Source organism: the organism of the source record quoted next, unplaced genomic scaffold (assembly GCF_019419815.1).
Source record: "Pyrus x bretschneideri cultivar Hongxiangsu unplaced genomic scaffold, Pyrus_bretschneideri_v1 Contig42, whole genome shotgun sequence".
NCBI classification, from domain to species: Eukaryota; Viridiplantae; Streptophyta; class Magnoliopsida; order Rosales; family Rosaceae; genus Pyrus; species Pyrus x bretschneideri.
Window position 1 is genome coordinate 812,634 of NW_025999746.1, and position 72,089 is coordinate 884,722.

A 72,089-nucleotide genomic window follows, 5' to 3' on the forward strand; every position below is an offset into this window, starting at 1 on the left:
CCGAAGCCTACCATCTTCTAAGTTTTCTGATTCTAGACCGAATCCAAAGAATCAACAAACCAATAAAGATAAGGGATGCAATTTTGGACCATTGAATGAAATCCAACGAAACGGGTTACGGACCACTCAACAGAACCAAACAAAATACGATTTCAAACCACTCAACGGAACCAGGGAAGTATGAAGGATTCCGGACCACTTAACGGTATCCAAACATGATACAATTTCAAACCACTCAATGGAATCGCAGAGTAGGAGGGATTCTAGACGCTTAATGGATTCCAGACAAAGACAGATGGATGGATTCTGGACCACTCAATGAATCTATATGGAGCAGGGAATCATAACACTCAATGGTATGCTAGCGGAACCAGTTCCGGATCACTCAACGGAACCCTAGTAGAACCTAATTTCGGGCCACTCAATGGAACTGAGCAGAATCCAAGGAACATAATTTATAACGGCTTAACGAAACGAGACATGAATCAAGTTCAATGTAACAACTCCCCAGGACAATGGGTTAACGATTCTCTACTAGCCCTCACGTTTCTCAAATATTTCAAATATGCATTTCAAATCACATTTCAAGTACGTATCAAATCATGTTTCATAAAGTAGATCGATGGCATTTAAAAGCAACAATTTAAATAAAATACATTTATAAAACCATGTCATGTTCACTAAGGATACTAACATGTGGATTTTCAAGATAATAACCGTTGCCACATATATTTTAGTCACTCACCTAGAGTCCATGTTACGACTCCCTAGCACAAAGATCGATGTGTCATCGTACGATTGTTGCCTAGAACAAATCATAAGTCCCATTTAGGTTGTACACGTCCTCTAGGACATTCTACAAGGATTCAAGACACGTTAACCAAAAGTCAACTCTCTATCAACCGTTAACGGTAAGGTCTACAACCCTCAATCTGAAAGATCCACAATTCGGATTTTCGATCTAGAACTTTCTAAGGGTCTCATTATGCTGCCAAAACAACAAATCAAAATTTCAAGACGATTCAACGATCAGATCTCCACCAATCGTAATTTTAAGTGGTGGCCAACAATGGAACTACGTTAAAATAATGGAATTTCGTTAAACGGTTGCCAAAAACGGATTTAGAGCATCAAAATTAGCCTAGGATAACATTTTAGGCTTTTGGTCCTAGGCTGCCACCATACGTGCCCATATGTGCAGGTTGGGATTTGGTGGGAATATTTTGTCCACAGACAAAATTTCCATTAAAAGTAATGAAATATTATGGAATATACCTTAATGACTTTAGGAAATATTCCAGAGGTTAACGGAATATTCCCTTTTCTTCTCCTCAGTTTAGTTATTGACGGCACTGCCTACCGCCGTGAATCTTGCCCATTATGCAGAAACTCGGGGTTTTATTCTTGGTAATTTTCAAATCATCATAGATTTCTTGGTTCTTAACCAAATTCGATCCGCATACCAAATGAAGCTAGAGAAAAGCAAAACATGATTTTACATGTTTGAAGTCCAAAAGATAATTGGAAGTGGTCTGAAATTGACGGGAAGCTCTTAGTTAGTTTTGAAGCTCTGGAACCTCAATTTCTCTTCATTTTTTCATGAAACAAAATCCATGATTGACACGATCACTATAATGTTGTTTGTTTGTCAAATTTCACTGGGAAAACAGACTGGTGATGGTGGTGTTTTCTTGGCAAAGTGGAGAGGCCAAAGAGAGAGAGAAGGCTCCAGAAAGGTGGGGAAGGACCCTACGTGGCACACAAACCAATATCTGAAATAAAACCACGTGTCTAAATAATGGCAAATTACAAAATGCCCTCTAAGTTCCAAGCTTCGAAAAATCTTCGTTCTAACTTCAAATTCTATTTCACTTGCGTCCATGCATTTGTATTGACACATACTATCCAAATATACTAATAAGTATGAAAAAAACATGAAAGGAATCAAATATGTCCACATAAAACTTCGCATAATTCAACAGGGGCATTATCGTTCTTTTACTTATTGAAAAATTTCTACCCCGTAAATATAAACGTGTCATAACTACATTCAAAATCCCACAAATTATTAACTTTAAACAAATTCAAATAATATTATTACAATATAATAATTACTTTAAAATCAATAATAGAGTAATATTGTCCTCACATAGTTCTAGCAAAAAAATAAAGTACCTACGTAATTATTTATATTTTAACTATTGATATATTTAAAACATAAAATAGCATGGGTACATTCACAAAAAATAATGGTACAAACTAAATTAAATAATATGGGTACATAGTAAAGTTTAAGGACTTGTTTGGATGTGCATTCAAAATGACTGAAAGCGCTTTTAGAGAAAATATTTTTTTTGTTCCAAAATCACTTAAAGTGCTTTCTGTAAGAAGCACCAGTTATGTGCTTCTTCTAGGAAGCACTTTAAGTGCGTTTCCAAAATTTACTAGTATTTTTATTAAGAATTGGTTTCAAAAACATTTTCACCACAAACGCTTTCATTCATTTTAAAAGCACATTCAAACAAACTCTAAAATTATGAGTGCAAAATAAAACTAAAAAGAATATTGGTACAAATTAAAAATAAAAATATTTTAAATTACTAAAAAGATATATTTGGAAAAGATTAATATGTTCCACATTTTCAAAATTGACATATATATGTTGACATGTAAATCATTTATATTCAATAAGAACACAGACAAAAGTCAAAGAACCTGGATCAAAAATGAAAAACAAATAAGGGATGTGAACTTAATTTATCCTTTCCAAAATAATTGTTTAGATTGTTGGAAAAGTGTCCGGTCACCAGAATATTAATTGGCCCATCGTCAGAAAGTTTGCCAAAAACTCACTGGAAAAGTTGGTAGGGTTGAGTGGCAAAGATGTGATTATATTGAAATATACTAGTAAGAGGTTTAGGTTTGATTCTCGCTAAAGGCGAATTTGAACCACATTATATGACTAGCCTAGTGTGAGGCTTAACCCATTTTCCCACTCTCTTAGGGTAGATAATATCGATTGTTAAAAATAAAAATAAAAAGCTTATTATTTTACCTCCAAAGAACATCCATGAAGAAAGTTAGTCAAATTCGAAATCGCTTAGTTTTCTAACAATTATCTAATAAATAAAATGAACCATGTTCTTTAGTTAACATACTATAATTATTATCGCTTTTTTATTTTGTTGATTTTGTAAAGAGTTGATCCTTAAATAGGGACTAAAAAAATGAATGTATCCAATCATCAGATAACCTTATAGAATCTTATAAAGTAATGAAAATAAAGAATGAAGATGTTGTTACTTAGTACAATGATTTAATATTATTTATCTTCACTAATACATAAAAGATCTTAAATTTAAGTTTCATGAATAATAAATTTGATACCAATTTAGTATGACAAATTTATCATGTGCTTTGCTCATTCATCAACCCTTCGATAAAAAAGAATCTAAAGGCGAGAGTAGGTAGCATTTCTATGCTAGTATCTCAAGTTTGTTTTACGTACTGATATTTAAGGAAGGGAATTCTCGCTCATTTTCATTCTCTTTTTAATTACGATTAAATCACGTTAATATTTTATGCTTATTTATTTTTATAAAAATAATAAAACAAAAAGTAACGTATGAGAAGAGAAGGGAAATAGATGTGAATAAAAGGGTAAATAATCCTCCTCCTATTTTAAGCATACAAAATTGTTCAATCTGGATCACATAAAATTGTTTAAAACTGATCAGGTAGATTCTAGCGGAGAGGGATTGTCAACCCTCCTCTTCTCATCCCTTTTCATCCCTCCTCTCACACATTGGTTTTTGTCTTATTATCTTTATAACAGAATCAATATAAGATGTTAACGTGACTTAACTGTGATCGTTCAAATAGGAATGTATAGAAGGATAAAGTGATTTGAAGGGTAAAGAATCCTCATCTGAGTCTAGTACACAGGTAGGAACCAGTGATGGTTACTATAATTCATTGCCGGTGAAAAGACAAGCGAAAGATGTACTGGACAGTACTGGACTTTTTTGTGGTAACAACTAGTCTAGTTTAAAGATTCTGTATAATCATCTAATTTAAAGGTAACAAAGAAAAATGGATTTCAATCCCAACCGAAGCTGTAAACTTTTTTCCCTGTCCACCCCCTTCAAGTTTGTCATTACAGGAAAGGCAAGCATGCAATTTTTTACGTCTAGCTTGATGTAATTTGATTTAATTTGTGTTTGGAGTCAGTTTGATTCGTGGAGTATATGCATATAAGTTAGTTTGATTTAGGTAAGAGTTGTGCTAAAAAGATTACTAAGGCTAGTTTGAGATTGTTGTGTTAAGAACAAAAAACTATATTTGTTGTGCTTTAAAAATAATCAGTTGTAAAATAAAAGCAATTGAACGTTTGATTAACTTTATTCTTAAAGTAATATCCTTTAAGAATATCAGTTGTAACATAAAGCAGTTGATTATTTAATAAACTGTATTTTTAAAAATGACATGAGTATGACAAATAGTGTAAAAATAATTGATAACCGTTAATGTAAAAGTGTTCTAATTGTGTATTGTGGTGCTCTTGTTTTCATTTTCTCTAAATTGTAATCTTATCAAAGACTTGTGTGTGTGAAAAACTCAAATTAAAGTACAATTGTTTGTTATACATGGGAGGTCGTAAATGGTTGAAGAATCGTCTGAGCGATTGTTATCGTTTATACATTGTCTATGAAATCAACTTGCGTCAACAATTTACAACCACACACAATAATTTTGCTTCTTTTTTTTAGAACTATAATTTTGCTTCTTAGAAACTCCTATTAATATATTCTTATTGATTACTTAGCTATAAGCCTACACACTACACTAATGCTCTTAATAGACATGGAAATTTTTTTTTTTTAAAAAAAAAAAAGATACATAAATAATTTTCACACACATTTTTAGCTTTTAACATAGCTTTTTTATTTATAATTATTAAATTAAATAAAATCAAACAAAATTAATAATCATAATTAATCAAAAGTGGGTAAAAAGTAAAAAAAAAAAAAATATGAAAATCACTTCCTATAAGATTTTCAAGGCTAAATTTTTATTTTTAGTTTAAAGAAAAGGCTTAAAATTATGAGAGTTTTAACTACACATTTTCGATACTATTTATTTTTAACCAAAAATCATATTTTTCGTTTTTTTTCTAATGCTATTTATTAAACATTTGTTTATTTTTTTTCATTAAAATTAATTATTTTTTTAGATTTTTCGTTAATTTTCTTTAAAATTGTCAGGAAGAGGGTAGGGGACCACCAATGAGCCAAGGGGAATATGATGGGAACGTGGAAATAAAAAATAAAAAAATTTGTCATCAGATCAGATTCATCAGATTCTGAGTCACTTGCTGAAATCGGTGTCTTATCAACCCAAAAAGGCTGCCCTACGGAATGAGAAACGGTATCCCTTCTCTCCTTTCTCTTCACCAGTTCTCACCAACATTTCATTTTCATCTGTCCAATCACTACTTTCTCTGTTTACTCCCCCCTCGTCTCCTCAGTCCATCCATCTTTCTCTTCTATCTATCTAATCCCTTTAGTGCATCAATTGCATGCACCTACTGTATATATTTTTTTTCTCAATACCATTATTCAATTCTATTGTGCACCGTATATGACATGCACCAAGTAATGCAGAATAATAAAAACAAATAAACTAAAGAATCAAACATCCAAAATTTCATTGGATACCATACTCCGGTACATAATAATAAAAACAAAAACCTTCATCATCACAAAGATAGATTTAAAACTTTGCATGACAGGTAATAAGCAAAAGAAACAGAAACAAACAGCTGAGGAGGCATGGACCAAACCATTTGTCCATAACCATAGTTTCTAAATATATAAAAAAAAGTTAACAATAATATCAGCATGAAATGAAATGATCGATATGAAATGCCGCTCTTTCCACTGCTGAGTGCTGAACATCTCTGTTGCACTCTCTATCTTTCTTCCAACCCATACCTCTCTCATTATTAAGCGTATCTTGCATTATTATTTGAAATATTAAAAAACTAACCATAAATGTTTGGCAAGGCAAGTAATCGTATTAGTTTTTTTTTTAGAAACCACAAAATCTTGTTGGTTTTTTCATGCTCTACTTTTGATTTCCTTGTTGGTTTGAGCCTGATCATTCTTTCCCACTCAACAAGTTTCATTTTTTGTTGTTTTTAGATATTGTGTTAAGGTTGAGTTTCTTGTCTCTCTAACTTATTGTACTTTTATTTTTTATTTTATTGATATATTCACAACACGTACATAAAATAGATATAGCGGAGATGATAATACTTAATTGGATGTGTGGGTATACGACAAAAGATAAGATTAGGAATAAGGATATATGAGGTAAAGTAGGAGTAGCCAAAATTGAATGAATGATAATAAATGGTGTGCTTTTATACAAGTAGATTTGATAATTTCTTACACGACCCATTAATACAACACAAAAATGACAAGAAAATAACGAATTTCGGATTCTCACGATAACTAATCAGGTCATTATTGAATAACTCGTCAAGAACCCGTTATTAATGGGTTCTTTACGAGTTTACACGCAAGTAACCTATTTCGATCCTTTAAGAAAAAATTTATTTTGATGATTTTAAAGTTAAACTAGTTAAAAAAATACAATAGCCATAGTCTTTTTCTTTTTGGTCAACACAGCCATAGTGTATGTATTGTACTTTTGATATGTATTAATATTGTATTATTATTCTCTACAAGTTAAAAAAAATTATGTTTTATTTATTTATTTATTTATTTTTATTATGAGAGTTTCTTATTATCACTACTGGGATAAATTTTACTTTACTTGTTGTCCAATGAAATGGTATACTAAGTATAGGCAAAATGATAGACTTTCAATTTTAGAGTCAACAACCTAACAAAAGTTTTTACTCTGTCTCATACAATCATGCTCATAAATGTTTTATCCTCTTAAAAGTGAGATTAAAACATTCTAAAACACATTAAAAATTACAAATATTAAAGTAATTTAAAAATACCAAACACATTAAAAATTATAATAATTAATTTACAAATACAAAAAATATTAAAAGAATATGCAAACGCTCGTGATCGCATCCCTATGCTTTGAGAATTGGGACATTGTCGTTTGAATTTTTAAAACCCTACAAACCCTTGTGAATAGTACTTTTAGGGGAGCTCAAAATTAATAAATAAACAATAATTAATGTACAAATGTGAAAGAATATATAAACTTTCACGATCGCATCCTCAATATATAGACGATGGTTACATCGTTATTTAGATTTTTAAAACCCTCCAAACCCTCATAAATAGTGTTTTTTATTTTAGTGAAAAATTAATAAATTCATAATAATTACTGTAGAAGTGTGAAAAATGTAAAAAGAAAATATACAGTCACTCATTAGGACAAGTTTTACAACTTTCATGAAGGGGTCAACTCTAACCACCATAATCCATAAATCTTAGATTTATATTTAACCATCGATTGTCATTTACGATTTATTCTCCTCATCAAATTTTGTTTTTTTTTTAGATTTTGTTTTTTTGAAAACCATCAACTTTTAGTGGATGTAAAAAAAAATGAACGGTTCTAATCGTAGATAACAACATTATGTAATCTAGGGTTTATGGATTATGGTATTGGATTTCAAAGTTGGGCCGTCATGAAAGTTGTAAAGCTTGTCATTACAAGCGATTGTATATTTATTTTATTTTTAACATTTTTCACACTTCTATGTTAATTATTATGAATTTTTATTAATTTTGCATCCACATAAAAATAATATTCATGAAGGTTTGGAGGGTTTTAAAAATCTAAACAACAATATAGCCATTGTCTAAGTGTAGAGGATGCAATCATGAGTTTTTACATTTCTTTCACATTTTTTTCGACTTGTACATTAATTATTATAAATTTTATTTTTTTGAACCCCCCCTGAAATACTATTGATGTGGTTTTGTAGGATTTTAAAAATTCAAACGATGATGTACCCATCATCAAAGGATAGAGGTTGTGATCATGAACGATTGCATTTTTTTCTTCACATTTTCACACTTGTAAATGAATTATTATGAAATTTTTAATGTGCTTTGGTATTTTAAATTGCTTTGTATTTTAATGTGCATTGGAAATTTTTAATCTCACTTATGTAAGATTAATTAGTAATTTAAAATTATCAAACTAACTTTTTTTCTTAATGGGTTGAAACGGGTTACCCGTGTGTAAACCTATTATGAACCCGTTATTAACGGATTCTTAACGAGTGATCCGATAACGATTCGATTACTTATCATGTTGACCCAAAATCCATTATTTTCATGTCGTTTTTGTGTCGTGGTAACGAATCATATAAAAAAAATTGCCAAGTCTATGCCATAACATTCAATTACTGACTGACAAAGGAAAAAATGAAGTTATTGATTGGATTATCACAATTTATATAACAAGATGTGATAAGTGATGGTAATCACCTCACAGCAATTAGTGATTTTTTTTTTTTATCTTATTGCATGTTAATTTAACACATTACTTATATAGTATAAAAATGTGATAATTTTAATATTACTCGATAAAATTTTCAAAATGTCAGGGAGAATAGTTTTGTATCACTTAAGTGTATCATCTAATGTGATGATTGATGTGTGTGTGTGTGTGTGTGTGTGTGTGTGTGTATGTATGTATATCATTTCAATTAATGAGTTTAATCTGACTGATGTTGAGAATGAATTTCACATTGATGGAATGAGAGACTTTGCTTGGAGAGATTTTGTCAAGTACACAATTCAAACGGTACTCCAAATGTTATAATAAAATGAAGGAGATGATATATTTTTAATGTCTTTCCACTTTATGACATATGAAGTACTCGCTTGAATACCGGGTACTTGAAAAAATCTCTCACTTATATGAACTTATAAATAAATTAGGCTATTTTCAGTATTAGTAATTAATTTTATAGTAGCACTTCAAATTTTATTCGCAAATGTTGATTGCATGTATAATTTGTCACATCAACATTAGTCGGAAAATTTTCGTTACAAGAATCATTCATATTCGGAAATATACCTGCCCACTGTCTCTTCATCTCTGCGTTTATGCTCTGGCTTTGATGGTTTTGTTAGTTTTCTAGCTCTCCTTTCGATTTTCTTTCTCGTCTTTCGACCTTTGATGTGATGAAATACAAATCATTGCCTTCTCAGAGAATAATATCCTTCGCTATAAACTAAAAAATATAGAACCTTTTCTTCTGAGAATAATATGTGAATTATTGATGAAGAGAATCTATATACGTAGTGTTTTTATTCTTAAACTTATTGAAATAATTTGTAATATTAATTTCGTGAGCCATAGAAAAAAGTACAGGCACACATTCGGATTATGTTCCTTAATTAAGATCTATATGACAGGTTGTTTCGATAATGGCATTGTGAACTTGATGACATATACTGGAGAGAACTTGGATAACAAACCTATTTTTCTTTAGGGGAAACTTAATATGAGTCCAATTTTATGAGCCATTATTAGTTATAGTCCAATTTTGTTTTAAATTTTGGGTTAGGTCCAGTGATTTATTATCCACTTAAGCTTATTTGTATTTTCTTGCCAAATTTACCCTCAAATTGACTAATTAAGTAATTACTGTTTTTTTTAATTTGTGATTAATGTTAATCTTATCCTTAATTATAGGATTAGGGGTTGAAATCTCTTTTTTTCTTCTCATTTCCCCAACCGTTAATTTCTCTTTTCTTGTTTCAATTCTTTTTTCTTGTTTCTCCCTCACAATATATTTCTCTTCCTGTGTTATTTGCTGAGTAATCTTCTTCCATAATATTCCTCTTCTCCTCATCTTCCATAAGAATGATGAATATACATTTGATTGGTTAAAAAAAAAAATTGCATTAGTGTTTTGGATTCTTCGTCTTTTTTTTTTTTTTTTTTTTTTGCTTCTTTTTCTTATATATATATATATATATTTTTTTTTTTTGAAGTTCTATCGAATTAGCATTTTCTCTAGTGTTTCCTCCCTCAATATCATTTTTCTTCCCCATTTTTTTTTCGTTTTATCTACCTATATCACTTGTCCTTTTTTTATATTTTTTTATATTATAATGTACATGTATCATGAATAATTGTATTTATGTACCTATATATATATATATATATGTTATATTCTGTTGATAATTTAAGATTAATTGTGTTTATCTACCTGTACCACAGGATTTTTTTATAATACTCTACCCATATTAGAGATTAATTGCATATGTATCATATGTTATTTTGTTTGTAAATTAACTACCTGCATCGCAAATTGATTGCATTGCATACCTGCAACACAGATTAGTTGCATTATCTACCTACACCATAGTTTAATTAGATATTATTTAAATATATCTTCATGACATATTTTGTATTTATGTACCTATATCATAGGTTTTTTTTTCTTTTTGTGATCTACTTTTATCAAGAATGTATATCACGGTAGATTTTGTTGTTGATAAACATGCCATGAATTTTAATTTTAATTTTTTTTCCTTGGATATTGAATAGATTAAAGGCTTTAATGATTCAAAATTTGGATAAATCAAGAAATTTAAATATATTTTCATTTAGATTATAAAAGGGCAAAATAGACATAAAAAAGATCAGTTGAACCTAAACTAATAAGGCACATGGAATTGGACTCAATTGGAAAGTAGCTCAATTTTTTAGACTCGGATCTAAATGCCCCTTTTCTTTAATACATCAAGCTCCTCTTGTTCGAACTCACCTACAGACATGAGCAATCCTTGAAGTCTTATTTAGTGGTTCAAATTTAGAAATTCGAAAATAATGGTTTAAAGTCTTCAACATGTCTAAAGACTAAACAATTGTGTATTTTCCAAAATTTATCAACTCTTGGGTTCAATTGGGGTCACAAGAGAGGCCCGCTTTACTGCATGCTAGCTAGCAGTTCAGAGGTCTTTCAAGAAGGTCTTGATGGTACTCATAGCGGAATTACTTATATGTTTTATTCTATTTTGTTAGGTTTTTGATGTGAAAACTTTACATTTTTCAACAATCTTTTATCTATTCGAATCCAAGGCTTTAAGCATAAATGATCGATGATGGTTTAACATTTGAGCTTAAAAGTTGTAGCATTTCTACAGGGGTGGAATAATAACACACGGTAGTGCTATCAACACACGAATGTTTACATCTTATGCACTTCTCTTAATTTCCGACTATCAAATCAAATTAATTAAAAAATATCAATAGACAAAAATTAATAAAAGTATGTAAAAAGTAAAAAAGAGTGAATCGCACTGCTCATAACAAAATACACCTCTTAAGTTGAGGGTCAATTTTAATAAAGGGCAGGCGGAACTGTTCAATTTTTTCAATTTCCGGCTCAAGGGTTAGCAATTGAAACCACAAAATCTCAAACTGTGCTGGTCTTTCATTAACTGTTAGCCTGTACCTCGTGAGTGCATTTTGTGGTAAAAACTATGATAAAAAAAGAGGCTTGCCCTTAAGAAGTAAATTGATTCTTATTAGGGGAGTGATATTCATGCCTTTTGTTCGTGATAATGTATATTCAGAAGCTTATAGGCAGACATAATACTATTCAAAGAGGTTACCTAGCTAGCTTGTTGATATGACTAAACAAGCATATCCCTGCAATGTTGAGATGCCTAGAGTTGACATAAATTGCATAAACAAGATGAAACTTTTGGTATTACGCACAAATGGTTTCAATTCCTAATGCCGGGGTCGGCAATAAAGCTAAAGATTTTCCTAAGATAAACAAGTTAATGATTCATACTTGTTGCAACTTTCATATTGTTTAAGAACTAATTAGAGAAAACAGAATATTACTTTCTCTGTTGAAGCACCCATTTAGCAGATATTAATCATTTTCAATGAAGTTAGTGAAAGTTAGTGATGTATTTAACAAAAGAAAGATTCACTCGTTTTAAATGAACAAAAGGTGTTACTACAAGTCTCTAGCATTTTAGCAATATTTAAGATTATGTCATTAGCTTGTACTTGGAGACTAAGAGTGAGGAAGCAACACGAACATAATCTTCTTTTCTTTTCCATTCTTTTAGACGTTAAATCACAATCAAGAACATAATAATTTTGAGTTATATTCCCATTTAACCAAAGGTTCTATGCTTAGTGCTTACTAATTAGATGGTTGATTAATTACGATGGGACTGTTTCTTTCCCATGGATTTATAATTTCAGTAAGGTTACAATGCATAAACTGGTGAACACCAGTCATGTTTTGCTGGTACCATCACAAAACAACCCCACTAAAATTTTTCTTTGAACTTTAGACTAAAACGCAAAAAGAAGTTCCTCCAGATATCACTTGCACATAAATGGAGGTTTATTCCGATTTCACCAAAAGGTAAAAACAGCATATCCCATATTCGGATGTTTGAAGGAATGGAACAAATATTTACTGATTGAACTTATATATTTCCCTTCTGTAACTAAATTTACAATTTCATCATTCCCAAGCTATGATGAGCTGGTGGACTTTTAAATATCATGACAAGGTTTGCTGTGCCAAAGCTCCGCAAGTACAAAACTTTGTCGTCACAATTGGCCAAGTTACCCTTCACCCTACAATAAACAAAAATATTATTATAGTTGGAATCTAATTTGGTGTCTTAAGTATTACTTTTCTTCGATTAAAAGTATGAAGTTTTAAGTTTGACTTTTCTAAAATGAGTTTGTTGTCACATTGTTGCTAACTTAGGCAGAAAATAGACAACTTTCATTTTGCATTTTATTTTTTTTCAATAAATTGTAAGAAACTTGTCGAATACTTAAAGGAGCACACATTATATGTTTGTTCCCCATGTTTTCATTATGTTCCAATACTTCATAATATATGCGTCGTTCTATTTTGTAGTTTATGATGAAATTATATATATATATATATATATATATTAAGTATAAACATACACTTATATATATGAAATATAATGGATTTAGTTAAATCCGCCTAGTCCACCTAGGTGCTAGGCCCCAACTCACCGCCTAACTAACGCCTAGCGTCTTTTAGAACCTTAAAATTTAAATTAAAATTTTGCTTTTCTTTTTTGTTAAATGAAAATAGCATTATTAGGACAAAAGCTAGAACCTACAGAGAAGGCCCAAACTGAGGACCAGTGAATACAACAAACTAAAGTAGAGTGTTGAAGAGATACAAAGGAAATGACACTACAAAACCAAAGGCAGCGTCACCCCCTAAATACCCAAGTAAAAACCAACTCAATGAGGACAAGATAGGCCATCTTTATTGAGAATGTAAAACATCGCAGATGGGGGCTGGTTGACCCATGTAAAAACCCTCATCTCCGAGTTTTTAGAAGACGCCAACCAATCCGCTGCCTTATTAGCTTATCTAAGAACTCAAGACCAATGACAGACCTAAATGCTTCCCTAAGTTGAGCAGCTTTTCGAAGGACAGGGAAAGCCTCCCATCTGCCAATATGGAACAATTTAAAGGACTGTTTTGTTTGAATCCGACGTCATGACGATCTTGTGAAATCCAAGCTGGTTGCCAAGTAAGCAACCTTCCAAGACAGCCAGAGCCTCAACCACCTTGACCCTTGGAGCCTTGAACTTGGATTTCCTAACTGCAAAGAAATTGCCTTTAGAATCTCTGATCGTGACACCAGCATTCCCTGACTAGATATTGAATTCTAGCTAGCATCCACATTAACTTTGTAGAAAGAGGGTTCTAGAGGGGACCAAACAATGCAACGATGGGTATCCCCATGTCTTGGCTCGATTGTGTGGCTAAGTTCTACGATTTTCCCCCAGGAAAACCCTAGTGGCACACTTAGGGCTAGTTTGGTATTGTTATATTTAAAAAATAATAATTAAAAATAAATAAAATAAAATAAAATAAAAACTTTTTAGAAGCAAGGTAGACCCTATTTTTGTTTTCTATGCTTTTCTATTGTCATTAATAACAGTTTTTTTTTAAAAAAAAATTTTTTGTTTGTTTTACCAATCACATTTGATATTCAAATTTTTTAATAAGTTGTTTTTTTTTTTTTTTTTTTTTTTTTTAAAGCATGACAATCCCAAACTAGCCCTTAGTTTCATGGATAACCTGTAAAGGAGAAACATATTTATGGTTGAAAACTGCATTACTCCTTGCCTTCCATATGTTCTAGCACGTTAAAGCAACCAAAGTCATAATCATAGCCCCATCTTGCTTGGTTCCCAAATTCGCATCCACTGAAAATTGCAGCTAGACGCTAAATGTGGTGACTTCCATCTTATTAACCTTATAATTAAGTTGTTCACTAAACCACACCGGCTCCACTCACGGACATAAGAATAGCCAATATTCAATAGACTCATCATGGTCATTACAAATGGAGCAGATTGAAGTAGGAGCCGAATGCCTCTTAGAAAGTTCTACCATAGTTGCAACACCTCTGTGTTAAATTTTTCACATGAAGCTTTTAATTTTTGTAGGGTACCTAGTTTCCAGATGCCCTTCCAAAACTAATTACTTATCATCATTGACGAGGATGGGCATCGTTGCCTATTCGAGCCATTCCTTTCATATAGCCAATGGCATCCCGACTTCACCATGAATTGACCTCTTTTTTCCACAGGCCAGATTAAACGGTCACTGCTTCCAGATTCCCAAGTTGTAACTCATTTATCATATACACACACTGCAAAATGAGTGTTCAAATAGGCCCCAAATCCCACTCACTAGAAGTAGGGCATATTATGGAGTTAACCATCTGATCAGAATTGACAGTGACTCCACTCCTAAGAGTAAGATGAACATTGGGAAGAAAAGGGAGCCATCTATCCATCTGGATCCCCACACTGCAACCATTCATCATTGCCAATGAGCTTTCCTTAGTAAGATCTTTCGTCTTTCCAATAAACTAGCCCAAGCCCAAGATGCCCTACTTCCTTGTTTAGCACCTAAAAATGAAGTATTTGGAAAGTACCTAGCTTTAAGGAGTCTCACCTAAAGAAAATCCAGCTCATTCAGTATTCGCCAGCATTACTTCGCTTGGAGAGCAAGTTTGAATTCCTGCACGTTCCTAAAGCATAAACTGTTGGAAGTATGCCCACAAAGCCACTCATTTGATGTAATAGCTTTTTGGAATACTTATTGTGTTAAACTTTTATATGTTTAATAGAAGGGCAAAGCTTATTGTTAATCACTATTTATAGTATCTTGTGTTTAAGCAATAAGGGAATCCAAGGAATGTATTTGATCTAAGAGACAAGTGATTTAAGTTAGTTAAATTAACGAGACCTTTCTCTTATGTTCATTCCTAAAACGTTCCTAGCCATAGGATTGCCAATTGGGCATTGACAATCCGCTAAGGTTAGTATGTGTTATGTCGACTCAAGCGTGAGTATGAACTAGTCTCAAGTCATTTAGTGTTGGACACTAAGGCAAACACATAGGTGCTCGAAAGAGTAATCGAGTACACTGAACAACGATCAAACAAAAGTTCGAACATACATGTCATGTGAGAACTCAATAGTTGCAATATGCAAAGTAGTCCTTTGACCTGAGGCATCATTGATGTCTAATGGTTAGGTCCTTGATCTTTGATTATGTCAACGGCATTCCATTGGAGTGTCCACGGCATTGTTGGGGTCAAGCTATCTAGTCATGTAGGCATATGAATGTACAACAAGGGATCTCTAACCTTCCATGATGGAAGGAGAATACTCTAAGATATGATTCGAGAGTCTTTGGCCAAAGCATATGAATATGACTAAGGAAGATGTTCCAAATCTTATTCAATTGAATCATATAGAGAAGTATCACATTGGATAGTAGACATGAAACAAACTATCACTTAAACAATGTGATTAAGAGTATTGTATTAGAGAAGGACCGTATTGCATTGTAGTTGTAACTGGATAGGTTCTCCAACCACTTCTACTTAGCTTGGGTAACCATGACATGCTGCTAGGCGTCACCCATGGTTTGTGGAAGCCCTAAAGATTAGCAAACACTAATTTAAGGGAGAATTGAAATGTGGTTTCAATTCACAATCGATCGTTAAGAGTAACATCGCCCACTACCTCGCTAATTGGAACCTAATGGATCGTACACCGAGTAAAGATATAAGTGAAGAAATTATATGAAATGGATAAGCAATTAAATGGTTTAATTGAAGAATGGTCAAGATTAATTAAATAGTTAATTAATTATACGAAACGTTCGTATTGGGCGTTTAAGTTAGTTTTGGGCTTCGGGGCACAAAAACGTTTTGGTCCACAAGGCCCATTATGTTTAAGTTGTATGACAACTAAAACAAAATGGGCAATTAAGCCCAAATACATTATATGGCCGGCCATAACCTTAAGGGTAGTGAATTTGGCTTAATTGCAAGTTTGCCACTCCAATGTGAGGTGGTATAAAGACATCTTTATAGCCATTTCACCCTAAGGGTTTCTAATTGAATTTGGGTGAAACCTATTCTCTCATTACCTTAGGTGAGGAACATCTAGCAATCTTTCTTACCTAAGTCATCCATTTCATCTTCACACAACATCTTTGGTGTGGAGACTTAGAGACACTAAACTTTTGGTGTTTTGGAGAACAAATCCTCAAATCCTCAAAGAAGAAAATGAGCACTAAAAGGGAGGAAATCACAAGGAAGATTCAAGGAGCAAGGAGGTGACTTGAAGGCCCTCCACTTGGGTGAATCCCTTGTGCAATCAAGGATGAGCTTCAAGGGTAAAGAATCTCTAAATTCTTATTCTCTTTAATTTTGTTAAAGAGTCTTATGGTTCACCATATACTAGGCTTTGAAAGTCATGGGTTTTATGAATTGTTTTTGAATGCATGCCTACTTTAAAGAGTTATTAGTTTGCATATGTATTCAAATGTTCTTACATGTTCTTAGCTAGGACAAAATTTTTCCTTCATAAACCTCCATCACCTCTCGGTAAGCCCAACATTTCCCAGCTATCCCGGCGAACTTTTCTTTCATCCTCATTTTGACCCCACCAAAATCCTGTTAAAAATGAATTGAATTCTTGACAAAGAAAGACAAAAAAATTTAAATATATTAATTGGATAAACTAAACTGCTTGGCCCACCGCTTTTATGAGCATTTCCTTCCTAGATTGTGACAGAAGACCTTCTTTCCAACCCTAAACTTTCTTCAACAGCTAATCCTTAACATACGCTACAACATGCCGTTTTGATCTCCCCCAGATTGTTGGCATACCAAGGTAGTTCCCAGAATTATCAACTGTTGGCATACCCATAATTGCACATAGCTCATCGGCCATGCCTCTATAAGTAGCACTAAAATATATACTCATTGTTTTAGGATCACTTGATGCCTTGAAGCCGAACAATATACGTTTGGAATCTAGACTATATTCCTATAGTTTTGGTGGTGACTTGTAGGAAAATAAAAGTGTCATCAACAAAGAATATGTATGAAATACTGGGCCCATTTAAGCTGATTTTAATACCATGCACATATCCCATCTCAGACGCTTGCAGAATGAGCATTGATAGAACATCGCTTACAATTAGGAAAATATATGGGGACAAAGGGTCCTTTTGCCGTAAGCCACGGGATAGGGAGAATTTTTTCCAAGTTGGCCATTGACGATAACTGAGAAATATACAGTTTTGATGTATTGCATAACCATCACAACCCACTTTCTATCGAACCCTATTCTAACCATAACCTGCTCCAAAAGGTCTCACTCAACCGGATTGTAGACCTTGCTCATGTCAAGCTTAATCCCCTAATTCGAACTTTTGTTTTGCCCTTCTCAATTTGAGAAAAAATGAAAAACCTTGTGAGCCATCATACTATTATCTTGGACCTGTCGACTAGCCACAAAAGCATTTTCCATAGGGGAAATCAATTCGGGTAACAGAGGTTTGAGACAGTTAGCAATGACTTTAGATAAAGCCTTATAAGAGAAATTACAAGGGTTAATAGGCCTGAACTGAGCAACACTCTCCGGGTTTAAGACCTTTGGTATCCTCTTAGGGCAGGCTTCTAAAAAAATTAAATCACAGTAGTTTTGGTACAGTCTGGCCCCGGACCCTTTGGCTACCCATCTGGAAGATAGAATCATCCACCTCCTTGTCATTTATTGGGTAAATGAGACAAGAGTTCATCTTTCGAGTTACCTTTTGTGTGATATTATCCATGATATTGACCTAGTCTCTTGGTACCTCTAAAGTGAATAAAGCTTTATAATGATTTTTCATAGTGCTTCTTATTCCTTTTGGGTTGTTAATCCAAATGCCACTATTGTCTTTGATCTTGGAAACCTTGTTGTGTCGTCGACATTGAATTATGGATTGGTAAAAGAAGGCAATATTAGCATCCCCATCATGTAACCATTTCCTTTTGGACTGATGTTTCTAACATATCTCATCTTGCTCCCATGATATATCGATATGCATATTACAAGGAATCGATTCGTTCAATATTTCCCTCACAATTCCTTTGGAGATCACCCAAGTGTTATGAAATCTCCTCAATGTTAATTCTTCTATGTTCGAATTTCCTCTTGCTTCATTCCTTCAACCAGTTGCAACACAAGTTTAACTTTTTCTACCAATTAGCCAACCATCTACCATCACACTACTTATCCCAACACTTCTTGATTATGTCCAGACATTCCACCTTTTTGGTCCAAAAGGATTCAAACCTGAATAGACATTTTCCTTTGACAGCCCAAGGTTCATTGTTGATAAGAATTGGGCAGTGATCATAACCAAAGTCAAATCATGTGTAATAGTGATGTTCGGCCAACATTCTCGCCACAAAACATTGATCATGCCACGATCAAGTCACTCCTCCACTAGGTGGCCAGTCCTCATTCCCCTCCAAGTAAACTTGGAACCATTAAACCCCAAATCCATCAACCCAGTCCCATTTATAAATTTCTATAGGAAGCGGTGCCAGTTTAGCATCACTTATCCTCCCCCGAATTTTTCTTAATTCCAAAAGAACTCGTTAAAATCCCCACTACAGAAGCAGGGCATGCAGCATGTTCCAAGAGTACTCTCCATCCATTTCCAGAAGTCTTCCTTTCAGTTGATAGAGGATGCTGTAAGCCTATGTTGCTATAAACCATCATTGGGATCCTTGTTCACATACGTGAGAATCAATAACGGACTTTGAAGAAAAAAAGAACTTCCAAAGAGTTATTCCACTAGAGACTAAGTCCCCCTGCAGTTCCCACTAAGGGCACATCAAAACTATTACTATAACCCATCTTCCGATGAACTCCCTTGGTTATATGATTTTTCATTTTAGTTTCAGAAAGAAAAATCATAGAGGGCCTATGTTTCTTATGAGCCCATGTAGAGCTCGAACCACCATGTCCGACCCAAGACCACATCAATTCCAAAAAGGTGAATTTTCATGATTTGGTAGCTGTTTGAGGCCAGACATCACGGCCTAGAGATGAACATCCAATTTCCTTGCTTGCATTTCCTTTCGCTCTGCATTTGCTATTTCATCAAGATAATCCCAAAGTTCGTGTTGGGTGATAGAGACCTTCTGCTGGTTCTCCTCAGAGAATATAATCTGTTCACCTTCCAGGCATCTTTCCCTTAAGCTTTGCCTTTGGAATCTCTTATTTTCCCCACGGCGTCGTGTTGAGTTACCTTATCCCTTTTTTTTTATGAGAAGATTGAGACACACGTTCATCCGTGATGTTCGATCCCCTTTTCAACTTTATCTCTTCACCAATATCCTGAGGAAAATAAGATGGATTACTCCCTAGATTCTATTGCACCTCTTTGTTAACCATTATGACAATGGGCCTAAGGCTTAGATTTGTGGAACTCCCTTCTATTTCACTCTCAGGCATCATTTCACCAGAATTGTTTGAAAATGACTTGTTATAACCCTTCATCGATTTGAACTCTTTCCCATCGCAAGTCTTAGGTATGACCACATCCTAGGCATTTACTACTTCATTTGTTTCTTCTATCACTGCTGAGCCCGTTTAGGCTTTATTTTGTTGAAGCCCAATGAGATGCACATATTGGCCTTCAAACACATGATGGGTTAAGTGGGTGCTAGTCTCACCCAAAATCCATTGAAGAACGTCACCATTATGATTCCTTTTTCTGTTCAAAGCAAGGAACCTTCTTATTGCATTGCTCCTTGTAATGTGAACTTGATTGGACTAATAAGTCCCACTGATTGCACACCCAGACTTCCACCTTTCCCCAAGCGTCTACTCCCCTAGCCTTTGCGGACCAGCCCCCCCTTCTAACCTCCTTACTGGCCTTGCAGGTATTCCCTTCCTCGGGGGAGCATAACTGGCCTGGGAGTGTTATACACATCACAAACTGCTACAATTCTTGTCCATTCCCCATATCCAGTCGCACCTCCTCTTTTGGGCCAAATAAGCAATCTTAGTTCACATGTACAATCATACCACAACAGTAGCAAAAATCTTGCAACCTTTCATAACGAAACTCGATCCAAGATTCTTTGTTGTCCGACCTTGGGGAAGGGTGAGAGGGTGGGGGAGCACATGTGCAGGGAGGGTGAAAAAGACAGGGTAGATGGAACGGATATACACTGTTGTTTTAGGAAATATTATTATTGTTTTTTAGAAATACTAGAAGTTTGTAGGAAATATTAATTAAAATTTTTTATACATAGGAAAGATTAGAAATTTTTAGGAAATTAAATTTTTTTGATATATTAGAAGTTTTTAGGAAATATAAGAATTTTTCATATATTATAAATTTGTACAAAATATTTGAAATTTTTAGAAATTGATTGCAATTTTTTTCCATATATCCCAAGATTGTGAAGTATCCTTATAAGGGGAGAAGGAAGAATGAAGGTTGAATACAATCCAGAACATATGTGCGCACATCCTAAAGTCCACATGCAGTTGTATCACACAATGTGAGCCGTCATTCGCACTAGGTGTCCCATGACAACCTCTAAATGGAAGAGTGTCTCCACCGAGGTAAAGGAGGCAATAAAGGCAGCGCTCATGGTAAATGTGTTTTGTTTTTAAAATTTTATTATTTTTAATAATTTTACTTATTCAAGTTAATTACTTATTTAATTAGTGTACTTTTATAATAAATGAAATTTGTGTTTTGTCTATTTCTAAATGACTTTGAGATCGATCTAGAAGTGTTGGATATGTCTGACAACATAACTCGGCTATGGAATCAGTGTTTCAAGGAGTGGAAGTACAAGTTGCGCGTGCACTACAGGACTTTACAAACTCATGAAGAAGCTCTGAACAATTCACCCCATGGTTTTAAGCATAGGATGAACGATAGCTAGCTCTGCGGTTATTTTTAGAATTTATAATTTTTAGAAATGACGCCTTCCAGAGTCCTGAGATTAAATTTTTTTTTTTTTCATTTTAATATAATTGTACAAACATTTTAGTTTTAATAATAAAATGAAATTTTTTTGTATTGTGATATCTTATGGGATTAATATAATAAAAATTAGTTAATTAAAATTAAACATAATTTAATATAATTTATAGTATTTTTGTATTTAAAAAGGTTTGCAATGAAGTATGTCGTCAGGCAAGCCTTTTACATTTTTAAATTTATTTTTGTTTATACATCTTACCTGATGAAATTTTGGTTGGGTTAAATATATTATATTTATTATTTTTTTGGTAACTTAAAACTTTGCTAGATGAAATATTTTAGTCAAGCATGTAAGGTTCGTCAAGCAAAGTAGGACAATGCAATTTTGCTTGACGAAAAGATTGTCAAAACATCTGTTGGGCAAAGTACTATTGGCTGACGGCTTCTATTTTTGTCGGCAAAATTTCGTGCAACGAACATTGCCCGACAAATTTTTGTTGAACAAAACCTAAGGCAACGAAATGTCAGTTTGCACAACTAAATTTATTTGCCTAAAAACTGTCTTAGTGTGGGTACCTGTAGCTCCAATATAGACTTCGTTGATCAAGGACGAAGCCAAGAATTACTATTAGTGGGGTGACTTCAAGCTATAAAATCAAGCTAAAACAATCAACAAAACAAGCTCCACTGCTGCCCATCGAATCAGGGACTGTGCCGCCCGCCAATGCGGTCACCTTCTCTGAAGCTGGGCCATCCCAAGTAGCCCCACCAGAGCCCTCTTTTTTGATTCCGCCAGAGGTAGTGTCCCAAGACGCTCTTTGGGGCGCACTTGAGGATACGGCGCGGAGCCTAATGCAATCCCGCGCCTACCGGGCAACGGATCGCACCTTGGAGCACTTTTATTATGAGCAAAACGAGCTCGCTACGCTTCTCGCGGGCATGCTTCCTCAACGGGGCATTGTTGCGAATGCGGAAGACGTCTGGTGCGCTGTCTCTGCTCTCACCTATGATATATACAAGAATTTTGAGGGGCGCCAAAAAAGAATGAGGGCGCTAAAAAACTCATTGATTAATCGTCCGGAGGGCAAGGCGTGGCGAGACTTTATTCAGCATCTTCGGGAGCTCGGCGTCTCCGTAAATGCTGACGATGGCTCGAGGTAGAGCACTCAATGGGCTAGGGTGAGCTGAAGGGGGACAGCATCAGTTAGCGAAGCGCTGTAGTAGCGCCGAAGCCCTATGTTCTATAATGTTGAGCCAAGGACGCTTCGCCTTATCTATAGAAGCAGTCAACTGAGTTCTGAACGAATTAGCTCCTTGGTAATGGCTTAGACCTGGTTTGGTACTGAGGTGATTCTGAAACAAGCTGCTATCAAAAAAAGCTGGAAGTTGTTTTTGTGTTTGGTAAACACTCAACTCTAGCTTTTTTTCACAGTTTTGGGTGAAAAAAAACCAAAAACAAGAAGCTGCAAAACCCAGCTTTGAAAAACCGGCTTTTTTTCACATCTGTTTTACATAAAAGTTTACCAAACACACTAACACTGCTTTTTTTTTTTACAAAAACACTTTTACAAAAAAGTTTACCAAACACTCTGCTGCTTTATTTCACAGCTGCTTATTCTCACAGCACAACAGAAGCAGCTTTTTTTCAAAGCACAGCAATACCAAACCAGATAGAAAGCCCTATGATGGGAAACTACCACGTTAGGTTTGGAGAGAGATGGGACCGGTTATATAATAGGGGGAGCAGATGCAAGCTTTTTCTTTCAATAGCCGGCCAAATAACTACAGGATCATCGGTCTACTCTACCTCAATTCACCATTTCGAACCTTATACATAAGGTTTTTCCATACCAGCTTCTTCTACCTATACCTATATCTAGAATATTTGTTCAATTATTTACCAAACAATACATTTACAATTGTATTAAGGCATTTTCATGTTGTATATGGTGACGCAATGAACCCATATCCTAACTCCTAAGCATTATCCATATTAGATATATTAAATGGTAGAAACACTAGATATATGATAGTTAAGACATGTTAAATTTTTTCATAAACTTGAGTTCGTTCTAATTATATAGAAAGTTCTATATTATAAGAGTTAAAGAGCAATTATATTAGAATTGATCCATAATTGACCTTTCAAGATTTTCTTCAAAGTGCATTCATTAAGGACGGATGCCTCAAGTAGGGCTTGCATGGTTCCATCCATTGTTGATTGTGCATCATCATGTATGGTTGCTGTTGTTACTGCTCTTGGATACAAGAGTTTTAGGGCCACATTTGCATTGCTATTGTTGTTGAGTCTTTTGGCCAATATCCTTACTATTGTCGTTGTCATCATTATGTAAGTCAAGCACACTACTATCTTCATGCGCTCATATTTTCATCATCGTTATAGTCGTCATCATGACGTAAGTCAAGCACATCATTTTTATCATTTTCGTTGTCTACATCATGATTTTAAGTCGAACGCGCTACTCTAATCATCATCATCATTGTCGTCATCATCATCATGATGTAAGTTAAGCACATCATTTTTATCAATTTCGTTGTCTACATCATGATTTAAGTTGAATGAGCTACTCTAATCATCATCATCATCATCATCCATCATCATCATGATGTAAGTCAAGGTTCTAATAAAATGTAGCGAACCAAATCTTTTTAGATAGTAGACAATATTGATGTCTTTCTACAAATGTTGTCGGCGAGGCTTCAATTCATGAAAATGTCACATCATAGGCTCATTATCATTAAAAGCAAAACCATACCTCTGAATGTAAATGATAGGAGCATATTTAGGCGACTTACTTAGCTTGTTTTCGTGCATCTATGTTGTTAATTCATAGTTGTTTTAGTAGTTTAAGCCATTTTCGTGTGTTTTTAGGTTCATATGGCTAAGGAAGCAAAAAGATGCATTTTGGAGCATTTTGGAGCAAAATTGGGCTTGGAATGGATAGCATATGATTGGAGCCAAAGTGTTGGACGAATTTGAAGGCCTTGTATTCATTTTGGACATAAAACAAAGGGCCTAGCCCATTCTCTCTTAAACCAACCCCAAGGCCATGCATTTCCTTCCAATTCCAAAGCCCACAATCACTTCAAAAGCCATGCAAAGAACCATCCATTCCATCAAAAACAATCCATCAATTCACATGCAAAACCACCATTAACACACATGCACCCAAACAAAGCTAACCTAGCTAACCCTACATGCATTCTTTATGCAACTTTTCATCATTCCACCATTCATTCTTTATTCCACAAACAAGTCACATGCATTTCCACCTTCCTACTTCATCATTTCACCACATTCTCCCTCTTTAACTCATTTCATTATTCATTCACTTTGCATTCATTCAATTCCACCCCACATGCACCCTTTATTCTTCATCATTGCAACCATGGCACATTTACACCAACAAAACAACTCCCATGCCATGGCCTACTCATATTCCCATTTCTTTTCCAACATCTCACATGCATTTCCACCTTCCTACTTCATCATTTCACCACATTTTCCCTTTTATTTCCACATGCAATTCTTCATTATTGCAACCACAAACACCTTAAACAAATAGCCATATACATCTCCACTCCTCCTATAAATACCCTTGCATTCATTCATTCAAACATCATCTCATTTCATACATAACACACCACAAACACTTCCATTCTCCCTTCCCTAGCCGTGAGCTCCCATTCCCTTATAATCCAAACACCACTCCTCATCCATTTCCATAATTCCCCAATCCATTCAACACACCAACAACATCCGTTAGACCTTGTGCCACAATAAAGAGGAAGAGAAGAGTGCCTAAACGTTCATACAATTCAAGTTTGAGTAGTTGGAATGTTTAGGTGTTTCTTTGATTTCAATGCTTAAATTCAATTCTCTTTGTTTTGTACGTATGAGGAATGGAAGAGAAGAGTGCCTAAACGTTCATACAATTCAAGTTTGAGTTGTTGGAATGTTTAGGTGTTTCTTTGATTTCAAAGTTATGAGGAACTAAACCCCCCCTTTAGCTAGGGGGTGATTCGAAATATATGTTTATGCTTGCAATATGATTTGAGTACTTCTAATTACGTTTCATAAGTTGTGAATTCAATTTGTTTAACTATTTGATTGATAACCTATTTATGTATGTTTATTGAGAGTCGACGCTTAATTTTCATGCATGAATTTGACGCTAGAATATAAGTGAGTTTCACGTAATAGTTATGAACTTATATTCACAAGTAGTGGAGGTTGCTTATAAACAATCGCGTTAAACAAATTCTTGGCATAAGTTTCATGCAATCATAGTAACGAATGCCTCGTCAACACTTATAGTTTTCATATTGCTTAATGATTCTTGCTTGTATCTCTATTATGCAATTCATGTAGGGAACTTGTGAGGAATGCTTTGGATTGTCGTATGCAATCATCCAATTCATTAACTTAAGGAAAACTTGACGGTTAATTTAAGCGGACCTAATTAACCCGGGGCGTTGAGAATTCATGGTTTATTGAAATGCAATTAGAAATCTTTTTATTATGCAAGTGTAACATGTGTGGAGATGAACCCCTTGGCTAGCATCCATTCATTCCATTTCATCAATTTCATATTTACATTATGTTTTAATTGCAATTTGTTCATTTAGTTTAATTCCGTCCAAAACTCAATCCCCCTTTACTTTATTGTTCAATTTAGTTAGAAATCATTTTAGTTTGTGTTTTTAAAGCATTTTGAGTCTTTTGGTTTGTCTTAGTGTTTTAACGTTTAGTTTCACATTCTTTGAGTCTAGTTTAGTGTTTTATATTGTGTTTTTACGTTTTTGAAGTCAAATCCAAGTGGTTAACAATCCCTCCTAATCCCCGGTCCAGAACGATCCCTACTTATACTTATACTACAATTGACAAAAAGAGGGTTTAATTTGTGTGCGTATAAAACTCGCATCAGTAAACAACCAAGCTATCACTCAATCATTAATCTCACATTTTGTTATGCAGTGGTGTTTTGACAATATTCATAGTAGAAAACGCTTATTTACTGAAGTGGTTGCAACCGGTGACACAAAAACCAATATAAGAAAATTATACACTAACTTGTAGTTTTCACACCTCCCGGTCTTCACCAATTCCTTTGAAAGATCACTAATTCCTTCAATGATGGAAACTCACTATGCATCTTTATATCATGAATATAATTGTTAAGTTGAATTGGAACATTCATGAGGTCCACACGATCAAAATCTTGAAGATAAAATTGGCCGAAATGAATTATTTTTTGTTCCGCAAAAAAATCAAAATTATTCACAGGACTTAAACATGCCATATAAAGAAGCAACTCAATGCTTACCTCATTGAAGTGATCATTCATTTTTTTTAGTTGCATATCAAAGACTTGAAAATAAAAGTCCATAGGACAGTAATGGAAGTTTGTGAGTCTTGAAGCTTTACGCTTTGATATTCCAATACGAAATGTAAATCCTCCCTGTGAGGAACAATAGTTTCCTCACAACACTTTTGTGCATCATGAAGCAAGTTCTCAAAGTCATCATTTTCCGAAAATTGTAGTATTTGCTTGCGTACTTCCACTAACATCACTGTATTCAAAATATCTTGATTTCTCTTTAGTAATGCTTATGATAACTCATTTGTAATTTCTAATATAAGTCTCATAAAAAAAGGTGAAACACAAAATCAAAACTTTGTATTTTTTTTAATAACGTATTTGTTTCACTTAGATTATCTTGGTTGCAATCACCTTTAATCCACCTGCACTATAGGTTAAAACATAACAATAATACTAATTACAGTACCATAATGTGAGTTCCAACGTATACCACAATGACGTATAAGACTATTATAATAATTGTTTCCCTATTTCAAGAGCACCAATATCAAGAGTCTTCTTAATTTTTTTGTTGTTTCCCTCTAAATGCATCACGGTGCTTACACGAGGATTCAATAATATTAACCAAATTGCTTGCAGTTATGAAGAAAGTGGCAGCATCCTCATTTCCCATTGCTACGGCTATAAAAGCTAGTTGAAGTTCATATGCAAAACAATGAACATAAAATGTTTAAGGATATTTGCTCAAAATATTTGTTTTAAGACCATTTAGCTCACCTCTCATAGTACTACTTCCATCATAGCCTTGTCCTCGTAACTTAGACATACTCAAATTTATTGTAGCAAACAATCTCTCAATGACCTCTTCAAGTTTGATACTAGTTGTATATGAGACACATTAAAGACCCAAAAACCTTTCAATTACTTCTCCTTTGTTCATATAACGAATACCAATGTTGTTCTTGAGTTGAAACAACACGTGATTCATCAACCAAAACAGAAAAAACCCTATCGTCCATACCTTTAATGATTGTACCAAAGGCATAAGCTTGTACAAGATTTTTTGAAATTGGAAGAAATACACTTGAGATATTTAGGAGCATTCGCAAATGCAACATTCATAACTTTTTCATCATGATTGACAAGAAATTGCATAAGCTCCATTTAATTACCTTTATTGCTTGATTTCAACGACTCATCATGGGCACGAATAGGAAGACATTGTGGCAACAATTATCTAGTGCAATCAAGTGCGTCACTAAAAAAAATGTGATTAATGAAAGCTTCATTCGTTTGCTTGATCACAAAAGTTTCAATATGTTGCTTTTGTGTCACCAAATCTCTACCTTGTTGTGAAGATTTACTATGAAGACTTCAACCATCTCAGTGATGACATCCCTACCAGCATTTCCTACTTTATCAAAATCACATTTGAAAAGATAGCAATAAACGCAAAATGCAGCATCATTTGTTATACTTTATTTCAACCACCCAAAATTATCAAACCAACGGGTGATAAATCATCGATTGTCCTTCCCTATAACTTTTCTTGGCATTTTTTATGGGTTTTAAGTTGACAATGATCCTTTTGTAGATAGTGTCTATGAATTTTTTTTTCGCAATAATTAGTCTCATAATCGATCATTTGAGGTCTAAGTCTAGGATTTGCATGAAGATTAACCAATATTTCATCTAATTCAGTTACATCACTTTGTTGTTAAATACCCAGAATATTCGAAGGAGGACTACCGGGAATATTCTGAGAAGGAATACCTGAAATATTTGAAGGAGGATTTAGCACTGTTTCTTAGAGTATTGTTCCATTATGTAACTATATAATGAAAAAAGGTCTTAAGACTTTTAATCCTAGAGACTACTATGACTAATAACTAAGTAAAGCAACAATTCAATTAATCAATAATAAAAATCATATAAAAAATTTGAGGAAAACTAATAAAAAGGGCTTGAAAACCTTGAGTTTTAATGATAAGGACAAAATAAAAGGTAAAATGAATAGTACCATGACTTTTTAGTGTAAAAATGTGGTTTTTCGTTAAAGTGAACAGTACCGGGAACTTTTCGTTAAAGTTCCCTATAAATTATTCAATAATCACCAATTCAATTAAATCAACAATCAACAATTCAATTCATTAATAATCAATAACCTTATTACACTGTAAGTCTATATAATTAAACAAAATTTCATATTACATTATCATAGTGGTTTAATTTAAAAAATTAGGATTTACCTCAAAATTGGTTATGCCCAGTGGTGGGTGTTCAGGTGAAGATTTCTTTGGAGAAGGATCCTCGGACCTTAACACAGCTCCCCAAGGGATTGGCACTTTAGAGGTGTAGTCGGGCTCTTGCTTGTTGATGTGCTACAAGAAGAGAACAAAGTTAGTTATGAAAGGTGCCTTTGTGGGGCCTTAAGTGTAGGCCTTAAGGCTTGCAATCAAAACTAACTTAGTGCTAGGCGTGCCACTGCTATCTCAGTTTAGCAAATGTAGAACAAAAGTGTGTTTAGTCGATTACTTGCACCCCAAATTACTCGGACTTCTTATTATCAAAGGATTGCCATGGATGGGTTAAGTCTACATTAAGTTTTTTTTCTTGCCTTGCAAACAAGGAATTTTAGTTCATAGTCTTGTATGTTCAAAAGAAGGGAGTCTAGATCCCCTTAAGTCATTTACTTGGTTCTCGATTGATTTTAATGACCATTAAATGAACCAGATTCAAATGCAAATGAGACTCTTAAAGTAGGAAAACTAATGGAAATAACTTGAATACATGTTGGAGAATGCATTAAGTAATAGATCTACAAATCCAGAAAACAAACAAAGAGTTTCAGACAAGATTTCACCTTGTCTGTCAAGGTTGAACTTCTTGTAGTCACTTCTCTTTGTGTTAACAAGGGTTTATATGCTAAAAAGGGATGGATGGTAAACACGTTTACACAAGGGAATCAAAACTACGATGGTTGAAGGTAGTAGAGCTTTAAACTAGAGAAAGATGGGCTTTCTAACGAAATCTAGACAAGATATAGCTTGTCGCTAAAAAGATTTGAGATCTGGGCTGATTACAGCTTTTGGATGCAAATCTAGCTTGAGAGCAGAGTTTGTATGTTTGTTTGTTTGATTGGTTGAGTATCCTTGTCTCTGGGGCCTCTTCCTCCTTTTATAGGCAAATTAGCACGACTGTTGTGACTTTACTCTTGCCCAAAAGCATTTGAAGGGTAGTGAGTCATCAGCTTTTTACTTGTAATGCCACTAGAAAGTGTTCTTTGGCTAGTAGTTAGTCTCCATCACTTGTCACTTCAATGGTAAGCACGTGGCTTGCTTTTTGGTTGAGAAGGCTTCAATTTGCTTCTGGGCTTGGTGCTGGGCTTCGGGGAAATCTCCTTTAATTAGGTATTATTGGGCTTCTCTTCCTCTACGTTCAATGTTCAAATATTAACCCAAACAGTGGGGATTGGCGACTGGCTGCGGCATGGAGGGTGATGACTCGTGGAGGAGGGCGAAGGCTGCTGGCTGCTGCTTGGATAGAGCTTGGACCAATGGCAAAAGGTTCTACCTTCTTTTTGTCTGGAGTCTGTCTCCAATTCGATCGTGGTTATAGGAAACGAGTGGTCCCTCTTATGCTATATATATACATGTATATATAAATGAAATGACATCGCATCAACTTACTTTTTCTTTTTTCTTTGTTCTTTTTTTTTTTTTTTTTTTGTTTTGCCCTGAGTCTTTGAAAAAAAAAAACACAAGAAACCCATCATAGCGTAGGTTGCGCATCAGGGTCAGTTGTTGCAGGTTTTCCAAAGGATCAGAGGGGCAGCTAATCACTCATAGTATTGATCTTGCTGAGAACTCATGGTCAACAGTAAAACTAGCCGATCCCTTCTCTTGCATCCCCAAAAACAGCCCAAAGCAATGAAATAAGCTTTTTTGGTCCATGTTACAATGGGCTGACAAGAAAAATCCCTGCCCACCAAGGAAAAAAGCCTGTGAGTACACCCGGCCTGCTGGGAACAAACGTCCACACTCTCGCGCTTTAGGTCCAGGAACACAGTACACTGTAGACGGGGTTCTACATATTCCACCAGCTTGACTGGCCGGTACTTGTAAGACAGATCCACAAAGCAACGAAAGGCAGCATTGGCATCCGCTGCAGCTAGGGTGCGCTGCCTGTGCGGTGTCTCAGACTTAAAAAACAAAGCCTCCAACACTATCTTTGTTGCAAGTCCAGGATCAAAGTCACTGCAGGTTAGGACCTTCTTAAGCTTTCGGCAAGACGTGTGGAAAACGAATGAGCCGACCAAGGTGTTGGCCAAGGACTTTGCGTCGTTCTTCTCGTTTTGGGTAATGGGTCCGAGACCATTTTAGCACAAAATCATAAATACTATCCACTGACGCCACCTGGAGATCATTACCAGACAGTACAGCCTCAATACCGGCCAGGGGCAAGCTCAACACCTCATCCTGGAACCTGGTCATATATTTGACAATTCAAGAATTATACTCCAGAATATGCAATTTACGTTATAAAGATAACATACATAAATCACTTAACATTGACTGATTTAATCAAGCGAAACGGAAGGAAAATGCTTTCCAAGAATTCAGACCATCTAAGTAAATATCAATATTGGAAAACAAGGAAGAAAAGGTGGTTACAAGTTGAGGAAATAAAAAGCTCCACCAACTTATTTAAAGAAACATTACACAAACAAGAGAGCCTTCACAAACAGGTGGAAACTGACAAGGATCATAAGACTTTAAAACTTCAGTAAAAGAAACTAGTGTTTTATAAAAGAATCTCACTTGGTTATCTCTTTATAGTGTCCAGCAAGAAACTGCTTTGCTGCATCTGCCATCAAAATACCAGATGGAAGATCCAAATATAGCAAAGCAGACTCGCGGGTCATTGGCAACTTGAGTAATGACCTACTGCAATATCTCATGCAAGATGCCACCTCAAATTTGTCAGCAACCTTGAACACGTCCAACAAAGCAGTAGGTGTCATCGCAGACAAGGTGTTACTATATATGAAATTAAGAACTTCCATAAGGGGCGCTTCTTCTGCAGTTGTATTAAAGAAAGAAAGTGTATTTACTATTAGAGAAGGCTAAGATGTAGCATAATTACAGTTCCCAATTTCCTTATAAGGATGGTCCAATATTTTCAACTAGCTGATAATATAATACAGGAGAAAATACCAGATTCATGAATTCTTAGAGATACTTGGCGTTGCTCTGACTCTCTCATCCCATTTGAAAACAACTAGCGAAGCAAAATTAGAACAAGTGAGCAAGTGTAGACAGCCACCGAGCAAAAGCAGCAATCACCACGACAGGATCCTCACCTTATAGAAAAATGGACTCTTTGCTGCCAAGATTGGAGAACTGACCAGTAAGGTTCTAACCTTAACAACCGTATGACAGTTCAGGTTCCACGAAAAGTCGTCTCCTACAAAATTTTCTAGTAAATTGTCAAAGTCCTACCATAATCAGTTAACAAATGCGACGGCGACCAAGAAATAACACAAGCCACATACGTAATCCAAATGCAATAATTTCGTGCTATTTGACATTGAATAAAGTAGAATTGCATGTCTTCTAAAAAAGGTAGATTTGCATGTAAAATCACTACAGCAGTCTAGGAAGCAAACAAACTTTATGCTCTGTATATCTTAGGAGTGTTTGCTTAGTTTTGAACATTTTATTAAAGAAAAAAAGGTTCATACAATTATTCCAGTTCTGGCAGATTGGAGAGTACATACTAACAACAGAGACCAAAAGAATGTATTACTCCCACGGTGGAAGGAAACTCACTCACTGCTCCAGCTTCGTCGTCTTGATTTTCAAATACCACATTATCCTCTGCATCTGGCATGTCACAATTTAAGACCTGCCCCACACGGTGCACAGGAATGTCCTCAACTAAGAGCTAAAGAGCAATTACACTCCAAATCAGAAACATGCACATTCACATTGAATCTAAGGACTAAACAATGCTTTTTTCCAATAACTTAAAAACTCAAATAATCACGATAGGTGTCCTGATGCACGCATACGATTAGAAACTCAGAAATTTAAAGGCATACAACAGGGGTAAAAAGGAAAGAAGAAACCTAGAAATAAAAAAGGAATACTTGTTAAACAGAGGCAACTGTAGAAAGCCATTACACCACCAACTTATCATTATATATTAACAAATACGTTACTGCCAAACCCCTATAATTAGGTAGCACCAATTCCATAACTGGTTTTAGGCATTCAAACTATTACTCCTTTCTTCAGCAAGATCATCCTCTTAACAAAAATTAGGGTAAAGTACAAAAAACTACCTCAATTATTGGTGTCATGACACTTTCATACCTCATATTTTAAAATTGACAATGTCATACCTCATCTTATGAATTTGTGCCAATATCAGACCTCCGTCAGTTTTTCTGTTAAATGCTGACGTGGCCAGAAACGGGACCCATTTTTTATTAAAAAAAAATTAAATATTAAAAAATTATAAATAAAAAAAAACAATAAACAATAAACCAAAAAAAACCATCAACCCGTGTTCCCCTCCCCAAAAACCCAAATCCCCTTCTTTGAGTTCTCCCTCACCCAACCCCCTCTCTCTCTCTCGCCTCTCTCTCTCTCTTCTCTCTCCCTACAACCTGCATCCCTAAAATCACAAAACCCAGAAACTATTCCTACCCAAGTCATCACTGCCGGCGAGCTCTCAATCCTCTGAGCCGACGATTGCCGATTAACCCCAGACCTTTCCCCGCCACTCCCGCTTGTGTTGGAGCTCTCCTTCTGGCACCACAGGTGCTTCTGGTTCCCCCACTTCAAATACCACAGCAAGTTGAAATTGTGCAGAGGCTTCACCCTCTCAGAACCCATCGCCATGGACTTCACCTCCACTCTCTCCTCCTCATCCAACCCGCCTATATACACCATTTATCGGAAACTCTGACCAAAGAGAGCCACTCTTAGATCACAGCTCTCTCTATGTTTCTTGCGCTTCCTCTGATTTTCTCGGAAAATCTCGAAATTTTCTAGGAAAAACGGAGAGTTTTTCTATTGGGATTGTTGTTGTTGTTATTGTTTTTTTTTCCTCTCGCAAATCGCCGGAGGGGCAGACTCCGGGGGCGAGGAGGATAAGGGAATGTTGTTGTGGAGGTTGTGGCTAGAGTTAGGGTTTGGGGGCGATTGGGGGTCGTGGCTGTCATCGCTGGAATCAACGATAGAGGTAGGGTTGTCGTCGGTGCGATCGTAGAGGAAGGTTGGGGGGAACAGGTGGGAAGGATTTCTGGGTTTTTGGATTTTAGGGATGCAGGTTGCAGGGAGAGAGAAGAGAGAGAGGCGAGAGAGAGAAGAGAGAGGGTTGGGTGGGAGAGAACTTAGATAAAGGGATTTGGGTTTTTGGGGAAAGGGACACGGGTTGATGGATTTTTTTTTTTTTTTTGTTTTTTTTTTTTAATTTTTAATATTTAATTAATTTTTTATTTTTTAATTAATTTTTTAATAAAAAATTGGTCCGGTCTCTGGTCACGTCAGCATTTAACCGAAGAAGTAACTGAAAATTTGACAGAGGTCTGACATTGGCACAAATTCGTAAGATGAGGTATGATATTGTCAATTTTAAAAGATGAAGTATGAAAGTATCGTGACATCAATAGTTGAGGTAGTTTTTTGTACTTTACCACAAAAATTAACTTGTTAACAATCATGAATCCAACAAAAAACAATCACGAAAAAACAAAGCGGTATAATGTAACAATCTTTAACCAATAAAGCATTGCAAAACTCATGCTATTAGACACGAGTCGCACCACCCATCCTAATGGTCGTAAATAATTAAACTGTTACCCCATTCTTCAACACTATCAAACTCTAAACTAAAAGTATATAAACTCTCATTTTCTCCAAATTAACAAAACCACGCTTCATGTCGTTCTTCGGAAACTATCGAATACTTCATATTTCGCAAACCCTAAAATCTATCGACCAAAATTAATCCAATTCCCAATGCACCCCCTTGAGCACTGTCAAGGCACACACTACCCATCAACTAGACTCGAAATTTTCGGAAAGAAAACGCTAAAGACCAAATGTCTCCTTCAATTTCCAATTTTCTTCACAGATACCAAACAAACCTAACTCCATCCAAACCACCATCAACCAAGCACCGAAAAAATTCAAAATTTGAAGGGCAAAATTAAACACATACCATTGTCTCTCTTAATCTCCGCCCTCTGTCGCTTTCTGTTACGCGCGCCCAACAGGAGACGGCAGAGCATTCGACGACTTCCAATTTGCCTTCCGACGAATAGGTTACAATTTCGATCAACATAACCTGATTGGAAAATTTTATGTCGTTAAATGCGAAGGCGAAGTCTTGGACCTCGTTGTCGGAGCCGACCGACTCGCCGGCGAGCCCTCTCGGTGATGCGTCCGAGTTCGTAACAATCCGAGGACGGGAGAGATTGACGTTCGCTTTCCTCATGTTGCACTGCAAAACCCTTCCCGCAATGTGTAAACAAGTTGTAATTTTTTTGAAAACAATATTGATGAACAGATCAATAGAAATTCATACTTAAAACTCTTTTTTAGTGTTTTAATGTAAAAAATAAATTAAAATTTGGATCGTTTAGTTAATTTATTATAATAAATGCATAGACAGTTCATAATACTTTTATCAATACGGTTCATTTGTTTTTCAAGCAGTTTGATGACTAAACAATCTTATTTTTAATTGATTTTTTGTAGAAGCAATTTTTATAAGATGATTTATAATTTGAACGTTATGAATATAAATGCGGAGTTCTATAAATTGACAGCGAACAATTTTGAGAAATTTTGAGTATGAGTTTTTACTCATCTTAAAGTAGCTAAACATTGTTCTTTTTTTAAATTAAACTAATTTCCAACAAACATAAATAAATAAATTTAAAAAACAAAAAACAAAAAAGCACTTCAAAATTCTAAATGTGCACTTACAAAATAAAATTTAATACTACGATCTAGTGTTTAGTAAGCTTTCAAAGTGACTCGATCAGATTAGATAGGTGCGGTTGGGTTTAGAAAAATCACTCAAATGTGTGGTGGCACATACTCACATTTTATTTCTAAAATTAACATGAGTTATGATATCAGGCTAGCGTCTTTTAAAACTATGTTCACCCTATAGACTCAACATGTTTGTCTTCCACTCAACCCTATAGACTTATGCCTCTCTTCACTCCTTTTTATCTTCCTCCTTGTTCTTCCTCCTTTACTAATCTATCAAATCCTTAACCTCCATTCCCTTCGATTTTCTTAGACCTTATATCACCCAGTCTCTAATTTCTCAAGAGAAATGCTTTATATACTCTTTTTTCACCTCCTGTTCATTTCTGTTCTTTTAGTCACTAGATTGAATAAATCAAGAAGACCAAGGTCCAAAATTAAGAAGGGATGTATAAAAAGTAAAAAAAAATTTGCACATAAATTATTTTCTTTCTCAAATGTTTCAAGTAAGGCACTTGCCATGTTGTCATATGTTTTACCGTTCTATTTTTTGTTGGGTTGCGTGTTATTTGGGTTTTGCTTATAAAAACATTATTTGGGCTTTGTGTTTTTGGGGTTGGTTCTACCTATTTTGTTGGCCCCATCTTTTTTTTTTGTGTTGTATTTTGTAGGCCCAATGAGGTGGCCTTGTGGATTTGGGTTTTGTACTTCTGTCCATTTCTAAAAAAATTTATCATTTGTAATCATGATACAGTTTTTCATTTTTTCGTGTATTTATATATCGTGTTTTAATTCTAAACCAGATGGTCTAAGAAGAAAAAAAAGAGGTTAGGATGCCAAATAAAGTCTTGTGTAATCAAATGCATTACAAAATTAGTACAAAGTCAAACTATGAACATAACAATCAAGTATGAGGTCCAATCCATCATTCCATAGCTTTTATTGTTTGCCTAAATCATTACCCCCTAGCAGAAATCAGCCTAAATCACCACCATTTTAGCATAGGAGAGCAATCAACGCATGTCGTTTATGCTTAATAAGTGCTACTCCCACCAGCATTCAATTGACCTAGATTTTCTTTCTTCTTTCCAAATAATCCACATTAAATTAGTTCTCAAAAGCACTTAACTTGGATTGGATTCTCCTCTGTGAACTGCCACGGTATCTTTGTTGTTCAATCTGACAAAAGTCAAAGAGAAACGTTTGGTGAAAGATGTTGAAAAAAGCCCTTCCCCTCTGGGACCACTTAAGCATGCTGACTCTCTTTTGCAGAAAACACATAATCATACACTCGCAAAAGCACTTTCTCCAAAAGCCAAATTCTAATTAAGAATCCCTTCAAGTAGCACAACTCCTGATAGAAAGAAGGCTAAAACATATTTTCAGCTGCATTGTTTAGAGAATCCGAAAAATGAGCACAAATTCAATTTGCTTTTGCTTCTTCACATTTTTACTTTTTTCATGTGTTCGCTGCTTGAGCAACTCTACTACTGAGTCTTTGGATGTGTTTAGTAGAGATTTGGCCTTCAAGGCACTTGCAGAGCGCCGGGCTCGCACCGGCGTTCTGTACAAGGCTGTCCTCCCCGCTAATCTATCCGGCATGGAAGTCTCCGTAGTGAGGCTCCTAACCCGGCGGTTGTGGAATAGAGGTGCTACTAATTTCAGCTGCTTCAAAATTCCATCAAGGACCGTGCCAATGCCTCATGTGAAGAGACTGGCTTTTGTGCATCAAAATTTGGGCAACTGGTCATCTCACTACTACCCTCTTCCAGGTTACTCACTAGTCTCTTCTGTTGTTGGTTTTACGGTTTATGATGCTTCGAATACAAGCTCGAAAAGCACCACAAAGCTCGGCCTCAACACGATGGGGAAACCTATACTGGTTCAGTTTCCGAATCTCACATTGGACAGAAGAACAAGCGCAGCGGCAAAATGTGCATCATTTTCTGACAATGGGACGGTTTCCCTCAGCGAAATGAGATCACCTGGTGTGTGTTGCACCACAGAGCAAGGTCATTTTTTGATCGTTGTTCCGTCCAAGAGAAAAGGAAGTATGGAGCATTTGTGGGTTATAGGGTTCGTGCTTGGATTTCCTCTGATAGTTGTGGCGGGTTACGTTGGGATTGTATTGTTGAAGCGTCTAAGGACAAAGAAGATTGAAACAATGGAGAAACAAGCTGAAGAGGATTTGGTTCTCGAAAACAGATGGGTTTACGGTAGTAAAATGCCTTCTGCTGCATTTACAAGAACAATGCCAGCTCTTGAGAATGGTTATCCATGCCGCGGTTCATCGGATCACTTCATCTGAAGGTAAATCAGAAGGTACTTGTTTGAACAAAGGCAATAAGTATTGAATGGAATTGTAAATTTGGATGATTGGCATGAAAAAATAAGCATTAAGATTTGATCTCCATTATCTCTGCTTGACATATTCCAGAAAGTGTAGTTTCACCTTCACATCTTTCTCGTCCAGTTTACGAATGATTGCACTTATTTCCGAATATTAGTGAGATACCTAATGCGGCGTGTTGAGTGGCGTGCACCGTCCAAAAATATGACGTGTGTTACAGAATCTGAATCATAAATAAACTTGCAAGGCGTCCATACGTGGGAGGGGCACTCCTTTCCCAAGTTTTTCTCGAAGCGTTACAGTATACGCAATAACACATTCATCCCTCTCCTCTTCTCCCTCTGCATCAACCGTTCCATTTCAGTTTCCACCTCACTCTCCATCTCCATGCACAATAACATGTCCATCCCCCTCCCTTTCTTCGTCTCAATCAGCCCTTCCAACTCAATATCCAACATCATCTCCCTCTCCAGCTCCCACTTTCTCTTCATCTCCCTCTTTCTCACCGTCTCCCTCTCCCTCTCCTTGAGCAAATACATCTCCATATCATATAGAGTGGTATCCGTTCTCCTCCTCTCCCATCTCGTTCTCCCACTCCATCTCCTTTTCCCACTCTTTCCTTGTCCTGCCATTCTCCTCCAACAGAACGGAAAGGGATGCCCTCCGAGGAAGAGAAATAATCCGAGTATCATTATCATCTTCAGCATCTCCATGATCATGACTGACTTCTGGAATAAGTTGAATCAAATTTGTCGTTAGAAAATGTTTACTAGAGGCCCAACATTTGATTATATCACTTGCCGGTTTGCAATTGGTTTTGAAATCATCACATATCAACTTTAGTGAGTTAGAACGAACTGTCCGGCTTCCCTCGAATTGACTCAAAAAATCTGCTTCTGGTGCAACCTCAATTGCAACAGATGAAGGGCATTCCAGAAACAGTGCACGATTTTTGAACATCTTTCTGAATCTTTTTACCTCAACAATTTCTTGTTTGAATCATCATATCATACTCGAAAGCATACCACTCGTCACGATAACCTTCAGCTACCAAATAGACCTTCCCATAGGAAGCTTCAACCGAGTAAAAATTGCATAGTTCATAGTTCGTCCGGTTAGTTGGGATAATCTTGTTCCGGAAAGGTTTATAGAAAATGAATGTTGTCGAACTGCCATACTCTACTTTTACCTTTTGTTGAGAGAAGCAACCGACCATATTTTGAAGCGCGAACTTTTGTTTCCACAAATAACTCTCTTACTTCTTCTCTGATGATGTTCCCAACCGAGTGAGTGCGTTTAGCCACAAGATAAGAGAGCGCCAATATGCTGAACATTTCTCTCTTGTGCTTGAAGCAACCATAGTTCATTACCCATGGCATATGGTTTTCAAGACGACCTTGAACTACCCCATCAAGAAAATCTTGCTCCCACGTCTTGCATACCACACCATCCTCGTACTCTCCACTTTCCATCTTCATGATCACGGTCAGTTTCTGGAATATGTTGAATCAAAGTATTCAAATATTTATTATATACCCAATCCATAATTATATCACACCCTGGTGTGCAATTGGTTTTGAAATCATCTAGTAGAAAAGCATCAAATCTTCTACGTAGTAAGCGAGATGTAATTACCCGGCTCTCTGCTAATTGACGCCCAAACTCTACTTCTTGTGGGACCTCTGGTGCAACAGATGAAGGGCACTCCAGAAATACTGCTCCATTTTTTAACATCTCTCTGAAGCTTTCGATCTGAACCCATTTCTTGTTTGAACCGTTATACTCAAAAGCATGCCAACTATCATGTGTTTCTTCAGCTATCAAATAGACTTTTCCATAGAAAACTTCAACCAAGTAAAACTCGCATGATCTGTTGCTCATATTGTTGATGGCGATGGTGGAGCAATCCATCATGTCCCAGACTTGGAGTGCAACATTGATTGAAAGCACCGATTAGGGAGCTCCAACGGAAAATACAAAACAAAGTTCCATCCATATAGGGCAACTCCCTTGCTTCCTCGTCAATAGGATCAGTTGTATAAATCTCATTCCATGTTCTATCCCTGGTGTTATCGGAGCTTAGGATATGAACATCAGTGAGTCTTCTGGCCAGGACAAAAATAACACAATCGCCATTGTAGTAGTTGGAGCAGCGGTGAATGTGGCTACATGTCTGGGTTTTGTACCTCAGTTCCAAAGGTGAAGACTGATAATCTTGTTCCGAAAAGGATTATCGAACCAGAATATATATGAACTACCATATTGATCTACATCTACTTTCAGCTTTCTTGAGAGAAGCAACCAACCATATTTCGAGGCGCAAACTTTCGCGTTCATGAACAACTTTCTTGCTTCTCCTCTGATGTTGTTTCCGACTGAGTACATTCGTGTATTCAAAAGATCAGAGGGCTCCATTACGCTGAAAAGTTCTCCCTTGTGCTTGAAGCAACCATGGTTCATTAGCCATGGCGCATGGCTCTCTGGTCGACCCTGAACTAATTCATCAAGAAAAGCTTGGTGCCAAGTCTTACTGCACCAAACTGAAAGATCAGACCATGAATTGTTTTTCCATGTTTTGTGATCATGTCAGCTGTGGAGCGATTTATATATTAATTCCCTTCGCCTTTGATTTAGGCCTTCGATTTAGGGGTAGAGTTGGCGGCTTCTTATCTGTTCAGAACTCTCCGTGATACCCGGTTTCGTTTTCTGCCCAAAGAGAAAATCCACAGCGCACAATCTTTTAGCTGTTTTACTCGTCCGTAGTCGGATTTAAGAATTGGATTTGGAAGGAATCATCTGAACTCCCATTCAAGTTGTTTACTAAAATTTTCTAGAAGCAGAATAAGAGCCAATGATATTGACTGTATAAAGTTCTCTACTAATTCAACTGAATCGGAATTTCAAATCAGTATGATTACCAGAAGATTAAATTGTAGCAATGTTAACTTTAGCTCAATTGGAGCAATGATTCCTCAACTAAAAATTCATTAGCATTGGTGCCTTAACTCATCAAAATATGTAGCTATGGTCTCTCAACTAAAAATCAATTACCATTGGTCCCTAAACTAAAAATCAATTACCATTGGTCCCTTAACTTTAATCCAACCGGTGAAATAGTCCCTCAACTTTAACTCAATTGGAGCAATGGTCCCTCAAACTTTAACTCAATTATAGCAATGGTCCCTCCAACATAAGTAACAATAATCCTTCCGACGGAACTTATTTTGATAAAATTCTGACGAAGTTGACGAAAAGGACTATAGCTATACATTTTAATGAGTTGAGGGACCAATGGTAATGAATTTTAGCTGAGGAACCATTACTCTAATTTGATTAAAGTTGAGGAACCATTGCTACAATTTAGTCTTACTAGAATACCCTTGTTCTGCAAGATTCAATATCTGACTACAATCACGGAGGACACTATAACAAGAGGAGTCCAGCACTCCTCTGAATAAATAGAGGGTCAAGTAGAAGAGGAGTTGAGGAACCCCAATTGTAGCAATGATCCTTCCAACATAACTTATTTTGATAAAATTCTGACGAAGTTGACGAAAATGACCATAGCTATCCATTTTAATGAGTTGAGGAACCAATGGTAATAAATTTTAGCTGAGGGACCATTACTCTAATTTGATTAAAGTTGAGAAACCATTGCTACAATTTACTCTTACTAGAGTACCCTTGTTCTGCAAGATTCAATATCCGACTACAATCACGGAGGACACTATAACAAGAGTCCAGCACTCCTTTGAATAAATAGAGGATCAAGAAGAAGAGGAGTTGAAAAAGTATAAAAAGAGTGTCAAAATCACTAAGCATGTCGTGGGTAAGTTGGAAATTTTGAGGTGCCATTTTTTTTACTAACGTAAGCCTTCGACTAGGTCAATGCTTAACCATCATCTGACTAGAGAAATAGTTAGCTCTAATCTACCAGTTGCAAGTTCAAGCAGCATGATTGCCATACACATAAGAAAGTGAAAGCTTTTTATCTTATAAACCTAAAAGTGCTCTCCATTTATCGAATAAAAACACGACAATACGTGAACAATGGAGGCAAATCATAAGCTTATTGAACTCAAAAAAGGCATATGCAGTTCTTATTAATCAAGGGTAAAGCAATGATCGCTATGCCTAAGCAAAGAAGCCTCCAACCCTAAGAGACATACACCATTCAAATTTGAATATCAAAACAACCACCATCTAATCCAAATCAAACTAGCAAACAACACCTCAATTGAGTGCACCGACGCCAGAACCGCTCTTCTGAGCTAGCTTCGTCCACTCGGTGTGAAAGGCCCCGGGGCGATCCACCCTCTCATAGGTATGAGCCCCAAACAAATCCCTCTGAGCCTGAACAAGGTTGGCCGGAAGCCTACCCCGCCGATAAGTGTCAAAATATGACAAACTGGCACACATTCCGGGAGTGCTAATCCCGGCTGCCACTGCCAACCCGACAACCCTCCTCCACGCAGCCTGCCTCTGCACCATTTCTTTAGCAAAATCGGGATCAACAATCAAGTTTGGCAAACTCTGATTTCTCTGGTAAGCATTCTTGATCCGATCCAAGAACACCGCTCTGATAATACAACCGCCTTTCCAAATACGAGCCAACTCCCCCAAATTCAAATTCCAACCCTTCTCCACACTCTTGGCCCTCAACAAGTTCATCCCTTGAGCATAACTGCATATCTTCGAAGCGTACAATGCCTGCCTCACATCATCAATCAACCGCTTCTTATCAATGCCGCTCGTCACGCTGCCAATCTCCTCCTTAAACCCTGCCAGCTTCAGAGCCTCCTCGGCCTTCTCTCTCTCCTCCTTCAACCCACTTAAGTACCTGCAGTCCAAGGAAGCAGCAATGGTGGGCGCAGCTACCGACAGCTCCGCTGCCTGCTGGACCGTCCATTTCCCGGTCCCCTTCATCCCCGTCTTGTCGAGCAGCTTATCCACCAAAAACCCATCCGCCAAATCATCCTTAACCCTAAAAATGTCGGCCGTAATCTCAATCAGGAAGCTCTCCAGCTCTCCCCTGTTCCACTCTGAAAAAATCTCCCCTAACTCCTCATTCGTCAGCCCTCCGACGTTCTTCAGAACGTCGTACGCCTCCGAAATCAGCTGCATGTCGCCGTATTCGATTCCGTTGTGGACCATCTTGACGAAATTACCAGAACCCCCTTCGCCGATGTAGGTGACGCAGGGACCATCCTCCACTTGGGCGGCGACCTTGCGGAGGATGTCCTGGACGTTCGTATATGCCTGGTGGGACCCGCCGGGCATGAGGCTGGGCCCGTGGCGCGCTCCCTCCTCACCGCCGGAGACTCCCATCCCGAGGTACAGAAGCCCCCTACCGTTGGCCTCGGCGATTCGGCGCTCCGTATTCTCGTACCACTCGTTGCCGCCGTCGATGATGGCGTCGCCGGGCTCCATATGGGCGGAGAGGGCGGCTATGGTCTGGTCAACCGGAGCTCCAGCTTTGACGAGGATAATAACGGATCTGGGCCGTTCGATGGAGAGCACAAAATCGCGAGGGTTGTACTGCCCAAACAAAGGGAGGTTCCCCTCGTTGTGGGCCCGGTCTACGGTCTCGTCGACCTTGGAGGTGGTGCGGTTGTAGACGGAGATCGGAAACCCTTTCTCGGCGATGTTGAGGGCGAGGTTTTGCCCCATGACGGCGAGGCCTGCCAGGCCTATGCGCGACAGAGCCGGTGAAGCTTCCATGGCTGCAGCTGTTCTAGAGAGGGAATGGAATGAGAAAGAGAGAGAGAGAGAGGAGAAATGGAGGGTTGGTGAATGGGGGGAGAGATATAATAAGGGGATAATTGGGTTGGGGTTATTTTGGTGACGGACTCGTCGAGGGAGTGAAGGGACACCAGCGAGAGGGGGTGCCGTAAGACGTCGATGACCACGAGGTTGGTGTACGAAACGCAACGTTTGTGTTTGCTCAACAAACATGTGAAGTCGTCTACTTGTTTTCGCTGATTTTTTTTTTTTTTTAATCTTAGTAATTTAACCCTTGCAGTGAGAGTGAGAATTCAAATTCCCCTCTCTTTTTACTTTTTTAATTTTTTTATTTTTTATTTTTTATTTTTTATTTTTTTTATTTTTTTTATTTTTTTTATTTTTTTTATTTTTTTTATTTTTTTATATGGAGAAGAAATTTATTAAAATTTCTAATACAACTATTTCTCATACAATCAAAATCAAAAGCCTCTATAGCTGAATCAGAAGACAATAACCCCAACAATGAGGGTTAGCAACAGTAAGACCCATATGAGCTAATGTGTCCACCACGAAATTAGTCTTCCTATGAATATACTTCCAACTAATATGCTGAAACCCAGAAGCCAACCATTCGATATACTTTATGATAGGTTTAAGATGTCAAGGGGCATCCAAACATCTTGCAACACCTGGATGACTAGCTTAGAATCACCTTCCATCGTCAGCTTCTTCACACCTTTGCGCCTGGCGAACAAAAGTCCTTCCTTTAAAGCAACGACCTCTGCAACTGAAATGGTGGCGCCATCAAGGTTCAACGTCTTAGCACCCATAAGTTGCCCTTCCTCATTTCTAAGTACAAAAGCAATTGCAGAACGATCCAAACTAACTGACCCATCAAAATTTCATTTCACATAACCATGAGGAGGAGGATGCCAGTAAATGAGGTGTTGGTGGCAAGGGTCACCTCGAGATATCTTCTTACAATTAACATTAAAAAAGGATAAGCCTATACTTGCTTAGGGCAATGGAGATACTCCTAGCTAAACTAGGAATCATACTTTTAAAAACTTTATTATTTCTATCATTCTACATTTGCCAACAATTCAAAAGAACTTTACTAAGATCACTCAAATCATTGCACTCAGCATTGTCAATTAATTCTATCCAATCTAACACATTATTAAACTGAGTCAAATTATTCTTCCAAGGACTTACTGGAGAAAGGTTCCATATTTCTTTAGCATGCTCGCAATTAAGAAAAATGTGATTTTGAGTCTCATCCTCATTGCCACACATGGGGCATAATTGGTTAATATTTTGAATGAATTACTCAATCTCATCCTAATATGAAGTTTTTTCATGAGTAAGAAGTCAAGCAAAGATATTTACCTTAGGAGGTATCATTAACTTCCAAATCTTCTTAAGGAGCTTCTGCATTTTAACTTCTTGGTTATTGTTACTCTTAATCCAAGTCGCCGACTTAATTGAGAACTCACCAGTAAAGGAGTGTTCCCACATGAAATTATCACTTTTATTTTGAAGGGAAATAGACACCATAAAATTTTTTTCTCACATCATCCATGTCCAATGACACGCCCCGATCCCGATGTCTAAGGGACAGTGGGATGGCCACATGCTAGGCGACACCCGAGGGTGATGTAAGCCATTTAATGAATGCATATGCTGAAAACATGTGAAACGTGCATATAAATTTCACACATAACTACGTAATGTAATATTCAAATATAACCTTAACAAAATAATATAATAATATTCAACCGTCAATAAAATGATAGTGAGAATGCATGACATGTTCAGAGCATACATCTAATTTAGAATACAAGCGGAAGGTGTACAGAAAGTGCTATTACAAGTGATGTCAAAAGCAGAGATGAGGGAATGCCTCGTAGCTTGGATTATATGCCTTGTTCCTATGTCCTAAGGGGGCACAAAACAAACATGAGTGAACCAAGTTGATATATAAGTAGTACAAACATAGTTATTCAACTACATACTAACCCCCAAAGTTCATGAAAACTCATATAGCATAATATGTAATAGGTTTTCCGAAAACCCTAGCATGCCATAAAACTTCATAAAACATATATTATATGTAGTGTGCTTAGTAGTGGTATCAAAATCGCCCAAAGGCTCTCCTTCATGTGCCCATAGGCAAGACATACGCCCGTATGCAGAACATATGTTTGTAGGCAAAACATATGCCTCTAGGCAGAACATACGCCCATAGGTAGAACAATGACCACTAGATAAGTACAAAAACATTATATATAATCTTTCCAACATAAGTACATATATCTCAACAGAGCTCAGTAGCTTAAACATCATGTCTCAAAACATCTTTATAGTATATAGTCATCCATCATATATACTAAAAAGAACATGTAATCGATAAAGCATGGCATTCCAAAATATTCTTAGTAAATCATGATATCTCATAAAAAGTAAAATCTATTTTACTCATAAAACGTAACCATTAAATTATGCTTTTTATGTATGCATTTCTAATAGCAAAATTATGCATTTTGGAAGGGGTTCACTCACAGATATCCGTCATCAAAGAGTCGTGCAAAATAGGAAGGATGGAAACGCTGCTAACAAACTCACCTAAGCACATAAAGGGTCCAATTAATAAAACTCTACCATAACGATTGAATTTTAGAAAATGGACATCCTAAACGGATTTAAGGATGTCAAAAAATATAAGGGGGGACCTCGAGTACCCCCACACGCCGCCGCAAGGTGGTGGCCCCAATAGCCACGCGTCGAGATGGGTTACTGGAAAGTTCGCCGGTGCTGCCATGATCGCTGTTGTGGATGACCGCAAAGGTGCGTGTGCTCCATGTGCTGGCATAGGCAGCCCCTTATGAGCGCCCACGCGTAGGCCCACGCTCCATTCACAAGCGGCCTGGGTTCTAGGGTTCGATTGGGTCTGGATTCAGTCGAGTTTGGGCTTAGTTCCTGGGCTTGGGTTCAACTGGTTGAAGGCCCAAGTTTGCACAGCCCAAAGGCCTAGGTTCAAAGAGTCTGGGCCTAGAGTTTGGCCTTAAAGGTTTTGGGCTTGTAACCTGGCCCAAGGGATTGGATTTGAGTTGGGCTCAGTGGGCCGAAGGCCTTGGGTTTTAGGTTAAAGGGTTTGGGCCTGGTAGCTCGGCCCAAGACTTTGGGTTTGGGTTGGGTTTTGATCCGGGTCTTAGGATCTTGGGTCGAGTCTGACCCAGTTTCGACAAACGAGAAGACCAGAGCTTCCCGAGCTCCGATCGACTCCATTACTCAACCCTAAGGTGCGATCTAACTACTAAATTGAAGTTTATGATGAAAGGAAGAGATTCTTACCTAAGACACGTCGTGTGGTGGTCGAAGCTGGCCGGAGTTTGGCTCAAAAGCCAAGGGACTTACCGAAGAAGCTTCATGGGTTCTTTGTGCTTCACAGAGGAGAAGAGATAGAGAGTGAGACTCAACACGGTAGGCATGGTGGTGTCGTCTTTTGTCTCGATTTGGGTGTGTGGGTGTGTTTGTAGATCGGTGAGAGGGAGAGGGGATTGGTGCGAAAGAAAAAGAATGAGTTGAGAAAGAGCTTAGGGAAAAGGAAGAGATAGAGAGAAAAAGGGAAAGTGATAGGAGAGAGAGAGAGAGAGAGAGAGAGAGAGAGAAAGAATGTTATAATAATGCAAAAGAATACAAAATATCCCATAAGGGGAAATGGGGGAATCTGGGTAGGGTGAGGGGATAAGAGGGTAAAATGGTAATTTCATAAATCCCTTAATATGAAAATACACAAAATTTGGGACGGGGTTTCACATCCAACACTTGGGAGAGACGAACTCTATCCCAACTCTTATTATCAATAAAATCACTCACTTTAGCCTCACAATTTGTGCTTTTTCGTTGATTTTCAGAAATTACCTGAAAACAATGGATAAGGAAAAACCAAATGACGAGTCCAAAAAATGATATCCTCACTAGTACCCCCAACCCATCTAATTCTCCTATGAATAACATGTCTTCTATCCAAAATCCCTTTATAGGTCAAAGAGTGATTTTGCTTGACTTTGCAACTAAAAAAATCATCACTATTTAAGTACTTTTAACAATCTACACCCACCAATTGTTTTCCTCCTTTAAAACTTTCCATCATAACTTAGGCAGACATGGATTATTGAAATGATCCACTCTTCTGACGTCTTGCCCCTCTGATCCTTAGAAGTACACACATTTTTCGAAGCCATAGGTCTTAACTTCCTATCTCTCCCCCAGAAGAAGTCTATACACTTCTTGTTGAAGTTCTTAGTTACTCAAGTAGGACATTTAAAGCAAGACATGATATGGTTCGGCATACCAGTTAAGTTGGACGTAATGAGGGTTAGTCTTTCTGCCTTAGAGGGAGTATTAGCTTTCCACCCAACAAGCTTTTGCTTTAACTCTTTTGATTAATTCACATTCATTCACTGGATCTTTCCAAAATACGATATTATGAATGCTCAGATATTTACCGATGGTTGTTTATATTGAATATGTAAAACATTCACGATAGCACTGCTAGTTTGAGCATTAGTATTTTTTGAAAAATAAAGTGAGGATTTGTGGAAAATTACCTGTTGACCCGAAGCTTTGACAAACATATTAAGAACGTGTAGAACATTCCTAGCACCTTTTGTAGTTGCCCTTGAAAATAACAAAGAATCATCTGTAAACACTTGATTTGATATTCTAAATCCAACACGAGATGACAGAAACCAACATGTGATTCAAGGGTAGTGGCCATTTCATTGAAGTGTCTAATCAACAATTCCATGCAAAGTATGAAAATACAAGGCAATGAGGGATCCCCTTGCCTAATTCCCTTCTTAAGGTAAAAGTAACCATGAGTAGAACCACTTATCAAAACTGAGAAGGAAGTTGAAGTAATGCATTCCATAATTAAGTTCACCCATCTTTCTATAAAACAAATCTAAGAAGCACATACATGATATACTCCCAATTACGATAATCATATACTTTTTCTAAATCTAGCTTGATTCCTATTGCTCCAGTCCTTCCTTTCTTACCTTTGAAACTAGAAAACATTTCATGAGCAATCAAAATATTATCATGAATAGAACATCCGGGAGCAAATGCCCCTTGATTTCCAGATATGTAGTCGTCGAGAAGGGGCTTTAACCTTTTAATAATGTTTTTTGTGATTATTTTATAGCTCACTTTGCAAAGACTAATTGGTCTATACTTGCTTACCACCTCAGGATTTTCTACTTTTTCGGATAAGGGCAATGTTGGTATGATTAATAAGCCTCAAGCCAATACTATTTTTAAAGAAGTCCTTAACCATTGCACTCACCAAATCTTTGATTTTATCCTAATATTCATGATAAAAACTTACACCAATTGCATTTGGACCTGGTGCTTTCAGTGCACCAATGCTTTTAACTACATCCCATATTTCAATATCCTTAATAGGCTTGAGTAAAAGTTCATTGTAATGGTTGTCAATACAAGGATTAATAATATGTGCAATATAAGAGATATCCGTGAGAGCTAGGGTGCTATCACAACAAAAACCGCAGTTTAAAGTCCTACACAAAAACATGTTCCAGACCCTTAGCCTCATTCCACCAAAATCCAAAGTATCCTTAATCTTTTAATTTCATTTCTCTTATTCTTTTTTTTTTTTTTTTTTGAACAGTTGCCATCGTGTGGAAATACCTTATGTTCTTATCACCTAATTGCAACCAATTTACTTTAGCTTTCTGTGTCCACATGATTTCTTCTTGTCTTAGAATTGAATTAAGTTCCTCACTAAGCTTTATTTCTAACTCTATCTCTAAATCAACATTTTGATTTTTCATGATGGTTTCTTGCACCTCAGCAAGGTCCCCAAGATTTTTTTTCCTTAAACTCTTTTAAATTACAAAAAGTTTTATTCCAACCCTTAACCAGGTACTTGTGACCAAAATAAAAAAAAAAATCAAAAAAAATCAAGTACTTGAAAATCCCAACACATGTCATAAAAGTGTAAATAGGACCAAAGACTCAATTGCATTGCCAGAATTCTTAACAAAATCCTTAAAATTAGGATGAAGAAGCCACATAGCTTCAAATCTAAAGGGATTATTATTCTTATAACAATTTTTTAAGGTGTAAGTTAAGAGAATAGGTCCATGGTCCGACCCATAAATTGGGTAGTTAATAGTTATGCAGGTTATAATCCAGGTTCTCATTTAACCAATACGAATTAGCTATAACCCTATCAAATCTCTCAAATATTCTGTTGTTATCAGCTTGGTCGTTGCACCAAGTAAAAGGGACACCATAAAGATTTAGAGATAAATGATTTCCTTTGTTTAAAAATTTGATGAACGTTGTCATATACGAAGTCGTAGATTGGCAACCACCTTTCTTCCCAGTTATGTCCACTATATTATTGGAATCACTCATTAAGCACCACGGTTTATCTTTTGGATCTAGTATAAGGATATCCTCCCATAATTCCAACTGTAATTGTTTTTAAAGAAAAGCATACACAAATGTAAAAAACTAATCCAGTTGTTAATTTCTAAACAAGGAAACAGAAAATCAAATCCAGGGAATTAGAATTGTTAGCATAGGCACCCTTTTCTTGTAACCTGGTTTCGCAAAAACATGTTCTATGACCGTCAACTTAACATGGTATCAGAGCAGGTGTAGTGAGTAGTTTTAAAATAAGCACAAGGGCACCATCTATACATTATTACACCGCCAAAAATATAATTAAAACTGGTAAATGTAAACTAGAGACGGAACCGCTCCTCTCGGGGGAGAAGGCTCAAACAACGACGCCTAACCACTCAGAAGTTGAGCCGATCATGGTCAGTTTAATTCTGGTTCGGGTTGGTTTTTGAACCGTAATTGATAACCTTGAAGCTAAAACCAAAACTAGTTGTCTTGAAAAAGAAAATTTTTCGTCACTTGGACCACTTGAATTATGGGAAATCCAATGTGTGCGCCTTACATTCACACAAAAATGCATACATTGGATGCTATATATGCATTGTTTGCCCATTCCTAGCAGCTTAAGCTTTTGGAATGCAGCGATGGTCTCGTCAATATGGTACAGTAGACATTTTTCCGTCAAAGGAGGTCCTCAGTTCAAAATCTGCAATCCCCAATCCCCAATTTTTTGGGTTTGCAAGGTGTTATGGGACGAGGAAAATGTCTAGCATTCGAAACCCTCAATGCTAAAACAGTAAAGCTTTGAATACTTTGTTTTGAGTTTCAGGATTTGAACTTTGAGTTATAAAGTTTTTGTTGCTCCTAATCCGAGGATATCATTGGTTACTAGGAGTGACATTGGGCTCAAAAGATGATTACTGCACATAACATTGCATAGAAAACCTACAAAACATCTTTAATCAAAGCAACAATCAATTGTTAAGAAAAATGACCATTATGATCTTGCGGCACACCTGAGGACTATTTAAATTCGCTAATGCATCTGTAACAGCTTGGACGGTGCCCTGCACATCTGCTTTTACTATTATTGGCAACTCCACCCGCTTGGGCTCCTCCTTTTTTGGCTCATCTCCAGACACTTATGCGTTTTTTACTTCTAACATTTCTTCCCCATTCCTCACATCCATCTCAACTTTAATCTTCCTAAGTCTATATCTCTCAAATTTCTTTTTCCTCCCTGCACTAAGCATTCTAGCTCGCTCCTCGGATTCCACAACAATGATATCATCTCCCGCCCTTGGAAGTCCTTTCAACCCTTCAATCTCAACTGGCATTGTAGGTCTTGCCTTCTCCGCCAACTTCCCCGCCGTGTCCCTAATAGCCCTTATTCTGCCCCATTCTGATCCCACAACTACATACTGCCCGGATTCTAAAGTCCCTGCTTTCACTATTGCTGTAACTGCTGGACCCTTTCCTTTATCAAGCCTCGCCACCACCACATAAGCTTGAGCAGGCCCATCAACTCGAGATTTGAGATCCATAATCTCAGCTTGGAGAAGCAAAGCCTCCTCCAAGTTATCTAATCCAGTCTTCTTTAACACTGAAACCTGCACAACCTGAACATCTCCACCCATCTCCTCCAGCAGCAAACCCTCAGAAGCAAGCTGGAGTTTTATTCTTTCCGGGTTAGCAGCCGGTTTATCACATTTATTAATTGCAACCACAATCGGTACATTAGCTGCCTTTGCATGAGCCATGGCTTCAAGAGTTTGAGGCATCACCCCATCATCAGCAGCTACAACTAGCACAACTATATCCGTGACAGCAGCCCCTCTTGTCCGCATCGCACTAAATGCTGCATGACCAGGGGTGTCAAGAAATGTAATTGATGCTCCTGATGTCATGCCAACAACGAAAGCACCTAGATGTTGAGTAATTCCTCCAGCTTCCTTGGCAGCCACAGATGTTTGACGTAGAGCATCTAGAAGCGAGGTTTTCCCATGGTCAACGTGACCCATGACAGTTACAACTGGTGGCCGAGGTACAATTTCTGTACCCTCATTGGAGTGCAGCCTCCTAACATTGATCCCAACTTATTACAAATTAATCCACAACTCATTCAAGTTTTTAAAGTGGCCAATATGCAGAATATCATAATGAATATACATGTCATTCAAGGAAAACAATGCTAAAGAGCAGCAAGTAGAAAGTTCTGAGTTACTATATGAAATATAGTGCCCAACTATGGGTATTGTCAAATAACCTGATTGGTGTTCCGAACTGTAAGAGCGGATTGCATCCTTCCCAATAATGATTTTTAGTAAAACATATAACAAACCATCCCTTCAAATAACATGCCCTCCCTCCCCAAACTTCCAAGAAGTGAAAATGGCTTTGGAAGCACATTTTCTCATTTAAGCATATTTCAGACTTGGAGATTTTCCAAAACACACATTTTATATGTTAACTTCGATTCTAAGTATGTATACATTTTCTTATGGTGAGAATCGAAAACTAAAATTTGTTAACAATAAAATTGGATACTAATCAAGAATAATATTTCATTTCAGTGGCAATAAGGGAAGTACCATTGCAATCAGCTCCGAAACGTCAATGCTGAGAGGATCAAACTCTGTGTCAACCTTTTCCCCAACATTTGTAAGAATACTTTGCAGAGTCAGTATTGACTCACCAGTACGATTTGCAAGTTCAACAACTGTCATGCCTTCAAAAATCTCAATCATCTTATCTGGCATAGATTTGGTAGTTCTCTGTGGTTTAGGAGGCACATATGGAGCTTCAACAGGAGGGTGTGCCTTATGGTCCCTCTTTTTGAACTTCCCTTTCTTGGGAGTTTTTCAACCAAATGAATCTTCGTTTCCTTTTCTAGCAAACGGTTCTGGGCTTGCATGATAGCATCCAACCGCAAAATTTTCCACCACAAAGGTTGAAATTAGAAAATGTACATCAAGGGCTCAAACTGAAATGTGAAAAAAGAACTCGAACTAACACTTCAACATTGGATATGCCCAACCCTTAGGACTCAATGAACAAGCAACCAAAAAAAAACAGAAAGATCAACTTACCGTATCAGGGAATCTTTTGTCAAGCCTTCACAACAATCAAGCTTCGTTGACATAAATCTAAATGAGGGATCTGCAATTAAGAAATGAGCAATGATGAAATATAATGTAAGTATCTAAACGAGATAAAAAATAAATACTTCTTTCTGGTAGTTTCTTTGATTCAATTCAAAACATGCAACTACGATCTGGTAAAATTATGTAGTTAAAAATAATAGAAACAACAAGCAATCAAAAGCGGCAGAAATTACAAACTGAGTTGTATTCGGTATCAGAAATTTATTGAGGTATACTGAATTCCAAGGGTAAATACGAAAACAAACTGGATAAAGATTAAGGCTCTTTTGAGATATGACGTCCAAATTATCACACAAAAAGTTTTTCCTTGTGAAGTATCAGATTACCTGGTACGCATCTGCCAGCAGCAGACACTGATTTTATTACATCCTCAACAGTAGACACAGATGTAAATCCCACTGCATGTCTTCGTAGTCTTGCAGTTAAATCCGTAGTTAGACTGGCACATAACCCCTGCGACAAGAAATTCAGAAAAAACGTTTTAAATGCCAATGGTATAGATGATACATATATACAATACAAAAATATAATACCAAGTTTTATAATGCTTAACCAAGAATGAGTGAAAAGATTATAAGACAACCGAAGGCAGGGGTGAACCAAAATATAAAGGGCGCAGGGGCAGTTAGAAGATCACCTTATAGGAACTACAAATCATATTAGACGAATAAAACTGATTTGGCCAAAAGATAATGGGCTAGTTCTTTTAAAATAACTGAAAGCACTTTTGATGAAAATATTTTGAAACCAATACTCAGTAAAAATCCAAGTGAATCCTGAAAAACACATATCTGGTGGTGCTTATTCCAAAAAGCACGTAAAAGTGCTTTTGGAACCGAAAATTAATTTCACCAAAAGCACTTTCAGTCATTTTAAAAACATTTCCAAATGAGCCTATAATAAAGGTACTTGTACACTTCTGTGTCTGTTCCAGGATAAATGAACACTTACCCTTTTGCCAAGCTCTCTCCACGCCATTCATAAGTGTTTCGGTCAAAAACAAAAAAAAGTATTCCGAAGCTTCAAACTCTGCACGGTTGGACAAGGACAACCACAGGAAACAGTGATTAGCTAGAGTGATGCTCTGTTTGGTTGCTTAGAAAGTAGAAGAAAATAACCAAATTTTAATGTAATTAAGAACTACCAAGTACACAAATATGCATTAATTGGCTAAAAAATAGAAACCCAGATTGCCCATCCACCAATTCACCTCAAAATTCACAACAAAATATCAAGAGTTAAAAAAAAATTCCATAAAATTTCAATTTTTTTTTTTTCTGAAGAACAACCGACGAACAAAAAAAAAGAAATGGGTTTTTTCGAAATCTAAATCAAACCCAACAAATAAACACGAACGGCAGAGGAAAAATCATTGAATTCCTTCCACATCGAGGGGTGGAAGATGAATATCTATGAGTGCACAGAATGAATAGAGTCGAATAAGAAGCAAAACAATGTTAGTGTTTGGAAAGCTTGTGCTTACGGTTCTTCCGGACAACCTGCAGGTGCAGTTTCTCGGCGTCGAGCTGTTGAAGGCGGTGAACCTTCTTCGTTCACGCCGGTTGCTCCTTTCAGCTAGAGATCAGAGGCACTGAGGACTAGAGAGAGAGAGAGAGAGAGAGAGAGAGAGAGGATTTGTGAATAGCCTGGAGGTTCCATTTTTTCAGCCCGAAATGTTTTGGATAAAGCCTCTATGAGTTGGATTGGGCTAAATTTCAGTGGAGAATTGGGACCCGATCTAATCAGGGCTGATGTTGGGCTTGGAGGGTTGCTAGTCGCTGTACCGTTTTCTTGGTACGTCGTGCCTTTCTTAAAAACGCATGCGGTGAGTGAACTCCACTTCTGTTTAGTCTTTTAGCTTTTGAAGGGTGCAGTTTATTTTGGTTCAATTTTAGTCTCAAGTTGCATAGTGAACGAATGTAACATCATAGTTCAAATTGATTCCGTTTAGGTCTCAAACTAGAAGCAAAATTGAACCAAATGGGAGAGATTGAGCTTCAAGAAATAGTGAATGGTCTTATTAATACACAAATGTATAACTCCTCAGGAATTTCAATTGAGCTTATATTCATCACTCTAGGAATTGGGTTCAAGCTTTTTCCCAGCCCCTTCTTATTAATGGATTCTTGACGTATACGAATGAGTGCAGCTCGTTTGATAAATTCCTACCTCTCTCTCTCTCTAAGATGTTTTGATTTTTCAAAACTCCATGGACATGCAGAAGAGAAATGCTATCCTCACTCGAACCAAGACATAACTATTACTTGTTCAAATAAGGGAACAACAAATCTTTTTATGATAAAGAGATTCATTTTACAATTTTGTTATTACGTTCCTACAAATGATTTAGTGTTGTTATTTCCCCTTGTTTAGAGTAAGCCCAGCGTTGCTGGTTGCTCGGGGGACGGGGGAGAGAAAAGGGGCCCGAGGCCCGGTGGACTGGCTCTAGCGTTGGAGAGCCCGAGTGGAGGTGAAGGCCCGAGCTCTGGGCCCGTGAAGAATTGCCAGCCCGAGAGCCTGAGGCCCTGCGACGCCAACGCTGACATCAGCCTAGTGTCAGGCCTTTTTTAATTTTTTTTTTCTATCAGGCGCGTGCACCCCACTCGGGCGTGGGGGCGCATCGCCGACAAGAAATTAGAAAAAACAAATTGCTTTTCAGTGACTGTTAGGAAGCCACGTGGCTTCCCACGGTCCGTTCGATCTCAACGGTCAAAAAAAAAAGTCTTATTTAATATCCACCGTTCGATCTGAGATCAACGGTGGATATTAATATGCTTTATAAATAGAAAAATAAAAGAAAAAATAGTTTTAAAATTAAGAAAAGTTACCGTTGTGACACGTGGCACAATTTGGAGTGTTGGAATTCAAATTTTTTTATATCCAACGGCAGAGATTAATTAGTTGAATAAAAATTTTAAAAAAAATGTAAAAAATTCAAAAAAAAATATGAAATTTTTTTTAAAAAAATTGTTTTTACTTTTCTATAAATACCTTCTCATTATCATCTACCTTACACAACAATTTCATATTTTCTCAACTACTTCAATCACATTCCTTTCTTTGTCTCAAAGTTTCAATCCATTTTTTTTCAACAAAATGACCACTGGTGCAGGTACGAATTGGTCGCTTCTTGAAGATGTTGCGTTGTGTACTAGCTGGGTTGAAGTTACTCATAGTTCGCTTATGGGTAATGAGATGCAATTGCAAGAAATGTGGAGCCTTATTCATACCAATTATTTGAGAAAATTGGTGGGAAAAGAACCAAAGAATCGATGTCCAGTCGTTGGAAATTACTTAGCCAATCGTTTAGTACGTGGAGAGACGCCTTGGCACAAGCTAGTAGTAATATTCGAAGTGGGGAAAATTACTCAGATCAGGTAACAATATATTATTTATTTGATATCCAAATTTACATTATAATTATTTGTTTGTATTATTTATTTGTTACATACTTACATTTTAATTATTTGTTTGTATTATTTATTTGTTACGTACTTACATTATAATTATTTGTTTGTATTATTTATTTGTTACCTACATAATTTATTATTTATTGTTTGTATTATTTATTTGTTACTTATTTTCATTATAATTATTTCTTCTCCTGCATTGTATAGGAACTTCAAGCACAAACTTGGTACACTACCAAAACCAAAAGCAAAAATAAATCATTCAACCGGTGGGAATGTTGGAATTGTGATATCCCACATCGCCCAGGGGATTGATTCTTATATGTATATTCTCATCCCTACCTAGCACGAGGCCTTTTGGGAGCTCACTGGCTTCGGGTTTCGTAGGAACTCCGAAGTTAAGCGAGAAGGGGACTAGAGCAATCCCATGATGGGTGACTCACTGGGAAGTTGCTCGTGAGTTCCCAAAAACAAAACCGTGAGGGCGTGGTCGGGGCCCAAAGCGAACAATATCGTGCTACGGTGGTGGAGCGGGCCCGGGAAGTAGTGATCCGCCCCGGACCGGGATGTGACAATTTGGTATCAGAGCCTAACCCTGGTCGCGTGTGTGCCGATGAGGACATTGGGCCCCTAAGGTGGGTGGATTGTGATATCCCACATCACCCAGGGGATTGATCCTTATATGTATATTCTCATCCCTACCTAGCAGGAGGCCTTTTGGGAACTCACTGGCTTCGGGTTCCGTAGGAACTCCGAAGTTAAGCAAGAAGGGGACTAGAGCAATCCCATGATGGGTGACCCATTGGGAAGTTGCTTGTGAGTTCCCAAAAACAAAACCGTGAGGGCGTGGTCGGGGCCCAAAGCGGACAATATCGTGCTACAGTGGTGGAGCGGGTCAGGGAAGTAGTCCTGCCCGGGCCGGGATGTGACAGGAATATTGTCAAAGATTGTCCTAAATTTAGAGTTGAGCCAGTCGGTCCAAAAGTGCACATGAACAGCACCCCTCTACACTCTACACCCGATCATGTCTCGCATGTTCATGAAGATGATGCAGAAGAAGTGCCCGAAACGCCCCTTCCTGAACAAGCGTCGGGTTCGACTCGTTATCCAATTAGGCTTTAAGGTAAGAATGCTTCAAAGAGAAAATGGAGTGCTTCCAAGAATGATTATGCAAAGTTCATGGAAGAACTTACTCGCTAAGGTGAATTGACTTTGGCGAGGGAACTGGCGAAATATGAGGCTGTAAGGCTAGAGAGGACGCAAAAGCTGCAGCAATTGAGAGAGAATTTCAGGCTAATGAGAGAGAAAGAGAGCTACTTAGGCAAGAAAGAGAACATGTTAAAGAAGAAAGACGGGCTCAACGAGATCGTGAGATTATGAACACGCCTTTAGAAAGGAAGTCTCCAAATTCTAAATTTTTTTGGAAGTCAGAGAAAGCGGACGTGGTGCGAATGAGACGTGCAAGAGAAGTGAGAGCAAGCCAAGATGGTCTTAGCACCACAAGAGAAGATCATCCTAGCACCACAAATTGGTTAAGTGATGATGAATAGAGTAGTTTTTGTAATTGGAGCCCATAATTTTCCAATCACTTTGGGTTGTAATTTATTATTTATTGTTTGTATTATTTATGTTGTTTCCAATTTATTGAATATTTATGCAAATTAATTTGGTAAGTTATTTATACTAAGAGAATATTTATTGAAATGACAAAAACACACCAAATAAAATTACATAAGCATACCGGATATTAAAAAACTCACTAAAAAAATTTCATAAACATACCAAATAATAAAACACACCAAATAAAATTACATAAACATACCAAATAATAAAACACACCAAATTTAATAACATGAACATACCAAATTCAAAAAAACAAACTAAATGAACTTAATTATCTTTAGCTTGTTTCAATGCCCACTTGTGTTATATCAAGTCAATTTGTCGGGCATTGTGCAGGTCTGGCATTTGAAATGCAGTATATCGTTGAATTAGCCTTTCATTCTAACGTCCATCCCTTTGTAATGGCTCATGTTGCACAAGCTCATCGGTGGCGTCATGAGCACAACATATACGTGTTCTTGAATTGTTCATCGTGTCTGGCTCATATTCATCAATGGCTTCATAATCGTACTCATCTTCCACAATCATGTTGTGAAGAATGATGCACGTCATCATGATGGATCGAAGCGACTTTACATCAAACAATCTGGCAGCACCCCTGACGATCGCCCAGCGAGCTTGGAGGATACCGAAACAACGCTCCACATCCTTCCTGCACCCCTCTTGACAGCTCGCAAAGTGTTTTTCCTTTGCACTTCGCAGACGTGGCACTGTTTTGACAAATGTTGACCATCGCGAGTAAATGCCGTCAGCTAGGTAGTATGGCCCATCGTACATACGTCCGTTGACCTCATACGTGACTTTTGGTGCCTTTCTTTGCAGGACATCGTTGAACACTGGGGATTGGGCAATGACATTGATGTCATTTTGAGCTCCCAGGACCCCGAAAAAGGCGTGCCAAATCCATGTATTAAAAGATGTCACTGCCTCCAGAATGATACTTTTTGCTCATTTTCTGTCCCATAAGCGCCTTGCCATGCACTTCGACAGTTTTTCCACGTTCAGTGCATACAATCAATGCTTCCAATCATCCCAGGAAAACCACACATCTTGGCCTTCTTCAACAGCCGTTCCAAGTCCATGTTTGTAGGTTTGCGGAGGTACTCAGCGGTGTAGATAGATTCGATTGCTCCGCAAAACCTCATCAGGGACTCAAGAATGGTTGATTTCCCCATCTTCGTTATCTCATCCACTTGGTCTGCAGATGCTCCATATGCAAGCATCCGCAAGGCAGCAGTGATTTTTTGCTCAGGCAGTAGACCCATAGCACCAAAAGCATCCTTCTTTTGCACAAAGTAAGAATAATGGTTGCAAACAACAGTCATGATTTTGTTGAACAAATGTCGTTCCATTCTAAAACGACGTCTAAAGTACGTATCAGGGAATGCACTATTAGGGACAAAATAATCATCCAAGAGTTTCATACCTCATCGTTGCCTGCTTCTATCTAGGTTTTCGGAATGGCTGGGCCTGCAAATCTGAGCCACAGCTTGGATGACTCGACAGGAATGTGAGGCTCTGCCCTTTCTTACTTCGTCATCTCTCCTTCTACGCTCCTCATCCTCTTCCCTTTCATTTTTTGCCCCTGGTGATTGAACATTGCTTCTGATTGGTTAAACAATTCTTCCTCTTCATGATTGAGTTCCCACATCATCCTTGAGGAAGAAGAAAACATTGTAAGAAAAAAGCAGAAACTATGAATAATGATACATATTTTTGTGAAGAAGGAAGCAAAAACTATGAATAATGATAGAGATCTTGAGAAAATTGGTATGAGATTTGTGAGGATGGATGGTGGATTATATGGAGGATTCAGAAACGATTAGGTTGTACATAATGCCACGTGGCATGCCATTATTCGTTAAAAATCCGATGGAAATTTATCATCAAAGATTGTAAACAGATCACTTGATTGGTTAATAATCTTATCAGAAATTCATCACCAATAATTGTATTTTCAGATAATGACACGTGGCATAACGAGTACGATTAAAAAATTTATCGGAAATCCATCCCCAATAATTGTCTTTTCGGATTTTATGACAAGTGGCGCAACGACAACGATTAAAAATCTTATCCGAAATTACAAATAAAATTATTTTGTATTATTTAATAATACTTCGGATAATGACACGTGACGCAACGAGAACGATTAAAAATCTTATCCGATATTACAATTAAAATTATTTTGTATTATTTTATAAATAAAAAAAAATACTAATATTTTATTGCCTATTGCCAGGGCTATTGAAGTGTAACTGTGGAGATGCAAATGCTATTGTCAGAGCTATTACTATTCATTAAGGGCAGTTATTGTTCATCAAGTGAATTGAATAGTGCATAGCTTGGGGGAAGAGCTCCAGCGCTGGAGTTGCTCTTGGGCATATAACTTTTTAAGCAGAATAGACAACCGCAATTGACGAACCTACTATAGCACGTCTTTTACTCCAACGAAAATCCATGTTGACAGTTACTAGACCAAGCCAATCCTACGAACACACACATTGACCAAAAGGACCCTGCGAGACCATTAGTTGCTCGCCCCCATGACCCAGCCAAGTGAGCCATTGGGTATCCCACAAGTTGGCAATGATCAAGCTTCGACCTAAGAAAATTGACAATAAAAAAAAATTCAATTCATAATAAGCACATACAAAAGTTAATAACTTGCCAATATGAAACATTTCTTATCCTCACAAAAAACAAACAATTTCATTTGGTAACCAAACCAAATCAAACCAAAATGATTGTTTTGGTCAAACTGGGTTGAACCGTTGGAGCACTTTTCAACCAACCCACCAAGAAAAGAAGTAAAATTTCGAGCAATGATGTAAATTGAGTGGTGCATTCGTGGAGCTAATAAACCTTAACAAAAGGGAAGCTCCGGTGATAGGAGACAAAATTTTCTGCACCCGAATTTGATGTGGACATCTTTATCGTTATGATCATATCCAATATGTGTCAAACAATAATTAAAATTATAGAAAGAGTACACTTATCTTAAATGTAGAAGATTTGATCTCCCGTAACAGTAATACAAGTGACGGGAACATGATGTGCTTAGAAATCAAATCCACATTGATTTATGATAATATCGACAAAATAGTATAACAAGGCAACATTCTTGTCGTTTTACAGGTAATTACCCAAAAAGACAAACGACAATTAATGCAGAACAGATATGGTTCACGTGACAGCTCACGTGATCTCCCATTCATCTTCACCAGACTAATTAAACAATTTAAAGTTTAAACCCCAATATAATAGTCTAATAAGCTGCAAACTTTTATTAATACCATCCCACTACTAGCATGAATGAGTAGATCTGCAAATATGTCCCAGACGATATGAACACCAAATCAAATAACAGCTAAATATAAAGAAGTAGAAAATCGGACATACGCAAACGATTAATCGGACAACAGATCCGATGGTCGATGACCGGTATTTTAATCTCAAGGCCACATAGCTTGGGGTACAAAATAAAAACACAATACAATTCATCATCCCATTTATGCAGCAATCTGACCGAAGAGCTTTCTGCGGATCTGCGATAACAAGAATTAGAAGCTCAGTTAACAGTGGCCTCAGGCGAATATCACAGTATGATTATAAGGTGGCTTAAATATATAAACCGGCATGAATGGTGTTACATTGCATAAAAAACAAACTGATACTTTGCAAGGAAAATACCTCTGGAAGTTTTTTACGGAATACAACGTCCAATCGTGCATCAAGCGTGTTCTCACAAACAATCTTCCCATCTCGAGAAGCCAGTACTACACCTCCAGAACTGAACAACCAATAAACTATTATCAGCAAGTTCGATCATTCACTTTCTCTAAATAAAGAAGAGAACTGTTTGATAAGCTAAACATTAGCAAGGCTGACTAAATCCGGCAGCTAGAAAGCCATGGAGTACAAAACTCATGGATTTCCAAACTGGATGATGTTAGGTTTAATTATAAAACTACGGGAACATACCAGGAAGAAACATGGGGATTATGATGGGTAGGAGCAGGTGGAAGAAAGACAGTAGTGTCCACTATTATCTCTGGTGAATGAACTTTTGCTTTGCCTGCATATTCCTCTCCCGCTGATTCCAGTACAGCCTGCACCAGATGTAGGTCATCTTTCCGACAACGCAACAAAACAGCAGGCTCTTTCAACCTGAGCAAACTCTGCAACACAAAATCATTATTTTCAGTAAGCCAATGGTAATAATTAATTTATCCATGAAAGTATGGATAAAGTTCAAGTCAACTAGAAAGTAGAGACCATTCAGGAGCTCAGTAATTGAATTCACTAATTTGTTATAGCAATCTGTTCTTGATGAAGGATATGAAATCATGACCCTGAATAATACATTAAATTCAAGCCATTTCCACTAGAAGATAGTTATGTAGGTTCACATAAAAACCCGGGAGGCAGGTTAACCTTGTCAACTACATAAGAAGTATAACAAACCTGAACGATGAGATCTTTCAGAAGCTTTTTGTACGCATGGTGATCTTGGCTCACATTCAGAAGATCCTTGGATGCTGCCTCCTTCATGGAGTTAACCACATCATCTTGAGCCTGAAGAACTTTAATACGAGAAGCATTGAGTTGCATCGAGTATTCACTGCAACAACCCATGAAACACACAGTTACTTACCCACATATGTGGCATTTGTGCAGAGCCAAGGGACACAAAAACAAAAGGAAAGCCTTCCCAAAAACCCAAATTGAACCCCGCAAAAACAGAACTCATTTTGTTTACAATAAGATTTGAACCTCGTTCTACCACATCCCCCACCTAGTTCAATACCCTTTGAGCTAAAGCTATGACTTCATAAGTCTGGTTTTTCGAAATCCTAATACAACATGGACACAATTTTCAGGATCATCAAAATTCTGCAATCATTTCATATACATCCAACTCCTCCAGAATAATCAACTCATTTTCAAGTTTCAACCTAATTTCTAACCAAATCCCTCGATTTTCATCGAAATCCATAAAATCGACGAAAGCAACTATCTTCACCACCTCCCAACTATCGAATTCACTACCGCATTCCACATGTTAACTACTTCCAAAGCCGAATTCAACCTAACAGTGACTAACATTCAAAACCAAACAGCAGAAAGCGCATTCGTTTCACCAATAAAAACATTAAACAATGAGATAAATTTACCAATTGAGATAATATACACAGAATTAGAAAGATTCAAGTAATCATACATCTTCTTTCGGACGTCGACTTGCTTCTCCTTCTTCTCATACTCTTGCCTGATCTTCTTCTTCTCCGCCTCGACGAGCTGCAACTTCTCAATGTTGAATTCCTACAGAACCACCCAAATAAACAATCGAATTACGCATATACACACAGAAATTGACTGCCAATGAATTGGATCGAGATTAAGATCGATTTCAGGGTTGCAGAAAGGTAAGAAATTGGGGGAAAATGCGGAAATTGAAGGATGATTGGGAGACGTACTTCCTCAGCAGATACGGAGATCTCGTTGGCCTTCTCCTCAGCTTCTTGGCGGATGAACCTCACCATCTGCTGGATCTGCTTGGAGACATCTGCGTCGTTCATCTTCGCTGATCGGTGAATCGAATCGGAGAAGATCGACGGCTCTCTTCGCGCGCAGAGGCAAGTTACAGTGAGGGTTGTCCGCGGTCGTAAACCGGAGATGAGATAAACTGCAAGGCTGAGAGAGTAACCGGTTTTATACACGCATCATCAATCAATCAGAGTATACTGTGTGGATTTCTTTCTTTATTATTATTTTAATTTTGGTTTTTCTACATTGTTTTATCCTTTTATTTTTACTTTTTGTCATTTTTTTTCTTAAATCTAATGAAAGTGGTTTGAAAACTTTAAGTTTTACGATAAAGACAAAATAAAGGATAAAATAAATAGTATTAGGATTAATTTTTTAAAGTAAAAATATGATTTTACGTTAAGTAAACAGTATCTTTTCATTAAAATTCTTTTTTTTCTTCTTATTTTTACTTTTTACTTCTGCATTTGAAATCTAGGTTCAATTTTATACCCTCTGTATGAAAAGAAAAAGAAAAAATTGTCATTGAGGACATTGTTAAATGGGGAAAATTTTTAGGTGTACCAGGTACACCAAATTTTTTTGGTGTACCCTTACTCATTAGAAATTTTTTGGTGTACAAAAAGTGAGGGTGCACCAAATTTTTTTGGTGTACCCTCACCATTATGAGTGAGGGTACACCAAAAAAATTTGGTGTGCCGGGTATACCGAAAAATTGCTCGTTAAATGGGAGGAAAAGTATTTTCTACAAAAATAATTTCAAACATGTTGTAATTTCACAAGAAGGAGAAAATAACGATATCATAATTCATCAAAAATAAGTTAAAGAAACTGAAGAATTGCAGTACATCGTGAACTTGATCTAATGAGCATTAACACCATATTGTTGGAGAGCAAATTGCATGAAGGACCAATACAACATTGATATTATCTCTTCATTTGCATTTTACTACTCATACAACCATAAAAAGTCTTCGTATCAGCATGGAGGAATCATTAATTATATATTGCATTTTGTTGTGGCCTATTTGCTCTTATATGTATGGCAAAGATGAGAGAGAATTGAGGAATTTATGGGATGTATATTTCCTTTTGTTTGTGATTTATAGTAAGGTGAGAGAAACTTGCTCTACAAGTAATACAAATTTTATCATGGGTCTATAAGGAGAGAAAAGTGAGAACTTGCATCAAGTCAAAACTAAACATCTTAAGACGCAAGTAGAACACACAAAGGTATGATCAGCCCATGATGGGTACCTCGTTAAAACCTGGTCAGGTAGTAAAACTCCAAAGGGAAATATGCTCCTAATCATAGAAAAAGAAAAAAAAAAGTACATTAGGATTAAGTGAGTATACTTATAGATACTCCCCTGAATTTGACAAACTTCCAAATGAGAGCTACAACATTGCAAATCAGATAATACGCATGCCAATTCCTTGAACAATCTTCGAGAAGGTAGACTTCAGCAATGACTTCGTTAAGAGGTCAACCAGGTTGTCTTGGGAACAGATTTGCTTAACTTCAATCTTCTAATGCTTTGCTGATGTGATGTAAACCCAATATGTTTGGTGTTGACTTTGTTTATTTATCATGTCTTGGTATGGTGGCATTATCTTCATAGATCGTCGTTAGGACTCAACGATGGATGAAAAACCACAAATACTTCGAATATCCACAACAAGAGCTCTCAACCATGTTTCTCATGTGTAGCGTAGTGAGATGTAGTGAGTCTTGGAACGATTCAAAGATTTCGCAACTAAGATTTATTTTGTGGATCTCCAAGATATTGCAGTATCCCTAACGGTAAAGATATAACTATTTAGGGACATGCCTTGTGTGGGTTTGATATGTAACCTACTCAGCATAACAAATAAGGTAAGCATTATTTTGAGGATTAGGGGTTGAATCCCCTTCTTGGAGTGCGTAGTGAAAAGCCCAAATCCATAGTACATTCAAGGTAGCAGAAAAAACATCTTTAATGGCAAACTTCTAGGGTGTGGATTAAAGGCATCTCCCCACAAATCAAGATGTTGAAGGCAAAATATTTTGCCTTAACTGAATTGCTGGCTCTCGATGAATTTGCGTGGAATGAAGAGAAAATGATGTTGGTTTGTAGAAAAATGTGTATGACGAGACTACGAGAGTATGCATATACATGCCCTTACTAATTTAAGACAAACTTTAATATATGTCACTGTAGGGAGATTTGAATGAATCAATGAAAACTAAGGTCAAATTTTATAAGAGCCAATCAGTAGATGATATCAAAGATTTTAAACATTTGGTGCATATCATGAAACATTATCTCGTCCACTGTATTAGGATCCATGTCACGCCCCAATTTGAAGACTATAGTTAAGTCTTGAATTAAGGTGTGAATCACATCTTAAACAGACCTTAATTTACATCATCAGGCTTCACATAAAACATTCAAACACACTCTCTAATTTACAATGCAGACTTCTAGAGAAAGTCGACTACTTTTCAAGTTTTCGGTTCAACACCTGTCAATAATTCATAAGAGGTAAGCTACTAGCTCAGTAGGGCAATAACTATGCATTTAACACAATGAAATTCATAATGATGCATGAATATAATGTTTCCTCTTCCTCCTACTTTTGTTAACTCAGTTAACATATAATTCCATTTCTTTTCATTAGTCAACTTGTCAAACTTTCAGTCCCAAACCCGAAACATGAAGATCGTTTTATCGGACTCCAACCGAAAGGGCTTCACTCTCTTAGTGCACTTTGGACTAAACATAGATCTTGGTGCCTTGAGAGTGGACTCAACTACTTTTAATTTCGTATTTCCATAAACCTCATACTTTTTCAATTTGGGACTTCAACAAATAATCATAATTATTCAGTCCACTGATACTTTCCCAATGAGTCCACAATGCATGACACAGTTATCGTTCATGATAATTATGAAACAATATTCAAATGACATTTTGAATTAATAGTATTCTTCAAAAAATATCAACCAAAAGCAAACTCATAAGCATTCGAATCATGTTATCAAGTAGTCACACAATTTCACCAATTATCATATATTACATATTCTTTTATATGAATCCAAGTAAGATATAGGCATAAGGGTTCCCAGAGAATTTTCCCTACCATGTTTCCAACAAGCCTTAATAATTTTCTTCAGTCGGGAACTCTAGCACTTCATCTAAGCTGAAACCCAAACACCAAAGTTCATACAATAGAACAAAACCACAAATTAATACTTAATCAATCAACTAAGCTTACATTCAAACTTAAACCTAATACTCATATTAACAACCAAGTCTTGAATGGTTATAAAAATGTCTGAATCAGATTCGGAACGAAAAACTGATTTGGGTTTAGGTACTTTTTAAAAATCAACCAAGAAATAAGACAAAATGGAAAAAAAAAGCAAAACAGAACTGCTGCAAAATTGGAATTGTAGTTCTGGGAACTCGTTTTCTCTTCAGTTTTGGACATATCAAAACTCAATGAAAATGAACAAAAGAATAGGCGTTTCGAAGCTTGTCATGCCATCTTTAAAAGCATGCAATTTCTTTCACAAGAAAATCTCAGGATTTGAAAATGCAACACCCAAAAATAGCCATCCCGAAACTCCCCAGAAAAATCCCAGTTTTTTGACAGTTTCGCTCAACTCTTTTTAACTCTTATTTAGACCAATCAAAACTTCACCAAAATTCAGGAAACAAGAAGGCTTTTGAAGGTTGTCATCCCTAGTTTCAAAGAAATAAAAAATATTCCAAATCCACATTGCATATTGAGAGATATTGAGCTCTGAAATTGGCTACTCAAAACTAAAATTTCCAGAAAACCCAAATTTTCATATTCGTGAATCAACTTTCAAAACGCATTTCACCTACAATACTCAACCAAACGACATGAAACCGAATGGGTTTTGATCCTAGGTAAGTGATAGGGATTTATACCACCTTTAAAAGTAGGGATAAAAACACTTAAAATACTTGCACGAGTACAAAGTAATTGTAGTATAGTTGACTCTAACAAGGTCGTTCTCCACATAGATTAAATGAATAATTTATATAAAATCAAATCTTAATTAATTATTTAAAACAAAATTTCAGAAAATGTTGATTTGTGAATTAAAGTAATAAAAACGAATTTAATAAAAATAATTAAATAAATTGACAAAATAAAATAAATTAAAAAAAAACGGTTTTTGAAAATTACATTGTAAAAGCACTAGGGTTCTGTCATAACCTAACAATCATATGTAGTTTTTCCAATTACTTATCACTTACACATACATATTTTGAAGGTTAGGTTTTCCTAACGTATGCCTACTTTGACCCCCAACATAGAGCGTATATCAAACATGCAACCAGTCTGGGGTATTCATATCAAATCTAAACATGCATGACTCATTAAGCTTTGTGAAACCCATTTGAAAAACCATGCAACCCTAAAATGTGGTTTCATTCTAAGTGAACTTGTACATATTAACCACAATAAGCCTTCATCAATTTCAAGGACCAACCTCCGACCAAAATTATATCAAATTACTTTTCTAAATATCCTAATGGTGATCAAGCATTAAGACAAGTAGATAGTTTAAACCGCTAATTAATAATTCAAACTTGCATGCATAATAATAAGTAAATTGAAAAAACTACATATTCTTATTAAGGCTTGTGGCCTCCTAGCAAGAGAAAAATACTTACGAACAATCCTAAAACAAAATATTATTAAAAATAAGGATAGAAAACACCTTGTAAATAACTTGAATCGTCAAAACTTAGCTAAGTATTGATGCGTTCTCTTCTCCTCCTCCCCTTCCTCTTCTAAAAACCCTAATACTATGTTTGGATGAAGAAATTTAATATTACTAAATAATTTTAAAATGACAGGATTTTATTTTCAAGAATTTGTGAATTTTCTTGTTTGGTTAACCTAAAAGAACAATGGAATTGAACACATAATTTGTTATGGTAATTGTTATTGGCACTCTAAAAATCTTATTCTACACTCCAAACTTTCTATATTTGGAAAGAAAAATAAACTTGTGAGGAGTGTAGAATGAGATTTTTGGAGTGCCAATAACACTTCCCTTTGTCAACCATGGAAATTGGGAGATTACACCTATTTACATGAAATTTAAACTTGAGAATTGAAGGGTCCCAAATTCCAATTTTTTTTTTCCAAGCGGAAATTCTAAATTTTTATGTTTATGAATCCAAGCAAGAGAATTAGTGCATGTCAATTTATAAATTCTAATTTTTATAATTCTAAATTTATTTCCCTCATCCAAACATAATGGCTAAAAAGCCTTATTTATACTTGCAAAATTAAATCCTTACTATAAAAGGTGTTCTAAAAAGTAGGAAACATAATAGAATGAGATAACTAGGAAATACATTTTTATTCTAACTTTAGAAAATCTGCTCAGCCACAAAAATCACACGTTTCTAGATCTTCAGGGCTCCAAAACAGGCCCAAAATGGCTAGAATTAAAGTTTAAGATGTCTTGAACATAATTGTAGAAGGCCTCGAACCCAAAAGACATTATCTTGGATGCCAAAAAGCCCAAATAAGCCCAAAACGTTACTTTGACAGCACTGCACGCTGGACCTTTATTTCATCGCCATAAATAAACCGCTTAGTAGAAGAACTTGAAACTTTGTACGATCAAGTAGAAAGACTCATGAACATCTTCCACTTAGAATCACTCCAAAATTCACCCATTTGATCACTTTTTGCTCCAGAGGAAGTCGAATGTCCTACATTATAAATGTAATTCATAGTATCAAAATTCTCAGAAAATAACCAATAAATTAATACTATGATTAGGGTAAAATATATAGTATATTATTGACTCATCAGTAAGTCTACTTTGAAACCATATAATTATTGCTCAAAATAAAGTTTGAAATCGCAAGAATTTGAGGTTCAAAATACTTAATTAGAATTTGCCATTTCCAAAAAAAACCTTCAATATAGGGTAATTCAACTTAGTAACTTGGCTTCTAACAAACAAATCAAATTGAAATCAGCATCTTTCAACATAAATAAGAAGAACATAATCAAAATAAGATTATTGAATCAAAAGAAAGAATTTAATATCTCACCCAATGAAACAACTTCTTCTTTTCAAACTAAAAATCATTTTCTTCTTTTCTCCCTAAATTTTCTCTCTAACTTTCTGATAGCTGTTCCCAACCCAAAAGTGGATTTCAGCCCTCTGTCTTTCTAAAGTTTTCCCTTTTCTCATTTCTATCTGAAGAATACACATGCCAACACTGTAACATCCCACATCGTTCAGGGGAGTGGATCTTGCAAGCCTTATATGTATATTCTCATCTCCATCTAGCACGAGGCCTTTTGGGAGCTCACTGGCTTAACGTTCCATCAAAACTCCGAAGTTAAGTGAGTTCTTGCGAGAGCAATCCCAGGATAGGTGACCCTCACCACATCCCAGACTAAACTCCACCATAGCATGATATTGTCCGTTTTAGGCCTCTACCACACCCTTACAGTTTTGTTTCTGGGAACTCACACGAGAATTTCTCAGTGAGTTGCCTATCCTAGGATTGCTCTCACGCGAACTCGCTTAACTTCGGAGTTCCGATGGAACCCAAAGCCAATGAGCTCCCAAAAGACCTCGTGCTAGGTAGAGATGAGAATATGATGTGATAGAAACTAACACATAAATTAAAACCCTCTTTTTGATAGTTCTAGTATGTGAAAGTAGGGGTTGTTCTAGGCCAGGGATTAGGAAGGACGCTAATTAATACAAATCAAACTCTAAATCAATAAACTAGATTCAAAAACAGAAATTAAACTAACTCAAATAACTCAAAACAAGCACCAAGGAGTGTTTTAGACGAAAATCTAACTAAATTGACTCAAAACATGAACTAGAAACAAATTTGGACGAAAATTAAACTAAAAAGACTCAAATTACTAAACGGGGGGTTGTTTTGATGAATTTAACTAAAACTAATTGGATTGCATAAACAAACTAAAGGGTATGAAAGGCCAGCTAGAGGATTATTCTCCACATATGAACCATATGCATACATCAGCTAAGGAGAACAATCAGCCAAAACCCGAAATAAAACTTCTGATCTAAGACTGATTGCTTGGAACTTTGATTGTTTACCTTGTATGTTACCTCTTTCGGCAGATCTCATCGCTCAGAGGCTTAGGGGACTCCTACTATAGGGTTTGTATCGCACTTAACCAAGCCTGAAACTACAAGTAAACTTCAAATGAAAATGACACATTACCTTGTGCTTCAACATCAGCTAAAGATACCATTCTTGGATGAAGGAAAAGTACTTCCAGAGAAGAAGCCGCATCTACCTATGGGGCAGAGGCAAGTGAAAATTATATCATGCTTCGGTACTTAGAAGTTTCGTGATTCCTCAATGGCTTGGATCTTGCAAGTCCCCAACCGAGGAGTTTCCCTTACTCAGGAACTTAGGGGAATACTGTTTGTACCATACTTGACCAATCCCGAAACTACTAAACACTGGTCAACAATATACCGTCAAGGACCTACAAGAGTTTCCCTCTAACCAGGAAGCCAATCACAATGCGATGCGTGTCGATATCAGAGGCCAATCACAGCGCAACACGTGTCAAAGTCAGAGGACAATCACAGCACAACACGTGTCAATGTCAGAACAAAGCTAGAAACTCTCTTCTATAAAAAGGGATCATTCTCCCACAATAATCCCTCATGTCATTTATACTAAATCATTCATTAGATCCCACTAAAGGAGAGCTTGAACCTATATATTTGTGTAAACCCTTCACAATTAATGAGAACTCCTCTACTCCGTAGACGTAGCCATTATGGGTGAACCACGTACATCTTGTGTTTGCTTCCCTATCTCTGTCCATTTACCTACGTATCTACACTCGTGACCAGAACAATTTGGTGAAGGTCACAAACTTGACACTTTCTATTATACCAAAGTCCTCACTAATTTTGTGCATCAACAAGATTATGCAAAAGATCGTGTTATGTGTTCAAATGCTAGTAATGCCAATGACGATGAAGAAGAAGTTAGACTTGAAGATGTTAATGTCAATGTCAATCAAAATGAGGGCGAGGATGAAAGTG

General features: G+C 36.7%; 4 protein-coding genes and 2 pseudogenes across 7 annotated transcripts; 1 reads left to right on the forward strand and 5 right to left on the reverse strand.

The window, feature by feature from the left end:
• Window positions 1-30,538: 30,538 nt before the first annotated feature.
• LOC103928884 lies at window positions 30,539-32,074 on the reverse strand (annotated as a pseudogene).
• On the reverse strand, window positions 32,043-35,283 carry LOC125468068 (BTB/POZ domain-containing protein POB1-like). 4 transcript variants are annotated; one of them, XM_048566686.1, is made up of 3 exons: window positions 34,948-35,283; window positions 32,547-32,622; window positions 32,043-32,181 (listed from the first exon to the last, which is right to left on the reverse strand). In XM_048566686.1, the coding sequence occupies exons 1-3, from the start codon at window positions 35,221-35,223 to the stop codon at window positions 32,057-32,059; spliced, it is 477 nt and encodes a 158-aa protein (XP_048422643.1). In that variant the 5' UTR covers window positions 35,224-35,283; the 3' UTR covers window positions 32,043-32,056. The 4 variants fall into 4 exon arrangements, with proteins under 4 accessions (XP_048422643.1, XP_048422641.1, XP_048422644.1 ...); XM_048566684.1 differs by having other exon boundaries at window positions 32,547-32,661; XM_048566687.1 differs by having other exon boundaries at window positions 32,044-32,178.
• Window positions 35,284-37,101: 1,818 nt separating this feature from the next.
• On the forward strand, window positions 37,102-38,139 carry LOC103928883. Its single transcript, XM_009337990.2, has one exon. It carries the CDS (start codon window positions 37,138-37,140, stop codon window positions 38,032-38,034), a length of 897 nt encoding a protein of 298 aa, XP_009336265.2. The 5' UTR covers window positions 37,102-37,137; the 3' UTR covers window positions 38,035-38,139.
• Window positions 38,140-42,154: 4,015 nt separating this feature from the next.
• On the reverse strand, window positions 42,155-43,990 carry LOC103928882 (6-phosphogluconate dehydrogenase, decarboxylating 3, chloroplastic). The gene has a single exon (XM_048566678.1). The coding sequence runs from the start codon at window positions 43,795-43,797 to the stop codon at window positions 42,310-42,312; it is 1,488 nt and encodes a 495-aa protein (XP_048422635.1). The 5' UTR covers window positions 43,798-43,990; the 3' UTR covers window positions 42,155-42,309.
• A 7,151-nt stretch (window positions 43,991-51,141) lies between these two features.
• Window positions 51,142-55,020, reverse strand: LOC103928881 (annotated as a pseudogene).
• A 6,679-nt stretch (window positions 55,021-61,699) lies between these two features.
• On the reverse strand, window positions 61,700-64,142 carry LOC103928880 (V-type proton ATPase subunit E). The gene is made up of 6 exons (XM_009337984.2): window positions 63,919-64,142; window positions 63,663-63,763; window positions 62,906-63,062; window positions 62,423-62,619; window positions 62,132-62,231; window positions 61,700-61,986 (listed from the first exon to the last, which is right to left on the reverse strand). The coding sequence occupies exons 1-6, from the start codon at window positions 64,018-64,020 to the stop codon at window positions 61,951-61,953; spliced, it is 693 nt and encodes a 230-aa protein (XP_009336259.2). The 5' UTR covers window positions 64,021-64,142; the 3' UTR covers window positions 61,700-61,950.
• Between the last annotated feature and the right edge of the window lie 7,947 nt (window positions 64,143-72,089).

Bases quoted from the DNA above. Each gene is read 5' to 3' on its own strand.
- LOC125468068 (XM_048566684.1), bottom strand. From the start codon at position 35,223: ATGAGGAAAGCGAACGTCAATCTCTCCCGTCCTCGGATTGTTACGAAC. The intron at 32,662-34,947 runs GTATGTGTTTAA...ATTGCTCTTTAG, and splicing joins GGAGATTAAGAGAGACAATG to CTCTTAGTTGAGGACATTCC. The intron at 32,182-32,546 runs GTGAGTTTCCTT...AAAATTTTGTAG, and splicing joins CGACGAAGCTGGAGCAGTGA to GAGACGACTTTTCGTGGAAC.
- LOC103928883 (XM_009337990.2), top strand. From the start codon at position 37,138: ATGAGCACAAATTCAATTTGCTTTTGCTTCTTCACATTTTTACTTTTT.
- LOC103928882 (XM_048566678.1), bottom strand. From the start codon at position 43,797: ATGGAAGCTTCACCGGCTCTGTCGCGCATAGGCCTGGCAGGCCTCGCC.
- LOC103928880 (XM_009337984.2), bottom strand. From the start codon at position 64,020: ATGAACGACGCAGATGTCTCCAAGCAGATCCAGCAGATGGTGAGGTTC. The intron at 62,620-62,905 runs GTTTGTTATACT...TTTGTGTTGCAG, and splicing joins TGAAAGATCTCATCGTTCAG to AGTTTGCTCAGGTTGAAAGA. The intron at 62,232-62,422 runs GTATGTTCCCGT...TTGGTTGTTCAG, and splicing joins AATCCCCATGTTTCTTCCTG to TTCTGGAGGTGTAGTACTGG.